This window comes from Crocuta crocuta, unplaced genomic scaffold (assembly GCF_008692635.1).
Source record: "Crocuta crocuta isolate KB4526 unplaced genomic scaffold, BGI_CrCroc_1.0 scaffold219, whole genome shotgun sequence".
In the NCBI taxonomy this organism is placed as follows: domain Eukaryota; kingdom Metazoa; phylum Chordata; class Mammalia; order Carnivora; family Hyaenidae; genus Crocuta; species Crocuta crocuta.
This window is the reverse complement of record NW_027551572.1, coordinates 5,060,172-5,132,260: the sequence shown is the minus strand read 5'-3', so window position 1 is coordinate 5,132,260 and position 72,089 is coordinate 5,060,172. Positions and strand designations below refer to the sequence as shown.

General features: G+C 40.6%; 1 protein-coding gene, 1 non-coding gene and 1 pseudogene across 2 annotated transcripts; 1 reads left to right on the top strand and 2 right to left on the bottom strand.

Moving 5' to 3' along the window:
• The first annotated feature begins 1,010 nt into the window (after positions 1–1,010).
• LOC144220820 (large ribosomal subunit protein eL31 pseudogene) lies at positions 1,011–1,418 on the top strand (annotated as a pseudogene).
• A 13,549-nt stretch (positions 1,419–14,967) lies between these two features.
• On the bottom strand, positions 14,968–47,625 carry GORASP2 (golgi reassembly stacking protein 2). The gene is made up of 10 exons (XM_077751167.1): positions 47,429–47,625; positions 30,011–30,091; positions 28,518–28,721; positions 27,562–27,648; positions 26,778–26,908; positions 23,748–23,880; positions 21,394–21,517; positions 18,981–19,067; positions 17,839–17,949; positions 14,968–16,104 (listed from the first exon to the last, which is right to left on the bottom strand). Exons 1-10 carry the CDS (start codon positions 47,489–47,491, stop codon positions 15,764–15,766), a joined length of 1,362 nt encoding a protein of 453 aa, XP_077607293.1. The 5' UTR covers positions 47,492–47,625; the 3' UTR covers positions 14,968–15,763.
• Positions 47,626–64,083: 16,458 nt separating this feature from the next.
• LOC144220878 (U6 spliceosomal RNA) lies at positions 64,084–64,187 on the bottom strand. Its single transcript, XR_013331888.1, has one exon. It is a non-coding gene; the product is annotated as a U6 spliceosomal RNA (small nuclear RNA).
• Positions 64,188–72,089: the final 7,902 nt, after the last annotated feature.

The window sequence follows — 72,089 nt, the reverse complement described above, 5'->3', positions numbered from 1 at the left end:
CCACAATGTACACTTGAAATATATACAATTTTGTCAGATATACTTTAATAAAGCTAGAGAAAAAATGATCATTTTCTTACAATTTTGTGCTCAAGAGTCTTTAAAATCCCCAACACACTATTCACCAGCCTTTCAAGTGACAAAAATAATAGCAGGGCAAAATCTTCAATTAATTTACAGTGGAATATCTAAGAAAAATTACATTTGACTTCCACAGATTTTGACATAAACTTTTTCAGATTTATAAAGTTATTTAGTGAGATAATTATCTTTAAAAAAGTTTTTTTATGTTTGTTTATTTTTTGAGAAAGAGAGGCAAGCCAGGGAGGGGCAGAGAGAGAGGGAGAGAAAAATCCCAAGCAGGCTCCACAATGTGAGCACAGAGCCTGACGAGGGGCTCAAACTCATGAATTGTGAGATCATGACCTGAGCTGAAATCAAGAGTCAGACGCTTAATGAGCCACCCAGGCGCGCATAGACACCTAATTATCTTAACAGAAAAGCAGTTGTATTATATTGGGGTATTTGAAAGGTTTTGCTCTACCACTGGGGATCTAAGACCCACTTGAGTAAAAATACAGGCGTCCGCTCCAGTTCTGAAAGGAGCCTGTACGATGCGGAGGGAAAGCCCTATTTCTTTATTCTGTGGGTAAGAAATTCCAGTTTAAAACAACATTTTTCTGGGGTGCCTGGATGGCTCAGTCATTAGAGTATGTGACTCTTTTTTTTTTTTTTTTTTTTTTGAGAGAGAGAGAGCACATGTGCATGAGCCCAGGAAGGGCAGAGAGAGAGGGAGAGAGAGAATTCCAAGCAGGCTCCACAAAATCTGCACAGAACCGGAGGCAGGGCTTGATTGCATGAATTGTACGATCATGACCTGAGCCAAAATCAAGAGTTGGACACTTAACCAACTGAGCCACCCAGGTGCCCTAGCGCATGGGACTCTTGATCTTGGGGTTGTGAGTTCAAGTCCCACGCTGGGTGTAGAGATTACTTACATACATACATACATGTTTAAAACAAAACAAACATTGTTCTTCCTTTCCAACCAGGGCCTGGTTCCTTCAAGGAAGGGTGGGGAGAAGAGGAAAGGCTGTCTATCAATGAGGTAGTGACCAGAGAACATTCACAATTGCATCCATGGAGTGGGCTTCAAGAAGCATGCCCCTCGGGCTCTCCAAGAGTTCCGGAAATTTACCACGAAGGAGAGGGGAACCCCAGATGTGTGCATTGACACCAGGCTCAACAGAGCTGTCGGGGCCGAAGGAATAAGGAATGTTCCATACCGTATCCATGTGCGGCTGTCCGGAAAACGTAATGAGGATGAAAATCCACCAAACAAGCTCTAAATGCTGGTTACCCATGTACCTGCCACCACTTTCACAAATCTACAGACAGTTCATGTGCATGAGAACTAATCACTGATTGTCAAATAAAGGTATAAAACTACAAAACAAAAACAAACCCCACATTGTTTAAGAAAAGCTGACCTTTTTTTTTTTCCTAATATCGGGAACAAGACAAGAATGGCTACTCTCACCGCTTTTATTCAGCACAGCATTGGAAGACCTAGCTGGAGCAATCTGGCAGCAAAAGAAATAAAAGGCATCCAAACTGGAAAGGAAGAAGTAAAACTGTCAGAAGGGTTCCTGTCCAAGATGGTGACCTAGGAGCATCCTGACCTCCCCTCCTCCCAGTGCCTCTGAAAAATACTGAAACCTAGCTGGGCAACTGCTGCATGTGAGGCAAACAGAAACACTCCTCACCTCAAAGCTGGGAGGAGAGGCTGAGACACAGTCTCACCATAAACCCCAGCCCTGGCACAGCGGCGTGCCCTCTGGAAGGGATTCAAACCCCAGCGCTTCTCCCTGAACAGCAAAGCGTGTTTAACCTGACAATGGAGGTCCCAGGTTTTCAAACCTGCACCTGAAAGACGAGGCCCCAAAGCGTCTAGCTTTGGAACACCAATGGGGTTTGCGCCCTTGAGACCCACGTGAGACCCATCCATGAGACCTACCGTGATCTGAGAGACAGCTCTTAAAGGGTTTGCCTCCTCAGACTCCCTGGCCCCTGGGACCAGAGCAGCAGAAGCTGATGGAGAGGTGCCCTGACTTTATGTGACAGAGGATGATTTGTTTATCCTCAAGTATCTGCCTGAGGTGCAGGCATCTAATTTAATCCCCATCTAGGGGCCTCTGGGGCCTCTGGGGGCCGGAGGCTGGTGGGCACCACCACTGCACTCTCCTTCCTTGCTCCAGCCAGCAGGTACCATCTTCACACTGTCTCCCACTCACCCAGCTCACCGCTATCCCATGTGAATGAGCTCGCACCCTCCCCGAGCCCTGACTTTTGCAGCCGCCCCTCTGCCCCAGGGGATACCTCCGGACCACCTGACCCTGGTGGCCAGCAGGACTTAGGCTCGAGGGTCCCACCAACTGTAACCAATGGAGAAAGAGCTCTTAAATGGCTACCACCCAGAGGGCACATAGCAAGAGGCAGCAGTCTCAGGATCCCAGGCTTTCTGTGAAGCAGGTCATTAATTAGCTCATCATCAGGGCTACAGGCTGTGGGACAGGCTTCCAGTTAAGGATACATTTAAGGATCGTGATCCCTTCTAGAGACCTGGCAGGGTGGGTGCCAGGGTGTGCTCTCTCCGCCATCCTCCCAAGTGCCACCGTTTCCTGGAGGGCAGTTCACACTCACCTGGTGACCTGGTTTGGTGGCTGCTGCCCAGGGGGAGCACTTGATCCCCGGGCTTCGGGGCCAGCGGGTCTGTGCTCCTAGGCCCCACAGGACTATAATATCTGGAGAACAGTTCTTGGCAGGCTACCAGCCTCAGACAGCAAACTGAAACACACTCCAAGGCCTTCTGTGAAAGAGGCCCGTTTGCTTTTCCTGAGGGTGGGCTCTAGGTGTGGCGCACATGGAGAGAGGCCCATGGAGGGGTTCCTGGGGAATGGGCGCTGGTGGGTGGAATCCCGGGCTCTCCCTCTGCCTTGCTCCAGCTTACTGGTATCTCCTCAAAAGGAGCTCACACCCTTCTCTGGCACCCCAATTGCTGCCGCTGCTTCTAGGGGACACCTCTAAATCACAAGGCCCTGGGGGCCAGTGGGGCTGGCACCCATGGGTCCTACAGGGCTATGACCAACAGAGAAAGGGTTCTTAAGTAGCTGCCACCATCAGGGCACAACAAGAGGCAACAGACCCAGGAGCCCAATCTTTGTGTTCAAGAGGCCTATGAGTGTATGATCAGAGCTGCAGTCTGACGGGGAGGCTTCTAACTAAACACACATAAGGGCTGACTGTACTCCTTCTGAGAGACCTCCCAGAAAGGAAGTGCACGCTTGTCTGGTGCCTTAATTTTGGGGCCACTGCCAACGCACCCCTCTGGATCATCTGGTACTGGTGGCCAGTGGGACTCAGTGTCGTCCCACAGGACTGTAGATTTTTGTATATTTTAATGGCAGCGGCTTCAGGGTCTGGCTTCCAACCAGCCTGAATCTAGGTGCTAAATGAGATCCTCCCCTTTATGGGCACTGATTCCTGGTACACCTTCACCTACTACTCGCCATGAAAAATAAAATAGACTGCTCAGAAAATTACAAAGGTTTGAGGGACAATGAAGAGCTGGGGCAGAGTTGAATGAGGCTCATCTCCAAAACTGGGAGAGGTGGCTGTTTTATCCAGTGCGCAGAAGCCAACACAGCATGTCAAGGAAAAAAATGAAGAAACCAAGGGTACATTCCAAAGAACTGAACAAGATAAATCCTCAGAAAAAAATTCTTGCTTAAATGGAGATAAATGACATACCTGATAAAGAGTTCAAAATAATAGTCTAAAGAAGCTCACTGAACTTGGGAGAAGAATAGATGAGCACAGCAAGAACTTCAACAAAGAGGGAGAAAACATAAGAAAGTACCAAACAGAAGTTTTAATTAAGGCAACTAGGCAAGGAAAATAAAAGGCATCTATATCAGAAATTGAAGAAGTAAAACAGTCACTGTTTGCAGATGACATATGATATGTAAGAACTCTAAAGGCATCACCAAAAAATTGTCAGAACTAATCAACAATTCAGTAAAAGTTGCAGGATTCAAAATCAATATACAAAAAAAAAAAAAACCTGTTGCATTTCTATTCAGTAATAATGAAATATCAGGAAGAGAAATTAACAAAAAATCCCATTTATAATTACATCAACAGAATAAAATATCTAGAAATAAATTTAATCACAGAAGTGAAAGACACAAAATACAGAAATATATTCTGTGCTTACAGATTGAGAGGACAAATATTGTTAAAATATCCCCACTACCCAAAGCAGTGTACAGATTCAATGCAATCCCTATCAAAATTCCAATGACCTTTTTCACAAAAATAGACCACACAATCCTAAAATTTGTATGGAACTGCAGAAGACCCTGGATTGCCAAAGCCATCTTGAGGAAAAAAGTAAAGCTGGTGGCGTTACACTTTCTGATTTCAAACTACATTACAAACTATAGAAATCAAAACACGATGGTATTTGCATAAAAACAGACACATAGGCCAATAGAACAGAACAGAGAGCCCAGACACAGATTCACGCAGAGATGGTCAATTCATTTATGACAAAGAGCCAAGAATATACAATGGGGAAAGGACAGTCTCTTTAAGAATTGGTGCTGGGAAAACTGGACAGCAATATGCAAAAGAACAAAAGTGGACCACTATGTTACAGCACACACAAAAATAAACTCAAAATGGATAACATCTTAAACATAAAACCTAACACCAGAAAACTCCTCAGCAGAAAACATAGGTAATCATCTCCTTGAAATAGATCTAAAAGAGGACTTTGTGGATCTGACACCAAAAGCAAAGGCAATAAAAGCAAATAAAAGTGGGAGTACATCAAATGAAAAAGTTTCTGCACAGCAAAGGAAACAATCAGCAAAATGAAAAGGCACCCTATCAACTGGGGGAAAACATTTGCAAATCATATATCTGATGAGGAGTTAATATTCAAAATATATCAAGAACTCATACAACTCAATAGCAAGAAAACAAATGATCTAACTTTAAAGTGGGAAGAGGATCTGAAGAGATATCTTTCCAAGGAAGACATTCAGATGGTGAACAGATCCACAAAAAGGTGCTCAACATCACTAATCATCAGGGAAAAGAAATCAAAAGCATAATGAACTATCGCCTCATACCTGTTAGAATGGCTGCTAACAAAAAAAGGGGCGCCTGGGTGGTTCATTCAGTTAAGGGTCCGACTCTTGATTTCAGCTCAGGTCTTGATCCTGACCTTGACTGTGGCATCAAGCCCCATCTTGGGCTCAGCACTAACCATGGGGCCTGCTTAAGATTCTCTCTCTGTCCCTCCATTTCTCTGCCCCTCCCCTATTTATGTTCTCTCTCTCTCTCTCTCTCACACACACACACACACACAAGACAAGACAAGACTAGTAAGTGTTGGTGGGGATATGGAACAAATGGAATCCTCATGCACTGGTGGAAATGTAACTGATATAGTCACTATGGAAAAGAGTACGGAGGTTTCTCAAAAAATTAAAAACACAACTACTAGGAGCACCTGGGTGGCTCAGTTAGTTAAGGGTCTGACTTCGGCTCAGGTCATGATCTCACCATTTGTGAGTTTGAGCTCCAGCTCAGAGCCTGGAGCCGCCTCCTGATTCTGTCTCCCTCTCTCTCGATCCCTCCCCTGCTCAGGCTCTGTCTGTCTGTCTCTCTCAAAATAAATAAACAAAAAATTTTTAAAAATACAACGACTGTATGATCTAAGAATTCCAGTTCTGGGTACTTATGCAAAGAAAATGAAAACATTAACTTGAAAAGATACCGGCTCCCCCATGTGCACTACAGCGTTATTTACAACAGCCAAGGCATGGAAGCAACCAAAGTGTCCATCAATAAATGAATGGATAAAGAAACTGTATATACCCAAGGGAATGGTACTCAGCCATAAAAAAAGAAGGAAATCTTGCCAGTTGCAAAAACATGGATAGACCTTGAGGACATTATACCAAGTGAATAAGTCACACAAAGAAAGACAGAACTGTAAGATCTCACTTCTATGTAGAATCTAAAAAACCAAAACAATGGGGTGGTTCAGTTGGTTTAGGGTCCAACTCTTGATTTTGGCTTAGGTCATGATCTCACAGTTCATGCGATCGAGCCCGGAGTTGGGCTCTGCACTGATAGAGTGGAGCCTTCTTGGGGTATTCTCTCTCAAAATAAACAAACATTAAAAAATTTTATTTAAACAAGACAAAACCCCAAAAACAAAAGAGAGAAACAAAGAAACCTCAGGCTCACGGACACTGAGAAGAGAGTGGTGATTCCAGAGGCAGGGAGTAGGTGAAATGGGGCCAAAGGTAAAATTGTAACATAAACTAGTCATGAGGATGTAATGTGCAGGCTGGTGACTATAGTTAATACTATATTGTATACAATACAGTTGTATATATAATACAGTTGTTAACAGAGTAGATCTTAAAGTTCTCATCACAAGAAAAAATAGACATCTTGGTGATCAGGATGTAATATATACAAATTTTGTAATATATACAAATATGAAATTAAGTACACCTGAAACTAATGCTATTGTCAATTATATCTCAATAAAAAATTACTTCACCCCAGTTTCTTCATCTGCATATAAAGGCAAAAGTGTCTAAGATATGTTGTTTTATTCAAGGAAAAATGTTGAGAAAATTAGACAAGAAGTCAACATATATAAGTGTTTTTAGCTAGGAATACATTAAGTAAATCAAAGAAAGTTTCAAAATGGGAAATAGTATTATTTAAAAGCTATAGATTGCTGGATGACAATTCCATCCATTACAATGCTTTCTTTTTCCTTCCTCCGTCTGTCTCTCTCTCTCTCTCTCTCTCCTTCCTTCCTACAATGCTCTCTGAACATTTAGAAAATAATGCAATCAGAAATACCGTGAAATGATGTACTGATCTAGCTTAGCCTAAAAATCCCTCATAGGCCCTTTGACTCAACCAATAAGAATTTATAGAGCATGTGTCCTATGCAAGACACTCTTTAGGCTCTGAGGATACAGAAAGAAACAGAAAAGCATCCTTGTGCAACATAAAAGTCCAATAGTAGAGACAGGTGTTAGTTAAGAGAATCACACAAATAAATGTGAAGTTACATTGTGGTAAGACAATAACCTGATAAATGCTACTAAAACATTAAAAAGAAAAAAGGTCCATAGAAAAAGTTAAAGGTATATGCTACTCTAGCATAATAATTTCCACTATAAAAACTCATTTTGGAGATGAAATAATAGGACACAGTCATACCCCCAAAGTTTTCAGAAGCACAATAGTATACCTTAGGCTACAGACTGAGATTATCTGTGATAAAACTTGGCAATACTCAAGGGACTTAGGGCATTCTAATCTGAAGAAGTTAATAGGTTATATTATTATTGATACTACAATAGTATTCTTTTAATGCTTTTGCCAGTATTCTATCAAATGCAGTTTTTTCCAGATACCCTTCTGTTCTAAGATAAAGCAGAATGCTGCTAATTTCTGACATGCTCAGATATTACAAGTATTTTACATTTTTCCTCAGTATTGAGAACTTTTGTTAATCCCCCCGACTTGTTTTAAGTAAGAGAATAAAGCTCTGGGGCACCTGGGTGGCTCAGTTGGTTGAGTGTCTGATCATGATCTCAGGTTTGGGGGATTGAGCCCTGTGCCGGGCTCTGGATGGCCAGCTTGGGATTCTCTCTCTCTCTCAAAAATAAGTAAACTTAAAAAAGAAAATCCCATATGGGCTCTCACAGGACCCCACACTTACCTCCCCCAGCCCAGCCCTCCGCTGCCTGTGTCATCTGCCATGTCCACAGGCTGTGAGCTGCCCCCCACCCTCCAGTGGCCCAGGGTGTGGCCTCGCTGAAAGAACAGGTGAACCGTTCCTATTTCCACCTGGACACCAGGCCCAGCTCTGCCACCTCTAGCTGCGATCCTGGGGAGAGTCACTCAAACTCTCTGGATTTCACCATCTTCATCTATAAAATGAGGAACTGGGGGAGAAGAACTCCAAGATCTGCGAAGCTGCCTTACCGGGTCCAGAGGCGTTGGTATACACTCTTTAAAGCAACCCAGGCAGAAAGGATTGCCTTGGTGGAGAAGAGGAAGGGGGCTCACCCCGTGGGCTTCTGGCTCTTCCCAGACCTCTACAACACCAGAAGTTGAAGGTGCTCGCCAGCCACACCTAGAGTAGGGTACTGGGGGTATGCAAGGGGGCGGACTGGAAGGCAGGAGACCTGGGGCATCACAGCACCTCTCTGGACTTCCGTTTCTTTGGAAGGGGAAGATGAAATCTTAAAGTTTCCCTGGCGCATCCCATTCTGGGGTGACTAGCGGCTTTCCCAAGGGGTGCCACCCCTCTCCCTCCTGCTCAGAGGCTCCAGCAGTTACACTTTGCTCTGATTTTGAAGTCTATGCCTCCATATGATATTTCATCTTCAAAAGGCGATCTGCTTGCTAAAAACTGGATTTTTTCAAACCACTGATCTTTATAAAGGGCAAGCTCTTACCCTGCCAAAACCAAAATAAAACAAAAAACCATTTGTTCAACTCTCCATTATGGTGCATTCTCAGCTTCTTGGCACGGCATCCAAGGCCTTTCGTGATCTGGCCCTGAACCCCTCCGCGGCAGCTGCGGCCCCTACAGACGGCGCCCTTTCAGGTTCCAGCCTCCCAGAGCAGTCCGGGGTTCCAGAACGTGCCGTGTGCTACCTACCTCAGGTCAGCTGGGCTGCCGGGCCCCCCTCCCCCGCCTGCAGGGCCGCTCCGGGGAGCTGCAGCCAGCAGTCAGTCAGAGCCTCCCCCGACCTCCCCAGATAGACGTTCCCCGCTGCCGTGCTCTCCCACCCTCGGCCGCCTCACACCGGATACTAAATTGCTAACTCACAAGCGGTGTGGTGGAATGACTTCGGCTTGAGACACCTGGGTCCAAACCCACCACTTCCTTAGCTGCACTTGGGCCTGCCTGTGAAGCGGGAATAACCGCCTCTGCAGAGCTGTGGGGAGGATTCGACTGGGGTGGGAGCACCCAGCCCGGGGCTAGGCCCCCAGGCCCGTCTGCCCACGGAGGAGGCGCAGCTGTGACCCCAGAGCCAGGCTCTAATCTCAACCTGGGGTTGCGGAGCCAAGGGGAGGGTGGCGGTGGGAATGGTGGGAAGCAAGACCCCCCACCCCCTCCTTCCGCACCAGGTGCTCAGACTCTTGATGTTTCTTAAAGTACTGGAGGGGCGCACAGACTTGTGAAGAGCTTTTCCTTTTTCTCTTAACAATCTTCAGGTTGACACATTTACTTCAAAATTGTGTTGAAGACTCCTTTTGGAGAACGCACCCAGGCTTTTCTGCATCCCCACCCAGCTCAGCGTCCGCGGTGGAAGGGAGGCAGCGGACTACGTCCCAGAGCCCCTTTCCAACAAACAGGCGCCCCCACCCTTGGGGCCGCTCCCGCAATGCTTCAGCCCCGCCCAAGGGCCCTGCGAGGCTGGCCTGGAGACCCCGTGGCCTCTGACGCGTCGCGGCTTTCCCAGGTTCGTGGCGCCACCTGGTGGCCTCGGCGCGTACTGCGGGCCGGGCTCCCTCTCCAAGTGGGCGGTTGAGCGACCCGGAATCCCTGGGCAAAAGTCAACGTTGGGCAATGCAACGTTGCCAGCCTTGTGTGGGCAGAACAGGCCTGGGACCCGATGGACCTACCCGGAGTCAGTTCCCTATCCCAGAGCTTTCCGGTTGTGCGAACTGGAGGAGGTTTCTTAACGGTTAAGTGGAGATACCAGTACCACTTGCTGGATGCCCAGGAGAATTAATAAGAAAATTCGCTCAACATGGCGCCTGGCACTTGCTGTCAACTCAAAACTTCTCTTTAAATTTATGCCTTTTTCTTACTAAAGTTTATTCGTAAAGGAAACTGCTTTAGCCTCATCTGAAGCAACTCTATTTTTTCAAAAACATGTTAACTATATAGGTATTAGCATTAAAAAATAAAATTTTCCTCCATGTATCAATCACACTCAGCGACACCAGTCCACGGGAGCAAGTCCAGAATCTGTGTTTGCCCAATGCCCCCTTCTTTTGTCTCTTCTGCCTCTTCCCATGTTCCAACCACAGTCAACCCTTACTTATCCCCTCCTGGAACACAGCAGCACCAGGGTGCCAGAGATTCCGATGGGTTCTCCCCCACCCACTCAGGTTATACGATGGGCCTAGTAGAGATTTGAATTTGGAAAAAATGAATTTTATTGCCTCGGAGTTGTCATGCCCTTATTTCTGGTCATTCCAGGAAAAGAAAAACAAAAACTTGGCAGAGACCAAGGTGGGTAAATGCCTTGTTTATTAAATGCATCCTGAGCCCCTGGACTCATGCAACAGGAGCCTGTTTCAGCTCTCTAACAAAACACAGCATGCTCTCCACTTATGTTCCCCACTGCCCCCAAAGCACACAGGTGTGCAGCTGCTGATGTCAAATGAAACAATGTTAGAAGGTTGTATGCTTATTGTATCTGACAGCTAACATTATTTCCAGAGATCTAAATTTCAAAACAATGTGGACTCTTGCCATGTCTATGGGACTTTCTGCTCAGCACGGCGGTCTGAAGACATAGGAACATTTCTGATAAAACTGATTTACCAACACAACATTGTAGATCAGTCACAGTACAAGTCTATTATGGCTAATGCCACCGATTAATTCTAACCTAGGGCCAGTGTTAGGGGTTTCTTAGTAGAGAGCTCCGGGTGTATATGACCAGCCATGCAGTCCTTTTAAATATTGCTGGAGATCACCAGCCCCACCCTCCAGGCTAGGCAGCCCTGGGTTCATAAGTCTCCCATTTCTTCCCTACGTGAAAACAATCCTATTGTTTTTAATTAAGAGGTCATTCAAATGTTTTTAAAGATTGTGGCAATACTCAAGTGTGTAAGAGAAGAAAGAAGTGCCTATCACTCTACCACCAGCCACCCTAATACAAGTGCTCCTCAAACATGCTTCCCCCACAGCCTCAGACAGGCTTAATTAGCACCAGTCTCAAGCCAGGCCAGCTTGGTCAGAGCTGGGCAAATGTGAGCCACTTTTCTGGCACCAGGATTTGAGGCCATTTAGAGTGGAGGGCAAGGCGGCCATTCAGGAATTCAGGACCTCTTATAACCCACTCCTTGGTACCTAAAAAAGAGAACTGATGATAAATTCCAAGAGTTGGTTGTTAAGGTAAATACCTCATAGGCTTGGGGTCCCAGAATTGGCTTGAGGAAGAGGCTGGTGAAACCCAAATCCCTGTCACTGTCCCAGTCATTGTCCAGACCTATTTCTCCCCCAAGTTTATTATAGTTTAAGGGACTGCTTAACATTTTGTAAACCTTAGTGTCCATTCTACCATGGTTCATGGATCCAAAATAACATTCTGGCTTTCTGATCCTGGATCCCCTGGGCTCTGGACCATCTAACTCTTCGAAGCTCCCTTCCAAGAGAACACTTGAGACATTGCAAACTCANACAACTTATGTGAATGAGGATTTAATGTGCTGCCAGATCTTGGGACTTTTTGAGAAACCAGAAATCTGGATTTATGTGAAACTTTCTGATTTTTCAAGTTGGCAATTAATTCACATTTTAATATATACAGGGCAGTTTAAAGGAACCATATCTGGGGGGAGGCAGGGAGGCAGTTTGCTACCTCTTGTTCACCTGGCAGATTGTCCTGCGAAAGGCTGGCTCAGTACCCTTTTTTTTTTTTTAAAGAAAACCAAGAGTTCATTTTTTTTTAAAATAATCTCAGCATCCAACGTGGGGCTCGATCTCATGATCACAAGATTAAGAGTCACACGCTCTAGCTATTGAGTCAGCCAAGCACCTCTATTCACCCTATCAGCAGTGACCATGTACCTGAGTCCCAGTGGCCTACACAGACCAGGGTCCTGTTTCTATCTGTTGTCAGGAAATACTGTGCAACCTCAACTCTGATAACACTGAAAGTCCGAGGGCCCACCCCCACTGGTGGATGGCTCTCTCATGTTATGTTTGAACTGAAGTGGCCAGGGGGCACCCATATTCACGGAACTCCCTGGAGAGGCAGCTTTTTCTGCACCCAGACCTCAGATGCTTTGTAACAGATACAAGCTCTGTCCCTGTGAACAGTGCATTCCCTCTCCCTCCCTGCTCCCCCCTCCCAACCAGCGCCTAGGATGCAACCAGCCTGAGGGCAGGCCCACAGGCTCATCCGCTGGCCTGTGGTTCTGGTGTTGGAATAACTGGCCTTGGCATTAATCTTCCACTCTTCTATTTAGTCAAACTCGCTCATATGCAAAAAGCCTATAAAGGGATGTGTTGGTTAGCAATACGGGAGGCTCTTCTTCCTAGACCTAATGCAAAAACTATCAGCAATAAGCAAGTCCCTTAACATGTGCATTTTGCTAAGGGCTAAAATATCTTAGTAACCGATGACTTTTGTGTTGTCTTATTCCATCCCCAAGTTCTGGACAGGTTCAGTGTGGAAGAGAAATGTGTTTAGCTGCTCTCATCCCCTGGGAAGCTTTTCAAAACTCCCAAGGGCCCAGGAATCCATATTCTAATGGAGGTGATTCTAATTGCAGCTAGGGTTGAAATAATATGCTTACCAGGTGGTCAGATAAAGGGAAGGCCTTGGCCTTCGGGTCAAGGCAGAGCCATCCCTGAACATTTAACTGGTGTCTCACAAATAAGGAAGGTCTTTTTCATTGCATTTCTTTTTTCAATTGTCAGGCAATGAGCTAAACTTGGCTGTTCCTAGGAAGTGTGCTTCATAATGAACTAAGGATAAAACAGGAATAAAGCCCAAAGGGGAAAGGTGAAATCCTGTTTTAGCTACCAAAGATGCCTCTGGGTGACAGTAGCAGGTCAATTTCTTCCATCTACCCTGAAAGGACAGCTGCAGCCCCCGCCAGCCTCCCACCGCTAGACAAACTTTCTCAAATGCAGATCTGAGCTTGTAACCCACTGAGACCCTTCAGTGACCTGTTTTTAAGGCAAAGACCTAGCTCCCCAGCCAGGCACTCAGGGCTCCCTCTGCACTCTACCCCTGGCCATTCCTCAAACACTTAAAGACACTCCCTAACCTAGAAGGTTTCTGTCCCCTCCTTTGCCAGAGTAACTCTTCATGTCAAATGCCATCTCAAGAACCTTCCCGCCCAAGTCCCCAGCACTTTCACCAGACTGCCTCTTCTGGCTTCACCAAACCTTGGTGCCATGGGCTCAGTCCAGCCCCACAGGGTGCAGCAGGGCTGCTCATCCGGCCTCACTAGTTCCTCCTCTTCCTCCTCAGTAATAGCTGGCACAAGGCAGGATGAAGGCTTCATTTCTTTGCTTCCCCTTCAGGGAGCAGTGGCCATGTAAGTCCACGCTGGCCAGGAGGATGCAAGCCACAGAACTGTGTGAAACATCTCTGAATTGTCCCCAAAGCAAAGCGGGATGTTCTCTCCTACTGGTTGGAAGGCGAATGGCATGGCTGGGACTCCACCAGCCATCCGGGTACATGGGATGACCGTGGAAATGGAAAGGATACTCTGGAGAACTACAGATAGGAGCAGAGGTCTCTGACATTGTAATGGACCAATTCCGCCTCTGCCAGACTACCTCGGGCTATCTGAACTCGGGAGAAAAACTTTTTGTTTAAGCCACTGTTGTTTTCAGAATATTTGTGATAACCGAGTTTCTTCAAAACAAACCTCCTCCACCATCACTGACTCATGTGTGTGTCTCTTGTGTGAACTTGGGAATACTGAGGGATACACAGGGAGTTCAAAGGTATTCCTGACTGCATGTGATCCTTCCACCAAGGGCTGGTGAGAACACTTCTGCTGAAGTGCCCTGAGGCCTGACACCCCCCACACCCCCAGGCTCTCTTCCAGCAGCCATAGTAAGTGGCCTCCTGGCAGGGACACTTATCTTTTACATGGACCCAGTACAGGATCTACTACTTCCATAAACATTGAAACTTGTTTTCCTGAAGGAAGCAGGGAATATATAAAGTAAGAGTTCTGCACCTCAGGAAGATCCAATGAGCCAACATACACCAACTCTGTGCCTATCTTCCAGGCCAGTGCTAAGAATCCTGCTCTCCCCAGAGCTCAGTGTTTTATAGATGCTTACATTTTTCTGAGAAGGTGGTCCAGGGCTGTCGTCATTCTCAAATGAGAACTGTGACCTCACAAGAATTAAGAATCACTGCACTGGAAGAGCTGCTGCTTTTGTTTTTGTTTTTTTTTTTTAAATCATTTTTTAAGCTTAAAACTTACTTGCTTTCCATTTCCACTAAAGTATCTCCTTGACGTTTTTAAAAAATATGAGCATCTTTTGGAAAGTAGTAACAACTTGCTCAAGTCTTCCTATCTGGAAAGTAAAAAATCATATAACATTTAAAGATGCTTGTGAATATTTTTCCTATCAGTTACAAGCTCTTTTTAAAAAAATAGAATTGTTAACTGAAATATTCTAGAAATATTTACAATGCAAACAGAAGAAGGTATGCTCAGAGCCAGAGGCTTCTTATCATTTAGCTTTAAGTACAAACCTGGTTCCAGAAACGAATATATCCTAAAAATAGGCTGGTGCTGGGCCCCCCGTTATAGGCACCAGGTTGGCGCTGGCAAGTCTAGTTTCCGGCTGAGCGGCTGCAGACTGATTACATGTGCTGGTCCCTTAGCAACACTCATGCTACTACCAGGTCAATAACCGATGAACCTCTTTTGTCTTATTTAAAAAACAGATATAATATGCATTTAATTTCATTCAATAAATCAATTCCACTTACCATCTTTTAGAAAACTTCAGAGAGAGCAAACAAAAGACATTAAAAATTACATTAAAGATGCATGACATATTTGAGTGTAACAAGTGCATACATGGCAATTAGGAGTTGTCATTTAAATGCACCACAAGAAGAAAAATAAAATCACTGTAATTTATTGCTGTATCTATGCTTGTCCAGTATAGCTATATTAGAAGTAGCCACAAAGTGCCACCTTCTGGTTTAAAACTGTGCAGCATTTCCTTTATTTCTTTTTAAATGCCATTTGATGGTGGACGTATAAAGCAACAGCAGCAGTTACAAAATGTTGTCTGAGTAATTCGGAGAGCTCTAAACAAAGATCTGTGAATAGGCTGAATAAAAAGATGTTCAATTAATAGTGCACACCGTGTAACTTTAACAAACATCTTTAGTTGGAATTTTCGTGTAAACCTTTAGAGATTGACTCACAGAGACCAAAAAGTAAAATATCTTTTCCTTTCACAATTGCGTGAGGTGGTCTGCATTCTCAAAAACGATTTACAAAATACAAGAAATGTTGCGTGTGAGTACTAGGCATAAAGTATTTCATTTTCTTGCAGGAGGAGCAGCAGGGGGACAGGGAGCTCAGTGGAAGCCCTGCCACCACCCTTCCCAAAGATGTGTACCCCCACGAATGGCAGTGGAAACCTGGCAGCAAGCCACTCTTACAATTCTTTTTGGTTGTTTTTAAAATACAAGCACTTTCTGACATTTCCCTCCCAGCCTCTGAGCCCCACCCCGACTTGGCAGGATACAAGCCCACGTCCTCTTCCTTAGTTTTCCCCTTAGGATTATTTACAGGATGCCTACAGATACGGTACAAACTAGTATGAAATTAATGAGAGTTTGCATTTCCGGACACGCTCCCATGGTTAGACAAGCCCACAACGCCAATTCCGAAGACTGGTTCAAAGTTAAGGTGACTCGGAGGCACTTGCATCCGTAATTGCAGAAACAGGCTTCTCGCCGGCGGGGCTGGGCTCGCAGACTCTGTCCTCAACAGTGCTGGGGGCCTTGGGAGTGGGGGGCATCACATCCACAGTGGGTGCGGAGGCAGCGTCTGCCTTTGCAGTGGTCGTGACGGGGTCAGAGGGTGGGCTCCCGGTGGGTGCGAGGGAGGACAGCAGGTCCCCTGAGCCCGCTGCGGAAGACACCTCTGGAACCAAAGGGAATGACGGGAGGAACTCGGATGGCATAGGGAGAGGTGCAATGCCAGGTAAGTTTCGGGGAGGCAAGGAAGGAAGAGGTGGCAAACCTAGGACAAAAACGGCACAGATCATACATCCTCCCGGCACTGAAAGAGCAGTGATCATCACATGACTGTTTTTATTTGTATTTCATTAAGGAAACTGAAGCCGAGCAGAGACACCACAAATGGCAACCTCTGCTTATCCTCAGGTGGACACCAGGGCAGTTGGGGTTAAATATCCACCGAACGACCAGCTGGCCGGAAGGAAAGGTCCTTCGTGTGACTCAGCCGGTGGAGGGAAGAAATGATTCTCCCCGTTAGGACAGGCAATGCAGCCACACTAGTGTTGGACACAAGTCCCACTCAGTCAGGCAAGCCCCCAGCTGAGTCAGAGGGGCCCTCTGGACAGACACCGGAAGAGCAGACAGGTGCCAGCCCTCCTGGGAAGCCTGAGGAAGGGAGGGGCTTGTGGTGTAGCCCCCTCCGTTAGCCTCACCTCACTGTAAGCACTCAGTCTCTGTTCAGGCCCTGTGATTGACTGGTAACCATTTTACTTGGAAGGTTCAATGTGAGGTTTTCAAAATGCAGAATGAAGAAAAAGAGCGTTACTTTTTTAAGAAACAAAGGAAGGCAGAATGTACAATATGTTCAGAGCAACCACGAAGCTGGTGAAAACCTCAATGTTCTTAGAGTTTGTCTGTTAAGTTGAGGAAAGGGCGGATGAAGCCAAGAATACAGGGCACAACAGAAAAAACAAAGGGCGTGATGAGATAGGAAAACATTAGGGTTTAGGGTTTATCAGTCTTCCTTTTTTTTTTTTTTTACCCCCAAACCACTGCGCTGAAAGTAAATGGGTCCATGAGGACAGGTGATGAATACATACAGATGCANCAACAGAAAAAACAAAGGGCGTGATGAGATAGGAAAACATTAGGGTTTAGGGTTTATCAGTCTTCCTTTTTTTTTTTACCCCCAAACCACTGGGCTGAAAGTAAATGGGTCCATGAGGACAGCTGATGAATACATACAGATGCAGGGGGCACAACAAGGACAGCTATGACCTAGACAGAACACGACAGTGAACGCTCCCTGACGTCACTGATGGGTCTAACTACTGAAATGGGCAATTAGTAATCGGCCTTGACATGTGGCCCTCTCAAAGTTGAAGGTGATCTGGGTAACCATTACCTAGAAGAGCAGACTTGTTGGACACTCTGCTGCTTCATTTCCATCAGCACATAAAATCTGAGCATAAATACTTGAAATATCTGCTAACTTAACTATTTGTAGCTCAAAATCTCACAGTTTTTATTACAAAAACATCTGTTAATAATAGAGAATACTTATCAAATAACAAACCCAGCCAGCTGAGTACGGGTGACAGTTTTACAGCCCAGGTTTCTGGGTTTGGCTACTCAAAACAAGCACCACTGATGGCAGCCATTCAGACGCAAGCAGTGCATTCACCTGCGCTGGGTGAATGTACGACTTCCATCCAATTCACTCACAGCAGAGCCACACTGCTGTTCTTTATTTCTATAACTGGCCCTTCTGGTACCTGGGCTGTCAGGTGCAAGGAGAGGCAAATGGAAGAGAGGCGGCCAGCACAAGAGAATCACAATAATATTCTTCCACTTTTTTAAGGTTTTTAAGTAAAAAAAATTAATATTTATTTGAAGCAGCTGAAATTTGTTAAACTGATCTGCCCTTTCCAGAAAAAACTGCAGTAGAGGATTTGCTTTCCTGGATAAACGCTTTTTATTCAAACAGAGTCCTATGAAGGCAAGATGGGCAACATACCCGCGTTCACGAGTTCGGGTAAGCTGACGCCTGGCAGGACGTGCGGTGTCGGGAGGTTGAGGTTGGGGAGGGCGGGCAGGTTAGGTAGTCCTGCTGGTAAAGGCATCAGACCTAAAGAGAAGGCAGAGAACAAAAGGTAAAACCACTTCCTCTGGGGAAAACAGTCACTCCTTGTATTCTGAAAAAAATACCACCCACTTCGAAGTGAGAACACCAGAAGTCCACTTAGCTTGGGGCAGTTCTGTATAACATTAACAAAAACAACAAACTCACTTATGTGAAATGTCTTTCTGTACCTAAGTAGCTAGACGGCTAAGTAGGTAAGGATTAAAAGACACTCGAGTACTTCCAAACCCAAGAGCAAGAACGATGATGGCCTGAGTGTCATGGGAAAGGGGCTAATTTATCTCAGCAAGTACAGTAGTAAACGGGATTAAATTCCTCTTTGAGTGGCTGAGGTTTACAATCCTTCTGGCTTTTTTTCTGAAATAATTTCAGACTTACAGTTGCAAAAGTAGTTTCTATAAAGAAACTCCATATATACCTTTCACTCAAATTCCCCACATGTCAGCATTTTACCACACTTCCTTATCATTCTCTCTGTGTGTACGCACTTGGTTAATCGCTTAATATGTCTGTGTAATGACATCTTTAGTCCTACAATTAAAGGTTCTCATGACACAAGTATATTTGACCCCTGAAATAATACTGTTATTGTTAATAATATTGTTATCCCTGAAATAAGATTGCTATCTGATGGGTAAAGACATTTGGTCTTCACTGGGAACAGTAAAAGAAATAAACAAAAATCTAACTTAATATTAGAGCCTCTGAAGAACCAATATGGAATGCTTTCTTTCAGGACAGAAATTTTACATATTCCTTCTTCCGGCCTCATGCTGCACTGGAGGCATAGCTGGCTGAGAACAAGGAGCCCGGAGCCCAGAAGTTAATAGCTGGTGACTGACAGCTCACTGCTACTTGCTCTCATTTATCACAAAGGAACAGCAAAGATAAAGTGAGATTAAAAGACATAAAAAAGTCACTACAGAGGTGTAAGATTTTTCCCACTGTTTTTTTAAGATGCCCAATACTGGTAATGTTATTGTAACTACATACATCTCTAGTGTCCTGCTGCTTACCTGGTAATGTAGTAGCTGGGTTCATTGGTGGCACAGAAGTGAGGGACTGGTTTACTTGTGGTGGCAATAATGGTACTGTTGGTACACCTAAAACAGAAACAAGGCCTTTAAAAAATTCTAACAAATTCAGCTGACAAAGAATGAAGACACTTTATCAGGACAGTCCTCAGACCCCTTCCCTCACCACCATGGTAAGGTCTTCATTCTGTGGGACTTCACTCAGGCCTGGCTTCTGGCTGCTTCACTGTCTATCTTAGCTGATCTACATACTCTGCCTGTGGCCTTTAATGAAGATTGTTAGCAGAGTCTGGGCTAAAAGGGTGGGAGGCTCTGTCAACCCACTCCAGCTTAGGTTTTCTACCTGGACAAGAGTTTTACACCTCACCTAAGCAGGGCTAGATTAGAAAACTGTTTTACAAATTCAGAAATGGGACTCAAGGATCCTAGTCAATCTCTATGGGGCTCCTGAACTAGAATGCCCCATAAACCTAGGGCTGCTGGAGGGGACCATGTGCCCTGTGAAACCATGAATGCTGGTCTGTGAAAGGGGAGAAAGATGCAGACGGCCTGAAAGAGATGAGAGCATGTGGGCCTCCAGAGGTGGAGAGGATACCTGGCTTCCCAAATTTCCATTTCCTTTTGATCTACAGGTTCTGTGACACTCATATGAAGTCTTTCTACTGATGTTATTAGCTTGAGGAGGTTATGTTCTTCAGATGGAAGTAACTCTTAAGATTCTACATAATAAAGGTTATCTATTAATGTCTGCCACCTACTCAAACTAGAGGTTTTGCTGCTGTCTGAACAATAGTGCACATGGAGTCCAGATTTTCCTACAGAAATCTGCTTAAATATGGTGGCAGGAACAAATTGTGCCTAAAAGTATGAAGCAACCCTTTTCATATAGTTCATGTATTTACTTTTACGAAGAAACTGGAGGCACGTAAAAGTAGAAGAGAGTTGTTTGCTTTCATCAGACTCTCTAGAAAGTTGGTTGCCTACTATGTTTACTCATTCCAGCTTTTGGAGGGCACCAACAGTATATATGTTAGCCACTGTTCTAGGCAGTGAGGCACTCTAAAGCATGAAGAAATTAGAAATCACTAGCTTTAGGATATATTCTAATAAGGGACAGGAAAAAGGACACAGATATTGAACAAGTAAAATGGCCAACATGTAAAATGGTGGGAGTTCTCTGAAGAAAAACCAAGCAGGGGAAGAGACAAGAAATATGAAGTGTGAGGGAGTGTAGCAAAAAGGTCACACTGATTAATGCTAATTTCATAATCCAAAAATTTTCAAAGGAGTTTTCTTAAGACTTTAATGTTTCTACAGTTGCTGCTTAGGCTACTTTGCAGCAAATTACTTAAAAGCAAAGATGGGTAAGTAAATGCCTAACAAAAAGTGGGTCCTCACATGTCATGTTGCGAGAATATTCAATTTTTAAATTGATTTACTCAGAGTGAAAATGTTGATTTCAGTCTCTTCTGAGCAATTGCTTTATTTACATTTCTATCCTTTAATATTCAAGAAGCCATTTCTCTACAGTGTAATAAGCCCTGGGATTTCAGTGCATATGCTTTTAAGACAACACAAGTGTAACCATAATGTAGCGAGGGAAGAACTGGTCTGCTCCCATGGCAGTTACACCAAGCCACCTCTACTAAGTCTATTCTGGGATAAACTACAGGACCATCTGATGGAGTGTAAGGAAAAAACCCACAGTATAAAAAAAGTCACAGAAGCCATGCAGAGTGCATGAAATGTCTACATGAGGCAAATTCATAGAAACTACGTAGATTAGGAACTGTCTAGGCCTGAAGGGCTGGGGGAAAACAGTGAATGACGGATACTGGGTATAGGGTTTCTCTGGGTGTAATGAAATGTTCTAAAATTGATTGACATGATAGTTGCACAACTGCACAAATACACTGGAAAAAGTCTCACTGAATTGTATACTTTAAATGGGTGAATTGTATGGTATGTAAATTATATCTCAAAAAAGCTGCTGGAATAAAAACTAAAACAAAAACTAACTACATTAGGTAGAACAAGAAATAAGGAAAAGGAGGAAGACATGCACATGTTCCCTAAGAAGACTGAACCCCTAGGGAGAGAATGCTATCCTGCTCACTTTGGGATCTCCGGTGTTTACTATCCAGGGGTACTGCAAACATCTGTTGAGGAAACAGAGCAGTAAACAGAATTTAAAGGTACAGTCCTGATTCTACAACTTGTCTAATCTAAGAGAAGCCCAGGCTCTAAAATACACTGAGAAGAGGTTTAAATGTAGGGCATATTTATAGTTTTCAAAGTACACTGGCATTAATTTTTAAAATCTACAGCTTGAAGCAGAAAAGCATTATCATGTAAAACAAAGTAGGTTGAAAAGAGAATAGATTTTTCTACTCACCTGTACTGAGAACATTACTGACAGCTGGTGGAGTTGAGCTAATAGAAAGTCCAGACAAACCCTGTTCAATTTCTGTAGTTCCTGGTGGTGACAAAGATGGGGGATTAACTGAGGACAGCTGGACCTGCCAAAAGAAAAGAAAAGAAAAAAAAAGAAAAGAAAAGAAAAGGGAAAGGGAAAGGGGAAAGGAAAGGGAAAGGGAAAAGGAAAGGGGAAAGGGAAAGGAAAGGAAAGGAAAAGCAAAGAAAGAAAATTACTCATTTATTTCAAAGAAAATATACATACTGCTCTCACTGGTCCTAAAGATACTTTTTTTTTTTAAGTTTTTATAAATTCCAGTTACTGATACAGGGTAATATTAACTTCAGGTGTACAATACAGTGATTCAGCACTTCCAGATGACACGTGGTGCTCATCACAAGTGCACGCCTTAATCCCCATCACCTACTTAACCCACCCCCGGCCCTCCCCTCTGGTTACTGTCAGTTCTCTACAGTTCAGAGTCTTGGTTTGCCTCTTTTTCTTTTTTGCTTGTTTGTTGTGTTTCTTAACAGATACCTTTTTTGATCATACTGTCAGTTTTCACCTGGCACTTCTGCCTTCAGAAACTCCTTCCTATTTTTGTTATATGTGGAGGACCACGTGCTATAAACATCTCCCCGTCCTGTCACTTCCAGTCTCTTGACACATGGCATTTCCCCCATTACACACACTGTTCTAGCTACTTCCACACCAGGAGAAGATTCTACTCTTGCCTCCTTCATAGCTGTCCAAAAATCATTTTATTCCACCTCGAAAACACTGTTTTTCTCTTCTCTGAGTTGTCAGTTTTTAACTTTCATTGTTCATGGGAGAGGTCAGCTTGAAGTTTTAATGCTGTGATGAGTTCTTAAAAGTTTCTCGAGATGTCTAACTCTCATGAGCCCACCTTATCTTTTCTCATCAATGAAAGAATGTGGCAGCCAGACCTCCACCTTCTTGGGTGGGGGAGGGAGAAGTCTATATGGAGTCTATGGATGGGTGGATGAGTGCTTTCATCTCTGGATACTACAACTTCTGCCAGCTCCAGTGCCCTCTGGCCCTTTTCCCTAGCTGCCATTTCACCCTCTGGTCTTCTCAGACTGCCCACAGAGGAGAATCTGGGGCAGAAATCACAGATGAGGAGCAGCAGATACAGTGGCAGGAATCTAAACACATAACTACATGGGCTCTGACTGTCAGCCAATGGCAGGGGTGAAGAGTGAGGAAAGGTTACACTTCTCTGTAGCATTTTTTCCACTTTCTCTAGAATTGATGACAGTGGTGGCAACCCTTTCTTTATAGCTGTAGCATTTTCCTTCTGGATGTTTGGTTTTTATTTAGTCATGCAGACAAAAGTTAACTGTCCTTTGAGGCTTTCAGAGAAAACATTTTAAAAGCCTCTAAGGGGGCACCTGGGTAGCTAAGTTGGTTAAGCGNGTTAAAAAAAAAAAAAAAAGTTCAAGCCTCTAAGCCTGGGGTGCCTCGGTGTCTCAGCTGGTTAAAAGTCCAACTCTTGTGGCTCAGGTCATGACTGGGCTCTGTGCTGACAGTGTGGAGCCTGCTTGGTAGTCTCTCTCCCTCTCTCTCTGCCCCCTCCCCACTCTTGCACTCACTTTCTCTCTCAAAATAAATAAATAAGCATTAAAAAATAAATAAAAAATAAAAGCCTATAAGCCTGTACAAATACCTTATCCACAAAAAGCCTCACTCTGATCTTGTAAGCGTCTCCACACAGCATCTTGCTTTGCTTTCCAGTTCAGTTTCTTGAAAGAGTAAGCACCAGCTCTCGTCATCACCTTACCACCATTTGCCCTGCATCCCCTGTGACTTGATCTCTGCACCCCGCCAGTCTCTGAAAGTGCTCCAGCCCGGGACAGGTGCTTGTCGCTCCTTCTCTAACCTGACTCCTCTGCAGCACCTCACATAGCTGACATGCCTATTTTTCTTGATGCTTTGTCCTCCCCTTCCTCTGCTGGATCCCTGTTCTTTCCTGGATCCCCTTTCTGCCCATCCATTTAAATATTAGGAATGTTCAAGATTCCAACCTCAGTCCTCTGACCCACCAGGCCCAATCCCTCAACAATTTTTATCACTGCTCATTGGGTTAAATTTGCTGATGATTCCCAAATCTGTATCTCTAGCCTTTCCTCATTCCTGAAATCCAGATCCATAGGCTATCCATCTGGACACCCTATAGGAATTTGAAATTCAACATGGTCGACACTGAACTCATCACCTACCCTATCTTCATTACTGCTACTACCATACACACTGACACTTGACTCGTTTTAATGGAAACTTTATGACGTCATCAGGTAGTAAAGTTTTCTTACCTCCGTAAATCCGTCTTTAAGAGGAGTAATAGGTGTACCGGTCATCTGACCCGGAAGAGAAATTTTCTTCCCTTCTTCAAATGGGCGTGTTGGTATTCGATGCAAATAACCATATCCAATGCCACATCCTAGGCTGTGAAAATATTTTTATTCTTAAAGTTACTGTTATCAATCCCAGCTTGCATTTCTCTGAGGTTTTGAAATCAAAAACCAAATTCTCATTCTTTTAAATAATATCATCCTATCAGAGGTCTCTGCTGACCACCCTTTAAAAAACAGCACCCCTGTCCACCACAGACACTACCCTTACAGCTCCTTTATTCTTATTCAAGCATTTATCATCATCTAACACACTGCACATTTATTTATCTGCTGTCTTCCCCAATAAAATGTTAAGGTCCTTAAGGGCAAAGACATTGTTTTGTTTACTGCCATAACAGTTCCTGACACATGGCAGACACTTAATAATCATTTGCTGAATGAATGACATATGGTCTTTCCACCAAAGAGCTCTGAGCACTTCTATACGATGATGTCATTTACACAGGCCCTAGTTCTATTCCAGAGCCTGACACAAATCAATCCAAATTAATCCAGAATCCTCCTAATTCATCCTCTCAGGGCCACCGGAGGCATCTTTCTAATAAGACATGATCACACTGCTTCTTTTCAGTCTGCTAGACTCCCAATATTCCTTTTCTCTTCTTCCCTTTGGAGAATTTCTTCTCCACACTGTGTGCAGTGCTGGTGGGACTGTCAATCAGGGGACCTTGTCCAAACCAAGGAGTAGCTCATAACTGAAGCCAGGCCAATCTACCTCTCTTTGCCCATGGCTGCAAATCTCCAGAGTGACAGAAAACAAAAACAGCTTCATCTCTTCAGCAGAATCCTAACAAAAACTGCCAATTAATCCTTCTTCTCTAAATCCCTAGTGGTGTTGAATTCTGTCCTTCCCACATCTGATTCTTTAGCTGTTTGATTGTATGAGCAGCTCTGCAGCAATAAATCCATGTCTACTAAAGACGACAGTTAGTTTCTACTGTTTGGAACCAACAACCCTCCACCCGCCCCTCCACCCCCCAGTACATTATTTCACAGTCCCACTGCCCAGGGTATATCCAAATTCTGTAGGACTTAAGGCCCTTCATAATCAGATTCCAACTTAGGTTTCCATCATGCTTACTTTTATTTCCCAAACTACTTGATACTTTCTGAGCAGGCCATACACAGATATCTCTGTGCCTCTCCCCTGCCAACACATCTACTATTTCTGTGGATTTGACCTCCCCACCAAAAGCTGGGAGAGCAAGCAGTGGCCAAATTCAGCTCTTCCTAAGCCAAATCTGACTTTACATTGATGCTTCATATTACAAAATTATTTGTTCCTTTGCTTACTTTTCGTCCCTTCTTCCATCAAATCTGTAATTCTCACTAAACTAGATCTCAGATTTAGAGGAAGAAAGTAAGATTAAGCAATTTAAACTGACTAATCACAGCCTATCAGACACAGGTGCATTTTAAAGCAAGGTGCTTATGAATCAAAATAAGTGGTTGTAGAAAAGCACTGAGGCAACAGTGAGCCTCTCTGCAAACTCACAGAGAGCCCAAGACTGAAACTAAGAGAAATATGCTGTAACAAATAAAACTTGGTCAGTCTCTGAGGAAGGAATGAAACCCAGAGGTACACATCTGCCAGATGATGGCAGATTCTAAAAATGGTCTATACGCACCTGTCTAAAGCAATAGCTAATCGTGTCTAAACCATGTCACAAAGAAAAATGTCTTCCACAGAAAAGGAATAATTGCCTGAGTCTAGAAAAGAAGGCTCCAAGAATGAGAATGTAGCAGTATTTAGTCCACATAATAAAACATTAAAGAATTAGTGATGTTCTTTGCTGTTGGACTTGACCATGATTCTATGCTTACCAAGTACTCTCGTGACGCTAATCTAACTGGAGTATTCTTCTAACTGGAGAAGAGGTATTGTTCTATTATAAACTAAAAGCAAGTCTAATAAATACATCAGCTTCTCTACAAATTTAGTTTATATGAGGCAGTCATATGACTCAGTCTGAAATGAGTCAATTTTGAATGCCCTGAGAAGATCATATTTCTGTGTGTTTACTAACCTGGACAACAGATAATAACTTGATCAAGAATTGTCCCAGACGGGCCAGATTCTTAAGATGATACCTCTATGTATTTTCTCAAATTGCAACAAGCTAGCATTCTGTTTGCAACATCCAGTCGGCTCCAGAAGCTCAGATAGTGTGGGGAAACATTATGAACAAACAGGGGCTTTCTCTGGCTGCATCAACTAAGTCATCCTCTTACCAACAAATACTGGAACTTTATAAAATATGTGGAAAAGTTTCCAAACCCTAGGCTTTCCTAGAATTATGGCTTATGCCCAAGAATTCCTCAATTAAACAAGGATTTCAAAATAATGAAAAACTTGTACAATTTAAACAACAGTTCAAAGACCTACAAAAGCAAAGTTAAGTCCACATGTTTTGCTTTGGCTTTGTGAAATCAGGGAATTGACTTGATGGAACACTTCCGGAGAACTGATTTTCTACAGTTTGCTTCTGTGTGGCTTGATCCTGTTTATAAACTGCTTTTTATTGTTGCTCCAATTTTGCCTAACTTTTGGCTAGCCTGTCCACTTCTGAAAGCCACAGTTCCCACAAAGTGCTAAGAAATTTCCCCAGCAGCTAGAGAAAGTTACAATTGTATTGTCCCATTGCTGGGAGGGGAACTGGGAAAATGAAACTGAAAACTACTTTATTAAAATAACAAAAAGAAACCAGGCTCATCACTCCTAGATCAGTAAGGAAAAGGACTGTAGTAGATATATCACACTACCTAAATATGTGCTTTAAAAAAATGGATTACTGGATTCAATATTCTAGGTCAGCTCTTTCCTGAAGAAAAGTATTATAATAAACAAATAACTTGTTTCAAAATAAAGGCAATCATGTTTACTGATAAGTTTATGCAATCATAACTTAGTCTAAAAAATGATCTTACCTGCCTTCTCCACCCCATGCAGAATTTGGTGTAATAATCACTTCTCGACAGTTATCAGTATCTGTATTATACACATAAAGTTTCAATGGTTTTGCTTCATGTGTTTCAATAAGACTGAACAGATCTTCAGACTGCAAAAGCATCAAGGAGAGAAATATTTTTGTTACTGACCTTTAGAACAATGGGTCTCAAACCTGGCTAATATCAGAATCACCTGGAAAACTGTTTTTTAAAGAACAGATTGTGGGCCCTGCTGTTAGACATAAAATTCATTCCTTAAAATCAATATTCCAAACAAGGTTTCAAATATTTTACCTAGCTCCTATGTGCAATGTTTTATGTTCAATTCTCTAAAGTCTAGTCAGCAAGTTTAGTATAAAACTCTTCTACACCCGAATTCTACATATTCTGTTTTTACTCTTCATTATTGAAGAACTGGTTATCTGGGCACCTTATTTTTTCTCTCCTTTTTGATTTAGCAATATATACTTCTACTAGCTAACTGACAAGGAAAAGGATCTAATACAGCTGAGCCACCTTTTTCCTTTAAAAAGGGGAAGAGAAAATGAAATCAATAACCTAAATGGACATTTGATTTAGTCTTGAAGTATTTAAGAGATTACTGTATATCTCATATAAAAATCTGTGCAACTGCCACACATATGTATTATTCCTCACAGCTATCTCTAATAAGATAGCTCTCAGATGTTCTGTTTGCAAAAGTTATCTTGATCAGCAAAGAACTAACTAAATAACATTCATTATTAATAAACACACTAATTACCTCATTCATGACTGTATCTGCTCCAATGATATAATCACTGTGAGGTCTAAGACCTGCCAGTGCCGCAGGAGAATTTGATTCTACTTCCTAGAATAACACAAAAACACACCCCAAATTAACGTACATAAAATAATCTTCCAAATTTTACAGTTCACAGTCCTTAATTATAATGATTTTAAAACCCCTGTACTTCTGGGGCGCCTGGGTGGCTCAGTTAAGCGTACAACTTTTGCTCGGGTCACAATCTCGTGGTCTGTGGGTTTGAGCCCTGAGCTGACAGCTCAGAGCCTGGAGCCTGCTTCAGATTCTGTCTCCCTCTTCTCTGCCCCTCCCCCTCTAGCACTCAGTCTCTCAAAAATGAACATTAAAAAAGAATTTTTTAAACCTCTGTACTTCTATCTTGTTAGACATGTCAGACACAACAGAATATATATATTTAAATCTCAAGCATAAAAATCACATAATATTTAGTAAATATTTAAAATATTTATCATNTGCTTTAACAATTCTTCTAATGGATAAATCAATAGGAAAACAGTTCTTAGGGATCTACATTTGCTGCTCTTCCTAAGCTGGTTGTTTTTTTTTTTTCTTTAATTAACTTATTTTGAGAGAGATTCTGTGCGCGAGTAGCGGATGGGCAGAGAGAGAGAGTCCCAAGCTGGATCTGCACCATCAGCACAGAGCCTAATGTGGGCTCAATCTCACAAACCATGAGAGCAGGACCTGAGCCAAAATCAAGAGTCAGATGCTCAAGAGACTGAGCCACCCAGACACCCCTCTTCCTAAGTTTTAAAAAATTATTAATCCATATTTTTAAGACTATGAATTCCATTTTTTCAGAAACTAAAAATAGCCTAATAATAATAACACCTCTACAATCCAACCACGCTGAAGACAGCACCTTTCTACATCATTTCTTAAACTGCAAATAACAGCTCGTACTTTATACCTACCAATACATGCCAAACGTTTTCATTTGCCCCATCAAAGCTGCAGAAACGAATGCTCACTCCCAACAAGCCCTGGCCACCCCACATGTTACTTGGTGTGACAGAGGTCTCTCGAAGTTCCAGTGTTTTACTACTGTAGATAAGCATTTTGACAGGCTTTTCAACATTTGCTTTCAGTAGATCCTTAAGAGTATCATTGTCTTTATTCTGTGAACACATAAAAATATTCTTTCTAAATAAATAATGTTAACTATCTTAGTTTAAGCATACTATGGCTCTACTGAAGTAACATTAATAATCAATATCCAACAGGCAAACGTTCACTAACATTCCCATGCTCCTTGAAGAATGTGAAAAAACAACTCCTATGTTATCAACAACTTCTGACTTTTTCTAATAGCAGACTACTGATTATGGATTTTGCAACCCAACATTATTTGAGGTGATCTAGGGCTTTAGTGATCAAAAACCAAAATACTCCGGGGCGCCAGGGTGGCTCAGTTGGTTAACCATCCAACTTCGGCTCAGATCATGATTTCGTGATTCGTGAGTTCGAGCCCTGCATCCAGCTCTGTGCTGAAAGCTCAGAGCCTGGAGCCTGCTTTGGATTCTTTGGATTCGCTCTCTCTCAAAAATAAATGATAAATGTTAAAAAAAAATTTTAAATAAAACAATTTAACAACCCCAAAAACTTCGTATACTCATAAGAAGTCATATTACTAACAGAATAGGTATGGCTTTGATTTTAAAATCTAGAACATTTACTGAGGTTGTAGTTTAATTTTGGACAGCACTCCTGAACATATGCTTTCCTTATTTATCAGGAACTGGCAGGAGAGAAAAATGGAAGCAGTATGTTAAATATTTCATCACATAAGTGAATAAAGACCATTATGTAAGGGATGCTGATAACGAACAAAAACTTAAAACTGCTATGAAAAAATAAACCAACAAAGTAGCCATGGTCATAAGGATTTCTGTTGCTGAAATTATCTAATTTTTTTGTCTTAAGACTCTACTACAGGTAAACTGAAAGCAACTTATAAAAGGTGGTTTTAATTCTGCACATTTGGAACATAATTCTCTATCTGGGTCTAATAATATTATTTATATATCAAGGAATTTAGCTCCAAGAAAATGCAGTTATTTGAGAATGGGTCTTTACTAATCCACTTGTCAGTAACATACAAAAGTTTGGCATCACTGAAAAAGCATACTTTTTCATCCTAAATATGTCTGTTTAAAAAAATTAAATATTTAACATATAAAATCTCCAGTAATTTCATTCTCCTAAAATAATTACTTAAGGGTGAGGTGTATATAGTATTCTGTATTTGACATTTTCATGTTTAGTAACGTAATTTCTACAAACTGGCATCATACTTCATGTAATGTTTGTAGCTAATGAATAAACATCTACCCGAGTTAATCTGAAAAATTCCAATTTCAAAACATTACAAACTACTATAGTCAAAACTACAAAAAGCTGAACTTACTAATCTCGAACCATTAATGGAAACAATAAAATCAAAGAATGGCTCCAGTCCAGCTCTATGTCCTGGGGAATTTTCTTGTACCTGTAAAAACAAAAGTGCCAAAAGAGAAAAATGCAAAGCTTTTTTAAAAATTATAAGCTAAATGTTAATAATACTTATCTCTTTTCAGTAAAAATAGATAATTTCACTGATAAGGAAAGAGGTAAAACACACTAGTTCTCTCATTTTTCTTCATCTCTCCCAGAAAATGCCCTTGTAGCTCCCTAAATTCTACCTATTCTTTAAGTTCATCCCACATATGACGTTCTTTCTCTATGGTTCTATTTCACACTAACTTCTATTTTGGGGCGTGGGGGCAACCTTCTAGGATGTAGCACATGATAAAGCAAACAGTTACTCATTACAACTAAGTGACAAACTCAAATTAATTTAGCAAGCATTTATTCCACAACTACCATCAGTGAGGCACCATTCAATTAACAAAACTAATATAGGAAGATAGCTACTATGTCAAGATATTTATCTATTAAGGAACAGACAAGAGGAAAGAGAGACAGAGGACACACAATCCTCTAATAACTGTAACACAAGACCAAACAGGTTAAGGGCTATAATGGAGGTACAGAGTTCTACGAAGACTGATTGAAGAAGCTTCACAGGAAAGAAAAAAAAAAAAAAGACACTTGAATTGTGCTTTAAAATAAAGGGCTTTAGGGGTGTCTGGGTGGCTCAGTGGGTTAAGCGACCAACTTCAGCTGAAGTCATGATCGCACAGCTCATAGGTTCAAGCCCCAAGTTGAGCTCTGTGCTGACAGCTCAGAGCCTGGAGCCTGCTTTGGATTTGATTTCTTCCTCTTTCCCTGCCCCTCCCCTGCTGTGCTCTTTCTTTCTCAAAAATAAACATTAAAAAAATTTTTTAAAGGATACCACTTATAAAAAAACAGAGTTTTAAAGGTGAGATGGATAAGGGGATAAAAGGGACACCTGAAAGTTGAAATAATGAGTGAAAATCTAGAAGGGGTCTGAAAAAATGGGGATCATATTACAGTATAGCTACACAACAGAATGGTGTGGGACAGATATACAGAATTATAGATTTTGAAATCACAAAACCTCCATTCCAGGGGATTAAACTGAGGTCTGTGTGGATAGCTGGAGGGAACACTGCAGCTCCTGAAATTATAAGCAACACTTGTAGGAATCAGCTGTTTTCCAGGTATAAAGATCCATCCATGGCTTTCATTAGATTCTCAAAAGGCTTCTCCAAATAAAGTGCTAAACCCACAGATTTTGTGCAATTCTTTTATTTACAGGTGAAGAAACCATCCCGTGACGTGCCTATGGTCATGGCAGAGGTTAAACTCAAAAGTATATAACTACTAGTTGAGTAAGGAGGCTGGAAAGAAGAAGTGGAACCTGACTTATACAGGACTCTAAATGGAAGATTAAGACGACGTAGATCCTCAACAATTCAAATGGTTAGTATCCCAAATTTAAAATAGACTATCACTATTAAATTTTCTAAATTTACAGTAGTAAAAATATTAGTAGCTGGTAATGACAAAACAGCAAGAAGTTAATACACTTTGCATTTCCTCTAAAATATTTTTATTTTTAAGGACTTTTTATTCTGATTGATGTTATTTTAGACTGTCAAAAGTATCCTATGAAAATGAGGTTTGCATTAATATTTGCAGGCCGATTATCTGTAACGTTCTTAACAGTTCTAATAGTCAATAGTCAATTCTGAAGTTATACGAAGAATACATACACTCATTCACCCACACATAAATCTGGAGTTATCTACACAGTAACAAATTTTATTGCTTTCAAAATGGAACCCAGGCACCCAGAATACATTTCTCTAATACCAGACTCCTTAGATTAATGAAACTTAATCTTTGATTAATGATACATTCATTACTTTTTGGATTTATGTTACCTTTTATTTAAAACCATACTATACTGGGGCACCTAGGTGGCTCAGTCGGTTAAGAGTCCGACTTCGGCTCAGGTCATGATCTCACGGTTCACGGGTTTAAGCCCCGTGTTGGGCTCCGTGCTGACAGCCAGCTCAGAGCTTGGAGCCGGTTTCAGATTCTGTGTCTCCCTCTCTCTCTGACCCTCCTGTGCTCACGCTTTCCCTCTCTCTCAGAAATAAATAAAACATTAAAAAAATAAAAAATAAAACCATACTATACTATCATTGCTTCTGAAGAAGTAAAACTAGGTGTTTTCATTTGTCACAGTAAGAAAGTTGTCCATTATAAAGATGGTTCCATGTTTACCTTACTAAAACTGTTTAATCTTGCTTTCTGTAAATTCTCTCACAAATCTGGGACTATATCACTTTTGTAAATTAAACAAGTTAGTTACATATCAAAGGGATTTATTATTTACAAGTGTTAGCTCTCCTGAAAAAAAAAATCAGCTCATACTTGCTTAGTTTCTTTATACTAAGTTTTTTAAAATGAAGGATGTTTTATATTCTACATATCCCCAAGCAAAATGTCTAGAACTCAAAGTGGCAGACAGATTGCTCTTCAAAAGGCAACGCTGAAAGGAAAATAGTGGCTGGCTGGAGCTATTATGAGAAGAAAAGGGAGGTCAAGTCACAGCTAGCTGGGAAAGAGTCATGATCTACTAGGTGTGAAATGCCTCAAGTGTGAAGACAGGATAACTGGCAGAGACCCTCGGAGCCCCCTCACGGTCGAGTTTCTCACTTAATAAGGTCCTCATCTGATCCTCTAATTCTCTGAATCTGAATGTTTCCAAATGATCTTTTTTTCTAGAAACTAACCAGCCCATTTATCAATTTCAGACTTCTCCACTGAGGCTGCCAAAAGTTTATCTTTCAGTTAAAAAGGACCAAAGATAGTACTTTTGTAATGTCATCACCAACTTAGAAAGTTGATTCCACACACTGATGCCTATCATGCCACCCTCCAAGTATAAAGTTTTACCTCTATTTGTCTTAAGTGGAAAGTTTCCAATAACATTAGAACTATTCTTTCCCATAACTCAAAAGACATTCACTAGCCAAATTTGAATTCTAAAAATAAATAAATAGTTAAATAATCCTTTCCCTAACTCTGATTCTTCTATTTGCATTTGCTACAAACATCAATCTCCTGTTTCTAATGTACCTTGAAATTAACTTCTTTGCTAAATTTATTTACATCATTAGTACCAGTACAATTCTGGCAACTGGGTATTTAATTACTAGTAAGAAGCCAGCAGAGGGAGCCCTAGAAAATGTTCTCTTTGACCCTAAGATACTTAAAGGAAATTTCCTACATTTCATAGCATGAAAAACAAGATCTATAACACAGCAAATTAAACATCCACACGGGTTAAGTTTCTCTGGCAATATTATCCACTGACAAGAATCTCTTAGGCACCCAATCAGTGAGGCATCAGATTACCACTTCAATATTTTCTCCGTCCTGTAAGATCTCTCAATTGTTGATTCATCACCTGCTTCCTTCAAACCATCTTAATTAAAATAAACAAACAAACAAACAAACAAATACATCCCTGTATCCATCTATCTGGTTCCATAGGTCATTAGAATTTATTAGTGGGCCAAATATTATAGGAATTTAAGATGAATAAGGTTAAATTGGAAAGTTTAATAGTTAAAATTTTACAAGATTTGGGGTACCTGGGTGGCTCAGTTGGTTGAGCGTCTGACTTCGGCTCAGGTCATGATCTCACAGTTCGTGGGTTCAAGCCCCGCATCGGGCTCTGTGCTGACAACAGCTCGGAGCCTGGAGCCTGCTTTGGATTCTGTGCCTCCCTCTCTCTCTGCCCCTTCACACTGTGTCTCTGTCTCTTTCTCAAAAATAAATAAACATTACAAAATTTTAAATTAAAAAAAAACTTGAAAAAAAAGATTTTACAAGATTTTGAAAAAATGCACAATATAAAGATAATAGATTTCTAGAGCCAGGCTGATTTGGTATTGAGGCATACTTTTACCTTATTAGCTGTGTGAACTTGGGAAAGATTATCTTTCTGGACCTCAGTTTTTTCATCTGCAAGTAAAGGATAACGTCATCTACTGTACAAGAATACAATAGATACTGAATGTTTATGAAATGTCTAACTAAGACTCTGATATATGATAGGAGTTCTACAAATCTTTTTTTTAATGATGTGTCTGGCATGTCTGACGCCTAGAACAAATCTTTCTTTTTAAGTTAAAGTTATTTTATATATGTACACATATACGTGCATATGTATGTATGTAATTTCTACACCCAACATGGAGGTTGAACTCACAACCCCAAGACCAAGAGTCCATTACTCTTCCAAGTGACCCAGCCAGGCACCCTGAGGGGAGAAAGGGGGAGAAGTTCCTACAAATCTTGAAAGTCATCTTCCTAACTCTGCAATCACCACCTGAGGGCAAATCTTTACAACTAATGAATTACTGGACCTACATTATTGTTCTAATTATGTTTCAATCATCTCTCACCTCTTAAAAAAGAAAGAAAAAGACATAAAAATGTTAGCTAGCAAGAGGAGAAAAACCATCTTTTAAAATACTGTCTCTTGGGGCACCTGGGTGGTTTAGTTGGTTAAGCATCTGACTTTGGCTCAGGTCATGATCTCGTGGTTCACGAGTTCAAGCCCCACACTGAGCCCTGTGCTGACAGCTCAGAGCCTTGAGCCTGTTTCGGATTCTGTGTCTCCCTTTCTCTTTGCCCCTCACTGGCTCACACTGTCTCTCTCTCTCTGTCCCAAAAATAAACATTAAAAGAAGTTAAAAAAAATAAACCACTGAGGTAAAATCAAAGGTAAAATGATAGAGCCTTTAAAGAAATACATAGGAGAATATCTTTGAGATTTTCAAATATGAAAGACTTCTTAAACTGGATACAAAAAACAGTAACCATAAACTAAAAAAAATTTATGAATTATACTAAAACTACAAACTTCTGCTCATCAAAAGACACAATTAAGACAATGAAAGTATACAATACATATCCAACAAAGGAGTTATATTCAGAACAAATTGAGAATCACTGAAAATCATTAAGAGATAGTAAAACCACAATGAGATACAAGTTCACATCTACAAGACTGGCTAAAATAAAAAAGATAATAACAAAGGGATGAAACAAACCCTCATATATTAATGTTAGGAATGTAAAATGGTGCAGTTGCTGTGGAAATAGTTTGGCAGATCCTCAAATGTTAAACAAAGAGTTATCACGTGATCCAGTAATTCCACTCCTAGATATATAAAAAAGAGAAATGAAAACCTGTACACAAAATTCATAGCTGCATTATTCATAGCAGCCAGAAAGTGGAAACAACCCAAATGTCCCTTAACTGATGAATGAATAAACAAAATGTTACACCCATAGAATGACGTATTATTTGGCAATAAAAAGGAAGTATTCATGCAACAACATGAATGAACCTTGAAAACATTATGCTAAATCACAAAGACCACATATTGCATGATTCCATTTATATGAAATGTCTAAAATAGGCAAATCTACAGAAATGGAAAGTAGATTAGTGGTTGTCCCAGGGCTGGAGTAGGAGGAATAGGAAGTAGCTGTTAATGGGTATGGAGTTTCTCTCTGGGGGTAACAAAAGTATTTGGAATTAGATACTAGGGATGGTTACAAACTCTGTAAATATACTAAAAAGCCTGTGGACTGTATACTTTCAAAGGCTGAATTTAATGGTAGGTAAATTACATCTCAATGAAGCTGCTAAAAAAATAATAACCTAATGGGGAAATGGGGAAAAGATTTTAGCAGACTCTAAACAAAAAAGGGTACTGATATGGTCAATAAATATGAAGATATGCTCAACTTCAATAGTTGCGAATTAAAACCACAATGTGATACTACTACACACCTACCAGAATGGCCAAAATGAAAAAGATGGAAACTACTAAACGTTCGTGAGGATACAGAACTGGAAACTTCAATTACTGCTGGTGTGAATGTAAATAAGCAAATTATTTGGCAATATCTGTTAATACTGAAATATTTGACCAAATAATTGCACTCTTTAGCATACCCAATAGAAATGGGTATACATATGTTCTTCAAAAGACACACAAACAGTTAATGTTCCAGCAGCACTATTTGTACTATCCAAACTAAAAACTACATTAATTCCCATGAACAGCAGAACAGATAAATGAATCTTGATGTAGTCTCTCGGTGGTATAAAATAAATTAATAAAACAAAAGACCTACAACCATACTCAAGATGGATAGGTTTCACAAGCAGTATTTGAGCAAAAGAGGCCAGACACAAATGAGTACATATGATTCCATTTATATACAGCTAAGAACAGGGCAATTAATCTATGCTGTTAGAAATCAGGACAGCATTCACTCTGAGGGGGTTGGTGGGTAAGTCAGTGTGCCTGGAGAGGGATGGAATGCTGCTTACACTAGTATGTTGTCTGTGAAAATTCATCAAGCTTTACACTTCGTGCACTTTAAAAAGTTTTAACATATACTCCCCTCTATCCAAAAAGCAGAAATACAATTATTACAACCTAAGAACATACCCAATATTTCATCTACAAAGATCATACTTTGAAAACCAGCAATTAAATCTCAAAGGATTCTGAGCAATGGATACAAAGGCCACAAAGTAACGTACTCTAATGCTCATTTCAGGACCATTCTTAGATTCTATTTATATTTACATGGTTTGACTACCTGATTTCAAGCTACCAGCAGAGTACTAAGCAAACAAAAAACTGAAAGAGATGATACCGCCACTTGCTTATAGCAAAAAATGATAGCTGGCAGAAAATGAGAATCATTAGAAATTTCAAAGATCAAAAACCAAAAGGAAAAAAAGTACCAGTGTTAACTTAAGCCACTTACCAAATTCTACCAAGTGAGTATGTACTGTGCACTTAGCAAAAAAGATGTAGTTGTGATTTTGTCCTGTTGTAGGGAAAACAACAATTTTAAAAATGTCTCCACCATTAAGTTGTTTTTTAGAACTTTTTACAATTAGAAAAAATCTTATGTATTGTGTGTTGTCCAATACAGTAGCCACTATCCACATGTGAAATGTGGCCTGCGTGACTGTGGAAGTGGGTTTTAAATTTCATTTAATTTAAACAATTGACATCCAAGTTTAAACAGCCATATGTGGCTAGAGACTACTATATTGCACAGCACAAGTCTAGGTGATAAGTACATGATACGTACTGCAATACAACACATGGACATCATCACAACGATTAAGATAAATTTTTTAAATATACGTAGCACCTATCAGAAGCATGCAATATACTTAAAACATAGATTTGCATATAACATATTCTTGATACTGAAAGTAGTAAATATTCTATTTTAAGGAAAAAGCTGACTCTATACATATCCATTCCCTGGGAGTTCTTAACAGGCATGTTGAAGTTACACTTTTTCCAATTCTTCTCAGGTTTCATGGTTTACTTTGAACAACTAAGAAATACAATGTAGCAGCTGAAAATACTAACGAGTAATTATGCTTACAAGGGAATCACAAAAGTAACTGTGAGCCAAACACAGACACATAGAATAAATTATGAGCAGTTACTGGCACTTACAAGAGTTCAACTTTACATCTGGAGGTTATCTTATCAAAATAAATTTCACGACACGAAATACTTCTTTTATAAGCACTCTAGAAAAAACAGCTACAATACACAAGATAAAATCTGCTAGAGATTTTTACTCAGGAAGCAAAAAATGAGAAGCTTTTAACAGAAATTGCACAGTGAAGGGGTATCCATCCCTATTACATAAAAAGAAAATGGCACCAACGATTAGAAGCTGGATTTGGAATCACCAACTATATATAAATTCTTCTTAAAATGGTGTCATTCAGTTACTACAGGGAGTTTTCAGGGGCTTTGTTCTGAAATCAATTTAGTGGATCATTATAGAACAGGCAAATGTCAAAATTAAGAAAAATATTGGGATAATAAATTCATGACTTAGTAAGTCATTATTTTTCAGGAACTGTAGTAGTACACATGAGCTGAAATGAAAAATAAATTTCTTACTTATCTGTAATAAAAATAAAATTAGAAAAACAGCCCTACAAGATACCATTAACTCTTTTTGTCCAATCAACCTCCAGATAATAAATGCAATTCAACTGTTGGTTTTTCTCTCACCTTCTGATCCTGGATCGTTAAAAGGTTTTACCAGATTTAGCATGAATTTTCTTTGTGTACAGACCTCATTGTTCTATGCTGGATGCTTTCCAGTGAAGCATCCATCTCTTCTTCTGGGATTGAAAGTGTCATAGTACTTTATACTAGGTTTGGATCATTTCACATGAACCACTCTCTTTTTTTTTTTTTTAATTTTTTTTTTTAATGTTTTTTTTATTTCTAGGAGAGAGAGAGNTAGAAAAACAGCCCTACAAGATACCATTAACTCTTTTTGTCCAATCAACCTCCAGATAATAAATGCAATTCAACTGTTGGTTTTTCTCTCACCTTCTGATCCTGGATCGTTAAAAGGTTTTACCAGATTTAGCATGAATTTTCTTTGTGTACAGACCTCATTGTTCTATGCTGGATGCTTTCCAGTGAAGCATCCATCTCTTCTTCTGGGATTGAAAGTGTCATAGTACTTTATACTAGGTTTGGATCATTTCACATGAACCACTCTCTTTTTTTTTTTTTTAATTTTTTTTTTTAATGTTTTATTTATTTCTAGGAGAGAGAGAGAGAGACAGCGTGAGCAGGGAGGGTCAGAGAGAGAGGGAGTCACAGACTGAAACAGGCTCCAGGCTCTGAGCTGGCAGTCAGCACAGAGCCCGACGCGGGGCTCGAACCCACGAACCGCGAGATCATGACCTAAGCGAAAGGCGGACGCTTAACCGACTAAGCCACCCAGGCGCCCCTCCACTCTCTCTTTTTAAAATCTTGGCTTGAGGAGAGAGGGGCAGCAGAGTAGAAGGGGAGAAGAGTTTGGGAAGAGTTAAACTCCATCATTTATATACTTCCAGCTGAGGAGTATAGAACTGCCACCTTAATGTAACAAAGAAAGGAAACTGCAAGGCTACTTTCAGAATACAGGAGATCATTAAACTAGGCATTTCATAAGGTGATATACAAAGATATACCTATCACATTGGTGGATGGTATGTGAATTACTTCTCTTGTTTTCTAACCAAGGAGATGTTTCCATAAAATGGGTTCAGTGGAATGTGTCTTTTTATTACTGCACCACCAATTCCTTCACACGTATAGTTAAAGTCCCTCTGAATGACTTTCTGTCTAAACCATCATCTTCTCTAGCTCTCAATTTAATGTTAACACTCTTACTTTTGTACTATTTTTAAAAGCACCAAGGATGTTAAATAAAAGTAAAAATTAAGTTCAATCCAAGTATCAATAATGATTCATTTCAACTATACACATAATGCCTCATGTTATAGAAGGACATGCTTGAGTGATCAAAATGATGGGAGAAAACTTGGGGGTGTGATATAATAAAAATCAACCCTAAATGCTTCAGTTATAAAACAAAGCTCTTTTGGAGTGGTGGTGGGGGGAGCTCTACAATGTCTGAAAAGGGCCAGTGTTCCTGTTTGGGACTTGATACAAATATGTGGAAATTATTCTGCAGTAGACTAGAAGAGTTCAAACTTTACTTGCTGAAACACTTTTTTAATGTTTATTTTTGAGAGAAAGAGGAGGAGTGGGAGAGGGGCGGCAAGAGAGGGAGACACAGAATCCAAAGCAGGCTCCAGGCTATGAGCTGTTAGCACAGAGCCCTACGCGGGGTTCAAACCCATAAGCAGGGAGATCATGACCTGAACCAAAGGTGGACACTCAACCAACTGAGCCACCAAAGCGCACCAGTTTGCTAAAACATTCTTACATGTTCTACCAAAATAACTCAAAGAGCATGTTTTTCTGACTGACTCTGGGATGTAATTTATAACATATGAAGCAATTTAAAATAAAATTCTAATGATAACTAAAAGGAAATTAAAACCCATCAGTACATAGTACTTTTTTAGAGAAGGTCTGTATATCAGAAAAATGATGTTGAAAGAAACTGAAGTCTGCTCTAAAAGAAGCAAAAAGTCTGACAACTTATCACCTCGTTTTATAATCTTCAAACACCAACTTGGGCATTTATTTCTTAGGGAAAGAGAACTTGCTGTGTGACCTCAGGCAACAATCTTTCTGTGCTCCTTTTCTTTAGCTGTAAAGTGAGGAGGCTAACAAGATAGTTTCTAAGATTGAATGACGACTCACCATGAAGTAAGTCTAACTGCCGCTATCTATAGATCCTACAGTCAGTGTAGATCAACCCAACAACATTATTTTAATAGCACAGACTCTTTTAGTCATTTTAATTAATGTGTTTAGTATCACTGTGATAAAGCAATGAAAAGGGCATTTTCATTTTAAAAAAGACAAGATTTCCTTAAAAATAAAGATTCCTTAAAAATTGGCAGGCACATTAATAAAATTAATGGGTCACATCTGATTCAAAACTTATGTTTTAAACAGTAGTAATATACAGGGCTAGGTACATGGGTAAAGGTAGCTGCTGAATGATTGAGTAAACGGAAATGCTACCTAAAATGCTTAGAGGTCTATTTTAACCAGCACTGCCACTACAAAAGTGGTTGTCAATGGGTGATACAGTAATACAGATGCTAATAATAAAGGAATCAGCTAACATTTATTGAGCCTTTATCATACTCCAGACACTATGCTAAATGCTTTACACAGAATGTCTCATTTAATCCTTGGGATAACCAATGAGGTAGATAAGGCTGTTTTTAATGAAGAAATTTAAGAGCAAGGCCATCTGCAAGGCAGCAGTAGGCCAGAAAAAAAAACTGACATGCTGAATGTTTTTCAAAATATTTTCATATACAGTATCTACTATGGTTTTTTTGTTAAAAACAGGTAGAAGAGGCACTAGTAGTATCTTCACTTTTCAGATACAAAGAATGGAGCTCAAAGAAGTTCAAAGGTTTGCCCAAGGAAACCCAATGAAGTGACAGAAAGGACAGAAAGGTCTAGTGATTCCCAAGAGTGGTCTCTGGTGCTTTACTATCAAGTCTCTCACTGTATTCATGTCTAAAAGATGACAAGGTTCCTCATTGCCGACAATGTGCTGGAATGCTCTCTCGCTGGTACTTACAACAAAAACAGGCCTCAGCATCACTCCCTTCGTACTGCAGTAAATTCATGTGCAGTGCCAAGAGGGACATGGACAGTCTCTAGGGTAACTACTTTGGTTCTGCAAATTGTTTGGAGAAAAAAAAAAAGTCCTCTTACTTAATCACATCTCCGAAGGCAATCTACGGTTATATTCTGAAGCAGGTATCAAACCCTCACAGGTAAAATATTTTCTAGTTTCGATGAACGAGTATTAGTGAATCAATCAAAATAATATAATCCTTTCAGCACAGTATTAAAGCCAGCAAAGTGAATGTACTGATATTAAATAACTTATTCTAAGTTCAATTCTTATGAAAATTTCAATGGAATTATTCAAAAAAGCTCCGTCAGTATCTGACCCAGAAAACACTCCAGCCAGTGCTGCGTACTCTACTACTTACTGACCAGGACAGAAACTGCAATTACCCACCACAGTAGGTCTCCCCAAATAAGGATCCTGAGGACCCTTAAAAACACATTAAAACACGCTTCATCACAAAATCTGAAAGTGTACATTAACAGAGTAACATTTTGTTCAAGGTCTATTAATATTAGGAAAAGTTTATGTCCAATGATACAATTTCTGAACCTGTCCTAAGGTTCACATACATTGTATTCAATGGCATTTATGAACTAAAATAATCTGATTCCTACATTTGAAAGGAATTTCAAAAAATGTTTATTAAACAAATTCATAGACTTTTTTTTTTCTTTTTAAGTAATCTCTACACTCAACGTGGGGATTGAATTTACAACCTAGGATCAAGAGTAGCAAGCTCTACTGACTGGGCCACCCAGGTGCCCCATTCATGGTTTTTTAGTAGAAGACATCAACTTTGGGAGATCATAATCTTTAGGTGGTATTTATAGAGCTTTTTCAGTTATAACTTTATATTTGAAAAACATCAGATAACCCAACTGTTTTCTTTTTAAAAGCATTATTTTCAGAGTGAGCAAGGAAAGAAGGGGCTAGCAGTGAGATATTTATGTTCTTCAAATGGGGACATGAGGGGTGCCTGGGTGGCTCAGTTGGTTGAGTGTCTGACTTAGGCTCAAGTCATGATCTCATCTGAGTTCAAGCCCCGCATTGGGCTCTGTGCTGACAGCCCAGAGCCTGGAACCTGCTTTGAATTCTGTTTCCCTCTCCCTCTGCCTCTTCCCTGCTCATGCTCCGTCTGTCTGTCTGTCTGTCTCAAAAGTAAATAAACATTAAAAATTTTTTTTAAGTCTGAGAAACACTGTGTTAGTAAAAAAAGAAAAATTATGACTATCAGCTATTGGGAATTATCTTTCTCAAAATAAGTCCCAAGTTGAACTCTTGTAGGATCTCATGTAGATTAGTGAGGAACCACTAAAAAAGAACAGATCCATGTAACAGTAGATATGTCTAGGCATTCCATTTTTTCTTTTCTAAAGTTTATTTATTTTGAGAGAGAGTGTGCGAGTGGTGGAGGGGTAGAGAGAGAGAGGGAGAGAATCCCAAGCAGGCTCAGTGCTGTCAGCTGTCCGCGCTGAGCCCAACATGGGCTTGAACCCACAAATCAGGAGATCATGACCTGAGCTGAAACTAAGAGTTGGAAGCTCAACCAACTGAGCCACCCAGGTGCCCCAGTATTCCATTTTCCATGGAAGTAATTTCACTGTCACTTTCTCCTCTAAGAAATGCTGCCCGGTGTGCAGCCAATGGCCCTAGAGATAAAGGCCTGTTACTACACGGCAGACATACTTCATCTCAATGGCCCTTTTCTTCAAAAGATCTATCACTTCCAAAATCTCTCTTGAAGGAAATGACAAGAAATAGTGAACAATTTTCCATGTTCCCATAGTGGTGTGAACACTGGTTCCAGAATGTCCTCAGATAACTCCCATCTCAAAGAATATTAAATGCAGAATGAATTAATTTGAATTTTAAATTTAGAAACAGATCTTATAACGGGCACCAATAAGGCAATTCCAAAAATGTAATTTTGAAAACAGTCTTGTGTGGTTCACTTGACAATTAAGGGAGAACCTAGGCAAGAATTCTGAATTCAACATACTTCAACTGTAGTAACTTCTAACCAAACTAAGCAGTCCTGGCTAACTTTTTTCCTGTCTAATGTTAAGATCAGAGGTGGGAATGTAAGTGGTACTCATGATAAACACGAAACTGGACTTACTGCAGGAGGGAATCTGAAATATAATGCTGTTTTTAAAAGAGGGCTTCTAGGGGCGCCTGGGTGGCTTAGTCGGTTAAGTGTCCGACTTTCGCTTAGGTCATGATCTCGTGGTTCGTGGGTTCGAGCCCCGCGTCGGGCTCTGTGCTGACTGCCAGCTCAGAGCCTGGAGCCTGTTTCAGTCTGTGACTCCCTCTCTCTCTGACCCTCCTCTGCTCACGCTGTCTCTCTCTCTCTCTCCTAGAAATAAATAAAACATTAAAAAAAAAAAAATTTTAAAAGAGGGCTTCTAAACAAATGAAAAAATTTGCACTAGTTCACTTTTTAAAAATATCTTTTAACAATTTTTTTTGAATACACAAATATTTCATGACCACTGTGGAAATTTTAGAAAATATGCTGAATGGGGTACCTGGGTGGCTCAACTGGTTAAAAGTCGGACTCTTGTTTTTAGCTCAGGTCATGATCTCACAGTTCCATGGGTTTGAGCCCCACACTGGGCTCTGCGATGTCAGTGTGGAGCCTGCTTGGGATTCTGACTCTCTCCCTCTCTCTCTGCTCCTCCCCAACTTGTGCCGTCTCAGTCTCTCAAAATAAATAAATAAATTTAAAAAGTCACCATTTGCCAATAATCCTTTAAATAGCCTGGCTTATTACCTTCCCATTTCATTTTCCTGGGCACTTGAATGTACACGCACCTATGCAGACAGACATACCTATGGCCACAGAGTGTTGTGAAATACAATTTTCATGACTGTATACCATTTCAATCTGTGGTCAGGCCCTGATTTATTTAGCATTGGGTTAAAAAAAATTTTTTTTAAATGCTTTTTTATTTTTGGGAGACAGAGCGCAAGCAGGGGAGAGGCAGACAGAGAGGGAGACACAGAATCTAAAGTGGGCTGCAGGCTCTGAGCTGTCAGCACAGAGGCCGACGCAGGGCTTGAACCCACGAAACGCAGAATAATGACCCGGGCCGAAGTCAGATGCTTAACCAACTGGGCCATCCAGGCACCCTGGCACTGGGTGTTTGGTTATAAGCCAACATTTTATAATTTCAGACTATATTGTATTTGAATATGTCATAGCATTCAAAATCTCTGTAAAACATGGCTAAGGGGCAAGGTTAGACACAGAAAAAAAAAGACTAGGAAAAATACTTCAGCAGTATTTACCTTTAGGTGATAGAATTACAGGTAGTTTAGGTTCTTTGTTATACTTTTTTAACTTATCTAAAAGATCTGTAACGAACAGATGTTGATAATCAGAAAACAATGCAGTAATATACTAAAATGAAGATCATCTGTATAAATATTAAGATTCAATAACTTGGGATATGTACATTTTAAGTGAAAAACAAAGGGGAGGAGAAGGCTGTGAACATGTACTTACAACTGCAAAGATTTTTTAGAAAAACTAAATGTCCATCACCATGAGGTGCTGCTTAGCTAAACTCTGGCACAACAAACTGCTATGGAGCTAAGTGAAAACAAGAGGCAGATCTCCATTTGCTACTATGAAAAGACTGCCAAGATGCACTATCAAATAAGAAGACCACGGGGAGGAACAGTAGGTAGGTATCATGTGTTCCCAACAGTTAAGGAAGGATACAAAGAGTGAAGGAGAACAAAATTCTTTTACCTGCATAAAACATTTTTGAAAAGATCCGTAAGAAAGTACTGGTTACTTAGAGGGTAGGAATGGGGAGGGAGTTGGCTACACAATATGATCACAACCTGAAAATGTACATTAATACATAAATGCATAATACATAAACAGGAAAGTACATTGTTCACAGCAGAAAATCTGAAGCTATTTCAAGGTTGTCCCCTAAAAATTTTTAAAAGCAGAATCTACCAATGGATATAGAAAAAATGTAAAGTACTTGAATTGTAGAGACTTTGAATTAATAATAAGACAGCAGTAGAAATGGGTATCGTTATAAATGTTATTTTGAAACCCAGTCAAACAAGTTTTTATAACTAACAAGGAAATGGCCATGGAATCCTTTGTTAAAGGAAACAAACTTCTCATGAAATCATTCTAGAACTTGTTAACAGACCTGATTTTATTCCAAGGTTATCTTACCATGCCTATTCTAGTTTACAAACTCAGTAATCCGGTACTGGAATATATTACTGTACACTTACGTAATAATAAATGAAAGGAAGTGTTTTTTTTAATATGTTCAGATTTAACATAGTACTTTCCACTCTAAAAACAAAGATAACTGGAAATCAATGACAGAATTAGGCACAGAATGGGTAAGGACTCAAAATCATTTTTAAAAATGCCCCTAAATAGTCATTACTATTTTAAAGCTCTAATAAAGCTTGAATAAGACTTCATTTTCTGCAACATTTATTCTCCAGATGCAAAGAAACTAAGGTTGTCCCTAGGGATTCTGAAAATTGGATTTATAGATTAATAACACATCTGAACTACTGACATATGTATGAGCGATTTACTGAGGTGCACCTATGTAAAGAAAATATATTTCAACTTATTTTACGAGGAACACAGTCATGAACAGAAGTCACTCAATTGGAATCCTTTTGATGTACACAGGTTTCTAACAGGCTTTTAAAACTCAGGAACGCTGTTTTACTGAGTGCATGTATTAAAATATCATGAATTCCCAAGGATTCATGGCCACAATCAACCACTGTGAGAGTCAGCTAGTCATACTGGATATCAGGCCCCAGGGTAGAAAATAGAAAACTCAAAATCAAACCAGGTAATAGAAAAGCACTGCTACTAACTTTCACTTTACATTCAGATCTGACATTTCGTCTTCAATTTCTCCCATCAGTATGGCACCTGGGGTTGGCTTAGCTAAAGGAAATACAAAGGTAACATGGTTTGTTTATAGATTCCCTTTATTTTCTGGGAAAACCTTCCTTTCCTATCAAAAGTGTGGCGTCAAGAGAGATTTTCAATACAGTGGGGAGTCAACAAGACATGATAATCCTGAAGATCAGAAAGGGGCCAATCACAGTGCTATCACACACATATCCGAGTAATTCGGTTTAAGAAAGCGGTCTCACCTAAAACGTGGGATCTAAGGCGGAGAATGACTGTAAGCACCTGGAAGTAGTTTGTTTCAGTGAAAATGCTCTTGCCTGCAAGCAGCTAATATTTAGTGACACTCTATTAAGTCCTGAAATGGTGCTGCGGATTAGGGCCACTTTGCTGACAATCCATCATGTAGCCACTCACGCAGGTGTCACAGCACATAACCATCAATGCTACTTTTAAAGACTTCCAGTTCCATAAGAACCTCATGCTTCGCAACAACTTAGGCTGCTTACGCTTACCTAATGCGTTTTGAGATACTATGTTTCTCCAACCTGGGGACTGAGGCTGCTTTCCTTTATTTACCTACGTTTGTTTGTTTTTTCAAACGTTCCTCTCCATTACCTCTTCTACCACCCTGAGCAGTCTTAGAACAGAACGGACATCCCCCCCCCCCCCCCCCGCCAGGAAATGTGGAAAAGGAGGGTTGGAAAGGTCGGGAGGGACCCAGGAAAGGAAAGAATCCTGCAAAAGCAAGTGAATTTAAGCCCGTCAAACCTACTCTTAGGCCATTTCGTTTTTTGTTTGCCTAAATGACCTTTCCGGACATCCAGATAGCGCCGAGGTGAATTATCACCTGCCACCGCACCCCCTACCTCTAGTCTGATGAGTTCCAGGCTTCATTTTCTCAGAAAACTCAAATGCTACCTTCACCATCACCTCTTTTGCAGACTTTGCCCCCAATCCTTTCCTAACTTTGTAAGCTAAGAATTAAGAGGGAGAGGACAGAGAAGGCTGTGAGGAGGAAAAGGAGCCAAAGTTGTACCCCCCACCCCTCCATGTCTGGGCCGCCCCCTGACCCAAGTTGCCGGCTGCCGCCTCAGACTCCACTCCGTCCTCCCAGGGCGGCGGACCCCGGGCCCGGAGCGCTCCGGGTAGGCGAGCTGCGAGCAGCCTCCCGAACCGGACTCGGCTAAGGCAGCACCCGCGGTCTCCGCTCCTTTGCGGGGTCAGGCCTGGCTGTCCCAGGAAGGGGCCCGTNGAGCCGCCGTTCCGAGCCCTTACCCGCAGGACGTGGTAGCCTTCCGTGCCCCCGCCAGGGATCTCGACGCTCTGCGAGGACCCCATGGCGGCGGGCGATCAACGTGAGCGGGCCGAGATCCGCGCTGCTCCCCGCCCCCTGAGCACCGCCCGCTCCGCTCCTCCGCGTAGCACTTGGGACGTGGCACTCGCTGCCGCCCGAGAGCCGGGCCGCACTGCCCGACGGGAGAGCGTCGCCGCGGCACCCAGGGCCCCTGCGACGCCGCAGACAGCGCCACCTGCAGCAAATCACCGGAAGGGGCCAGAGCACGCGCAGGAGGGGAGGTGCTTGTTCGTGCTCGCGAGAGAACAGAAAAACAGTTTCTCCAGCTTCGGCATCTTGCTACGGATCCCTGGGTTGGACTAGCTTAAGCAGACGCGTTCCGGCTCGCCTGAATGAATGACTGCGTTGTCGTAGCTCCCCCTGGTGGCCAGAAGCAGGAAAAGGGCTGCCACTGAAAAGAATAGGGTTAGGTCCAAACACAGAGCTCTTCTCGGGGTCTTGTCCCAGTTTATACAGAGGATAATAGTGTCTCTCTGTGGGCTGAATACGGCATCCGGCCAGCTCAACTCAGTTTCATAAGGGAAAATATTCTGTTTCTTTCTTCCTAATTGTGAGAACAAGATCAGAGGACCGGTCACAATCTGAGTGATGTCAGAGTGGGAAGCACAATTGGGTGCCCTTGGTGTTCCACCTCCTGCTGCTGGGTTTCCCACTTCCTAGGAAACCCTCGTAGCCAAGTTGTATTCACACTTTTCCTACTCCGTTGCTCTTTTTTCCCTCTCCCTATAAAATCTCCAATTATGGCCATTCCCCAGTGGTCAATTTGATCACTAATGGTGGCTCAACCAGATCATCAGAAAATGTGTATTCTGGTGTGAAGCAACGTAAAGTACATATTACCACCACGAAATATTCTAGGCAAAATATTTGGGGCTTCTATCACATCTTTAGTTAGCTCTCCCAGTTGTATATACCAGGAAACAACGAGGCAAAAAAAGGAAGTGAACTGTCTTCAGAACAGCTGACCAGTTCCTTTTTCAAGTCAGAATTATACAAAAGGGACTCTACTGGATTAAAAGAGATGGGAAGGACATAATCAGGAGATGCAATGTAAGGTCTTGAGTTGAAAGCTGATTTGGAGAAATTGGCTGTAAAGGACCATTAGGCTCAAATGGTCAAATTGATTTGAATTGGATCACATTGGATCAAATTGGATACGAATATTCGAAGCATTTACTGACATGGAAAAGTAGAAACTACTGACAGAAAAAAACAGGTTACAAGTCACAATATGTCTGTAAACAATATGAAAACCTTTCTGTAAGCAAAATACATATTAATACGCACATATGTATATGAAGATGTGGGGGGATACAGAACAAAGGGTTACAGTAATGATTTCTGGGTGTAAGAGAGATTTTCCTTTTTGTTTTTGCTGGTTCTATATTTTCTAATTCTCATGGACTTCTGTCACAATAAAGGAGTATTTAAAATTTTGAAATAAAACATCATTTGTCTTTCTTGCAATAAATCAATACCAGGTTTTTAGGAGACCTAATAAACACTTAAATATACAAATGAAATGTTCAGTTATTAGGTTCTCAAGAGCAGGGACTGCAGTGTAATCAGCTCTGTGTTCCTAACGCTTAGCAGAGTGCCTGGCAGTGAATTTGTTAGTGAATTTCATGTAAATGACTACATTTACATATAAGAACTAGATTTGCTGATGTTCTCATTCTGCTTGACAAGTATAATCTTCTTCATGGTGCTGTCATAAGCTGTTGCTATGTTCAAGAGTCAAATTTTTGTTTCCCAGATGTTTGACATTAGGCATGGTTTGCAGAACCCAGGATGTGGACCTTTGGTAGTCCGTGAGCAACTCTGGCCATTCCCTAGAGCTAAATTTTATTTCAGCCATATAAGGAATAGCTATTTCCCATATAGGTCATTTATTTTCTTACCTTCTTTATTCACACTGATCCATACATCTGGAGCACTCCTTCTTAAATTTATACTTAGAAAAATTCTGGGGTGCCTGGGTGGCTCAGTTGGTTAAGTGACCAACTCTTGATTTCAGCTCAGGTCATGATCTCATGGTTCTCATAAGTTTGAGCCCCATGTCAGGTTCTGTGCTGACAGTGCAGAGCCTGCCTGGGATTCTCTCTCTCTCTTTGCCCCTCCCCTACTTGCACATGTACTCTCTCTCCCTCAAAATAAATAAGCTTAAAAAAAATTCTAACCATCTCAAATGTTACTTCTATATCCCTAAATTTAGAAGAATGCATCACCTCACTCTTAGTTCCTAGAATAGTTGATTTCTGGCAACATCATTATAGTCATAGCCCTGTCTTCCACCACTTATGGTCCATCCATTCAGGGTAAGGGTTAAGTTTTTTTCATTTTCAGATCCCCAGTTCCTGGTTGAGCCTTGGGTAGTAAAGTTTGTTGATTTGAACTGAATGAAATAGCCTCAAAGTCTTGTCTTTTCAAGGACCAGTTAATAAGTTACCTCTACTGCTCCCATTTGTGCCTCATCAAAATCTGTGTCATTTTTTAGTAGCAACTGGTAGAGGGTGAGATACAGATTTGGGACTAAAAATATCTGATAACCATTGCTCCAATTTTCCTGGTGCTAGTTGTTTACCTCTTTCAGTTAGTGAATATGCTCAGAAGGCAAAGGATAAAAACCTGAGTATTTTGCCAAAGCTAACAAAATATATATAAAATGATGGAGGGGAATATATGGGAGATTATTGTCCAAAATAATCTCAATTGAAGTAGGAATCTGCTGCAGTCAAGCTGGTATTTTGAAACATCACAGGCAGCAGAAAAGCAAAAGCCCATAAATAAATAGTTCATGATGGAAGGATCTTTGTTTCATATTGACTAGTGCAACTTCGTATTTTTGCCTCCAGACGGCTCTGGGAAAGTTTGCTGCTTGCTGCATTTGGATTAACTACAACTCTCTGTAGTCAGACAACAGGGACTTCCTTACCTATGGCCCCTTCCTGACCTAGTTTTGCTGAAGGAGCAAACTTCAAGAGGGGTCATGTTTCAGGCTATGGAACCCCAGCCACAGCTGATTGGAGTAGACGGGAACCCCTGACTTACCAGAAGCCAACATGTACACTAATAACTTATGAAGTGGTCTGTTGAGAAAAGCTCTCTTCCCCCATTCCTCCCCCAAACAAACAGCAGATTAGCTGGTGGTGATTAGCTAGGTCAGTCAGATTTCCTCTTTGGGGGCTTGGAACTGAGAAATACAAGAGACTCAGTCAGTGTAGTTTTATCTGTGTATTAGAATGTAAACTCCATGAGGTCTTTGTCTGTGTGTCTACTACTGTGTACTTAATACTAAAAATGGGATGGCATAGAACAGTTGCTCAATAAATTGTTATTGAATGGATGGATGGATGGATGGATGGATGGATGGTCACGTTAATAGAAAAGTGCTAGGGCAGTGGTTCTCACGCTTGGATATGTATCAAAATCATCAGGGAACTCCAAAAATACAGAAGTCCAGTGCTGGTTTACTTCAATGAACCTGGGTTCCAGTAGTCTCTATTAATCTCCGGGTGATTTTGATACACACAAAATCTGAGAACTACCACACTGGAATAATGCTCAGTAAATGCTGTTTTGTGGGCAGAGAACTAATGAGAGCCTCTAGAGCTGAGAGGAATCCTCGCAACAATCACAGCCATGAGGCGCAATTTATACTGATGTTCTTGTGTTTCTTTGATATTCCCATCACCTTTGTTGCCAAACCTTTTAAGTTTTTAAACAAAACTTTGTTTTGGACTTACAGGAAAGTTGCAGATAGTAGAGAGAGTTCCCATATGCCTTTTACTCAGTTTCTCCTATTGTTAGCATCTCACATAAACATAGCACATTTGTCAAAATCAAGAAACCAACATCTGAACCTTAGTGTTAAATAAACTCTAAACTTTATTTCAGTTTCTTAAGTTTTTCCACTAATGCTTTTCTGTTCCACGATGCAATGCAGGATCCTGTATCACAGTTAGTGGCCCTGTCTCCTTAGTCTTCTTTGGTTTGTGCAGCGTCTCTGACTCTTCTGATTTTCAGGGCCTTGACACTTTCAAAGAGCACTGGTCAGGTATTTTGCAGAATATATCTGCATTTGGGTGTGTCTAATGTCTTTCTCATGATTAGACTGGGTTTGTAGGTTTTGGGGGAGGAATCCCTTAGAGGTGAGTGTGCCCTTATTATATTATATCAGGAGTTCATGCCAGTAACATGACTCATTACTGGTGATGTTACCCTTGATCACTTTGTTAAGGTGCTGTCTTAACAGTAAAATCACTGTTTTTCCCTTTCCCCCGGAAGCAAGTCACTAAATCTAGCTCACCTTCAAGCTCCACCTCCTGGAGGAGAGTATCCAAAGATATAATTTGTAATTCTTCTGTAAGAAATTTTGCCTCTTCCCTCCCATTTATTTAATCATTATATTTATATCAGTATGGACTCACATATACTTATTTTGTACTTTGATTATAATCTAATACTACATTATTCAATACTAATAGGAATGCAGAATGATGTGTTTTGTTGTTCAAATTGTTGCAGCTTTACCCACTGAGACCACTGTCAGTTTAGCTTGTGTGTCCCCTTGGCAGGCTCTCCTTGTTTTTGGTATGTGTACAATACATATACCATAAAGTCCACCATCTTAACCATGTCTAACCATGTCTAAGTGTACTGCTCAGTGATAGTAAGTGCATTCACATTGTTGTGCAACCACACAACAGGTTGAGTATTTCTGTACTTTCTGGCACTACAAAATGCTCCAGTTTCATCTTGTATTTTTTCTGTTCTAGCCCCAGAATCAGCCCATTCCTCCAAGAAGTCCAGCTCCCTTTAATTGGAGAATATTTAAAAACCAAAATCTGGGCTCTGGGTGTGTTCATTGTTAATGAAGTGTCACTGCCTTTAGATGTTCTCATCAGAGCTAGGAAACACGAAAATATATTGATCTATCATTATTTAATATAAATATCCATATTTCTTTATCTGTCTGTGTATATATATTAAGCTAAATATGAAGTCATACCATCTCTGACTGTAATTGAACCCCACAGGATTCATGTCCACATTTTTCCCTTTGCTTATCTGTAACTTCTTTGTCTGACAGTGAGAAACCTAGCTGTCATTACCTACCACTTATGTACTTATTTTTTCATCTTTAGTATAAATATGAAATACTTTCAGAATTGTTAATATGTACTCCTATAAGAAGCAAATTTATCAATTTATATATATTTATATAGTTTTCTCTTTTTAGCTTTATGATTTCCAGTCAAAACACCATTTTCCAAAGTCATTTAGGTCAGCTCCATTTAACCCTTCTACCTTCCTCAGTCTGATCTATGAAGATAAATGATACATATATGTGACAGATATAGATAATTTTCACCTGTACAATACAGTTAGATTCATTACTTCCAGTCTGCATTCCATCCTAGGATTCCGACATTACAGGTGATTTTCTTTTAATTTGCACATATTATAATTCACTCTTTATGACATACAGTTCTAGAGGTTTTTACAAATGTATGTACCTACCACCCTAGAGGTTTTACAAATGCAACACTTCCATCACCCTAAAAATTTCCTTGTGTGATGAACCACCTCCCCTAATTTTAACCTCTGGCAACCACTAATCTGTTTTCCAATGTTATAGTTTTGCCTTTCCCAGAATATCATGTGAATGGATTTATACAATACATAGACCTTTGGTCTGGCTTCTTTCACTTAGCAAAATTCATTTAAGATTCATACATGCTGTGTGTGTCTGTAACTCATTTCTTTTTATTATGGAACAGTGTTCCATTCTACGGATGGACCCTTATTTGTTTTTCATTTACTTAAAAGGAATCATGGTTGCTTCCAGTTTTTGACAAATATCAATAAAGGTGCTACTCTACATTCGCATATAGAGTTTGTGTGAACATGAATTTTTAATTTACTTGGGTAAATACCTAAGGGTGGGTTTGAGGATTGTATGATAGGTTTATGTTGAGCTTTTTAAGAATCTGATACTCTCTTCCAAAGGGTCTGCACTATTTTGCATTCCCACTGGCAATGAACATGCATTCCTATTGTTCTTCATCCTTACCAGCATCTGGTATTGTCAATTTTGGGATTTTAAACTTTATATTAGTTATGTAGTAGTATCTCGTTATGGTTTCAATTTGCATTTCTCTAATGACAAGTGCTATTGAATATCTTTTCATATACTTATATACCATCCATATATCTTCCTTGGCAAAGTGTCTGTTCATATATTTTGTCCATTTTAAAATTTTTTTTTTTTTTTAACATTGTTGAGTTTTAAGGGTTCTTTACATGAACAAAGATCTGGATATTTATCCCTAACAAATACGTGACTTACACTCAGGTTTTGGCTTGTCTGTTCATTCTTTTATCAACCACAAACATTTTTAATTTTTATAAAGTCTAGTTTAGCAAATTTTTTCATGTTTTGCACTTTTGGCATTATATTCAAAAACTTATCACCAAACCCGAGGTCACACAGATTTTCTGCTATGTTTTCTAGAAGTTTTATAGTTTTACATTTTACATTTAGGTCTGTGATCCATTTTGAATTACATGAGGTGTGTGTTGAGGTCCACTTTATGTTGTGTGTGGATATCCAAATGTCCCAGCACTGTGTGGGGAGATACCTATCCTCTCTCCACTGAATTGTCTTTGTACATTTATCAAAGAGAATCTCTAGAGTTGGGTATCATCTTCCCAGCAAACAAACTCAGTACTAAGGCCCCAAATATAGTAATGCTTTGCCATTTCTTTGAGATTTCCATCACCTTCATGACCACATGTAGTTTTTAACTAAAACCTCTATTTCTCAAGGTAGCCTGTTTTGTTGGTGGTGGTGGTGGTGGTTTGGTATGGTTTTTGCAGGTCAAAGAATTCCCGGGTCTACTTCTTTCAACTGTCTCCTAGCAGCCAAGTCTTTCCTGCAACTTTGTGGGTCTCTAATTTTAAGGAAGGAGTGCTCAGGTTAATTATTACCTGTGGATCCTTTGAAGATAAAAGGTGCTGGTAAGTAGTGCCAGTTAGTAGTGCGGTTAGAACAATATTGACTTCCTGATACCTGCTTTACTTCCCTGATGGGGTGTTTTCTTTGATACTGCAGACAGATGGAAATTCATGAGTTGCACTGAATTACTCCCTCAGAACGTGAAAGAGGTTGGTGGAGTTCTGCAGGGTCCTGGGTGATAGAGAGGAACCAATTTGCCATCCCAGGCAAATTTATTTCTCCTTGCACCTGCTCTGGATCATGGGACAAAGTAAATCATGTTCTTGAAGGGAAATGTGGAAGTGATGTTAGGGGTGATTGTTGACAGTTTCTGTGTGAAGATCACAATGTGTCAAGGGGCTTTTGGGGACTTACAAAGGGCTTGATAACACATTATTCCTCATTCCCCCTGGAAATAACCCAAGGGGATAGGTGTTTCATGTGAAGACAAATTCTTTTCCCTAATGACACTTAAATCACACAAGGGTGAGGTAGTCATCCTTAGTCAAATTGCTTTCCAGCTGTGGACTTGTGAAATCAAATATGCCATATGCTTTCAAAAATTAATCAAGGATTGGCAAACTTTTTCTGTAAAAGACCAGACGGCAAAAATTTTAGGCTTTGCAGCCCCTACCATCTCTCTGGCAATTACTTAACTCTGCCATTGTATATAGGAAGGACAGCAATTAACAATAAGTAAACGAGTGGGTGTGGCTCTGTTCCAATGAAACTTTATTCACAAAAGCAGGATGTACTGGACTTGGCTCACAGTCTGTAGTTTGCTGACCCCTGAACTAGACAAATAAATTTGCCTAGTTAAGAAAAAAGTCTCAGTTTTTACTGGGATCTTGTTAAATTTATAGACTATTTAGAGAGAAGTTGCACAATACATCCAGTGAGCTCACTCCTGGATATTTATAGAAGATGAATGCCTAGACAAAATGTCCATACAAAACTTATACACAAATGTTTACAAACACTTTATTTATAATCATCAAGTGGACTGGAAACAACCCAGGGGCTCCTGGATGGCTCAGTTGGGTGAATATCTGACTTTTGATTTTGGCTCAGGTTGTGATCCCAGGGTTATGGGATGGAGCTTCAATGTCAGGCTCCACACTGAATGTGGAGCTTAAGATTCTCTCTCTCTCTTCCTCTGCCCCTCCCCCTGCTTGTGTGCACTCTTTCTCTCTCTTAAAAAAAAAAGACTGAAAACAACCCACAGTTCATCAGCTGATAAATTAATCAATAAATTGTGGTGCATCTAAACAATGGAATATTACTCAGAAATGAAAAGGAATAAACTACTGTTACAATTTTGGATCTCAAAAGTATTATGTTGAGTGAAAGAAGCCAAATATAAAAAGCAACATGCTATAGGTTCTATGCATAGGTCATTCTGGATAAAGCAAAATTATAGGGACAGAAAGCATATTAGTCCTTGCCAGGGCACGAAGTGAGGGAAGGGAATTAATTATAATTCCTGATTGAAGTATCAGCTTGGCTACAGGCATATGTATTTCTATCTTATATGAATCTAACTGCACAGGAATATATTTTATAACAGTTGGACTTTTTTGACTGAGACTTACTGTTTTATTAGAAAATTAAAATTCTTGGGGTACCTGGGTGGCTCAGTCGGTTAAAGTGTTTGACTTCAGCCCAGGTCATGATTTCATGGTTCATTGCCTCGAGTCCTGTGTCAGGCTCTGTGTTGACAGCTCAGAGCCTGGAGCCTGCTTTACATTGTTTCTCCCTTTCTGCTCCTTCCCCATTAGGGCTCTGTCTCTCAAAAATAAACATTAAAATTTTTTTTTTAAAAAAGAAGAAAGTAGATAGCAAAATCTCAAGAAACTGTTCATAGAGGAAGTAACCATGGTTGTGATTCAAAACAAGCCAAATGTATTGCTACATATAATGGGTCTCTGTAAGAGGTTGGGTTATGCTTCCATGACTTCCCAAATCAGGATGAGTTTGGGTGTATGGGATAGGGAGGGACTTGGGAGAGGTGAATTATTCTGTGTAATGAGGGGAAGGATAGAATACTGGGAAAGGGTGGGAAGCAGGAGGAGAGAAGAGATTAACATTGGCATGGGGGACATGTGAATTGATGGAGGAAGAAGAGCTGAGAGCCCTCCGGGCAGAGCACCCCAAAAGGGTCTCCCTCTGACTCTGAGTGCTCTACATTCAACCAACTGATTGTCCAACCAATCAGGCTTTGAGGGCCAGAGTTGTCCAAGTAGGGACAGGAGGGTCCACACCCCCAGGGACCCAGCCAGCACCTTCCAGCATTAGCCAAGGATATCGTGTTAAGACACCTCCAACATTGCCCTACACTCTGTCTCTGGGGACGAGTCTCTGTTAGTCAGCCAGGAAGTTCTTCTCCAGCTCTATTTTGGAGGAAAATTTCTTTCAATGAGAAAGTTCAGTTCAGGCAGAGAAAATTGATGATTTCTCACGCTAATATATTCTTTGAAGAGGATGCTCTTCCTATTATATCCAAGGACATGTATTCCTTCAAAATCTATCTGATTCTTCTAATGAAAGAGTGCAGTCTTCCATCTGTGCCATGTTTGGGGTATAGGATTAGTTTATCCTAGCAGTTTGGGCTTAGAGAAAGGAATGGGTTAGCTTAAGCTGTGAGAGCCTGCTTTGCCTTCTAAGAGGTGACAAGAGGAATGGAGGGAGATTGACAGCAGTATTGCACAACTGTCCCCATCCTGAGGCCTTTATTTGTACCTGCTCAGCTGTCCTATTTACAAAATACTTTGTGTTTTCATAATATATTTACAAAAATACACCAAAACAAAGCAATACCAAAACAAAACTACCCTGAAAGCATTCAAGGGCTTGTCAAAATGAAAAAACAAAAAACAATAAAGAGTCCACCCTAACAACTGGTTGTTTGACAGGTATGAATGGGAATATTTTCATAAAATCAATGGTACATGCCTTTTAGAAAGAGTTGCTAATGTCCAGTGGTGTCAGAGCAGGTAGATATTGGGTGAAGGTGTACTTGAAAGAGGACTTCAACTACCTCCATTCTGACCTCAGTTTTTACTTTCTAAGTGATTAAATTATTCTTTCTAGCTTAGCATTTAACTTAGGCAAAAGACTGCAGCAAAGCATCCCATGTAGAAGCAAAAACTACCCCTCAAGCAATAAAGACTGACCTAACCTGATGTGATTGACCCCAAGACAATGATCAACTTGACCTTTACTGCCTACATGCATGTACCCACTGACTTTTGTCTCGTATTTTCCTTACACAAACCTAGAAGACGTTTTCAGTACTTTGGAGACCGTCTTTGAGATGCTAGTTTACCGTCTTCCTGGCGGCCTCACTGAAATAAATGCCTGTCTGGTTTCACCACCACTTATCTCTCTCTCTTTGAATCTTTTCAGCAGCAAGTGTCCAAACCTGGTCCATTTGGGACCCCTGAAGCCAGGGTCTCTTGCACCCCTGCACCCCAGTTACATATCTATGGAGGTGGTAGACCCTGGGTTAGCCAGGCAGGGCCAAGGAATAGGGTTAAGAGCTACTTAAGGGCCTATTGTGTCTTTGCTGTTAATCTCTCTTGGAATTCTAAAATGAGGTCTTCCCACCAGGTGTGTATCTTGAGGAGGGGAAGCCCTCCCAGGAGGCTCTTCCTGGTACATAGCTTGGTGACATCACTGCCGGGCAAAGGGACTGCTTGACCACCTATGGTGGATATGTTCATGGTGCAACACACAGCATCTGGGGGAGAGTGAGGGAAAAGCTGGGGACAGAGGGAGTGGTAAAGGAAGAAAAATAAATGCATGAAAAGAAAGAATGATCTAGCTGGTGGGAAAGAATGGAAGTGCTCCCATCATCTCTCATCTTGAACACCCCCTGCACACACATACACACAACATAATTCAGGCCTTCCATCCTTGAAACTGATCAGGATACTGAGATCTCAGTACAAAGAAGTACTTAGCGTTTCTCTTTGATCATAAAGAGAATGTTTGATCATAAAGGAATGTTGTCAGGCCATCAACTTCTTCGGGGAGGGTAACTTTAGTCCCTTCCTTCTAAAGGGGAACAGAATTTGCTGAATTTGATCACTGCTCTTTTGTCAGGACCAACTATCTCACATGGAAACGCATAAATGCCAGAACCTGGTGATGGTGGAGATGACTCACATGCACTATCATTGCTCTTGCTGTTTCCTGCTGAGAGGACCCCTCTTACTGATTCTTTATCCAGTGAACACTGCTCAGCTTTCGAACTGAGTTTAAGCATCATTACAGGAAGCCTTCCTTAACCATCCAATTAAAAATTCCATTTACTAGATTTTTAGATGATAAAAGTGATTATTTTAAAATGATACAAAGATATATCATTAAAATAATATAAACTCCACTAACTCTTACTCTCGAACTCTACTCCTCTGAGATAATCAATGTTGAGTTTGGTATGTGTAGTTCCACTTCTTTCCTTGCCAATTACACACTGATACACATTTATGTACAAACACTTGCTTGTTCTTTTCCTCCCCCCTCTCCTGCCCCCACAAAGGTCACATTATACAGGACTCTGCAGTTTGCCTTCCCTTTGCCATTAATTTAATAATATCTCATAGGCACCTTTCTATTTTAATAGCAATATCGTAGTTCACAATATACTTGTTACAATGCCCAGTTTTAATTATTTCCAAAAATGTGCTGTATTGTCTAAGACTTCTGAAACAAGATGATTGCTAGTGGCATCTTACTTCTGCTTTACATGGAAATGTAGTAAATGATTTATTTAATATGATGTTTGTTTTTAGTTTTTGCTAACGAATGTTTATCATGGGTAAGATGGAATCCTGCTAATCTCACTTCAAATTTGTATTAGGAGAAGCTTCAGAATTCTTTCAAATGACTTTTTGACACATTTCCACTTTATCCATGACTTTTCTCATTTAACTTATTATAAGTTTTTAAAAGGTTTTTTAATGTTTTAAATTTTTTTTAATTAAAAATTTTTTTAACTTTTATGCGTTTTGCATTCTTGGAATAAACCTTTGTGGTTGTGGTATCACTCTGTCACTTTATTGCTGAATTACATTTGCAATACAGTATTTTACTTGTTTAGAAATTTTAAATCAATATAACTGAAATTGCTCTGTAGTTTTTTTCTATTTATCAAGCTCTGTGCCTCTATAGCATCCGAGTCATAATTCTATCATAGTACTTATTACCTTGATGAAAATTGTGTATCTAATTGTCTGTGCATCAGCAAATGGAGAGCAGGGACGAGGTCATATTCAATTTTCTGTCCTTTGTGCCAAGCACAATGCCTAGGACATGGTAGAAGCTCAAGGCAGCTGTGTTGAATGAAGGAATGAAAAGCCTTTAGAAATATTTTCCTTTAATTTTATCTACTGTTTATAGTTTGCCATATGCTATCTTTAGATTTCTATTGTTCCAATGCCAGTAGTGTCCATGTTTCTATCCTCACTAGCTCCCTTGCAGAAATACCATCACCGAATACAACATTGCAGTTAAAATGAATCAACCAGGGCCACATGTATCAGCACAGATAGAGGTCAAAAGTGAAAGGCTAAACAAAAAAGCAAGGATATGTATAGTATGACACTGTCTGTGTAGAGTTTTAAAAATGCAAACAATACCATGCACTTGTGCTGGTTGTGTGCTGTTGGCTCTCCACCCCACTGCAGCCTTTCTGGGCCACTCTTCTGTATTGCAAGAGGTCAGCAACCTGTGAATGACATGTCACAGGCTCTGGTTAGGTTTTGCCAGTGCAAAGCATTGACAGGAGACTAGAAAACAGAAGGGGAAAGCCACTTTTCTGTCTGCTCTGGTTGTGTGTTCCAGCAAAGGCTTCACCAGCAATAGGAGGAGGTGACTAAAAATGAGCATTTTGGTAGAACCAGTGGCTATTATAGCAGCAGCAGTGCCAACCTGTAGTGACCCAACAAGAAGGAAGCCAAGTGAATAGCTACTCTGGTCCCATTCTCCTCTTCCCCTCCACCTCTCACCAGTACTTCCCACGGCCCCAAACCAACCAGAAGTCAGGTCAAGAGAGTAAAGTGAGACAGTACGGCCCAATTTTCTGAGCACAAAGAAAGATGGAGCGTGGATCTGGGGGAGGGGACAAATGGATGAAACTAAACATTATCCCATAGGCTTCTCCAGCCCTTTCTATACCTTTGTAATTCTCAGTATTAAATCTCCCTTTGTGTATAATACGTAGTGTGGTTTCTTTTTTTTTTTTTTAATTTATTTCTAGGAGAGAGAGAGAGACAGCGTGAACAGGGGAGGGTTAGAGAGAGGGGGAGACACAGACTCTGAAATAGGCTCTAGGCTCTGAGCTGGCAGTCAGCACAGAGCCCGAAGCGGGGCTCGAACCCACAAACCGCGAGATCATGACCTAAGCAAAAGTTGGACGCTTAACCGACTAAGCCACCCAGGCGCCCCACGTAGTGTGGTTTCTATTTTCCTGACAGGATAGTGACTGATTTAGTCTAGCTTATGGATACCAATTGTAAAGAAACAATAACTTGCATAGGGATAATAAACTACGTATTCTATTTCTTCTCAATGGAAGAAAACAGAATGGAATTGGGGACAAATACATAGGCAGTAGCCTGTATATCTGAAATATTTACTTTCTTAGGCTGAAAGTGGGATATATGGATTTTTAAAATGTTATTCTGTTTGTTATATTATCCTCTATTTTTCATATGCCAGAACTATTTAGCCATCCTAATGATTATATATGTGTGTATCTATATATTAATAACTGATGAATAAACAAATGACTAATACCTGACTCTGGATTCTGACTCTGTCATTTAATAGTTATTTGAATGGAGGTAAGTTAAGCTACTTAAGTCTCTGAGTTTTTGCATCCTCATTCATAAGGCTAAGAATAACAGTACATACCTTACGGGACTATTGTGATAAGCAGAATAATAGATGAAAAAAGGCCCTAGCACAGTGGGTAATATAGGACAAGCCCTTAGCAGATCATAGTTTCCTTCTTCCTGAACTTTTAGGCCTTGGTTTTGATAAACTTTTAATTTCAACAAGTGTGCTTTTTTTCTTTTTTAAAGACTTTCATGTTTCTTCTCTGATTATAAGAGTGGTAGTTTTTCAATGTAGAAAATTAAAAAAAACACAGAAACCTATAGGGATGAAAATAAAAATGCACTGTAGTTCTGCCCCTCATAAACTGTATATGAATATTAAAATTAGAAAAACCCTATATAGTTCTGTGACATGGTTCTTTAACTTCACAAGATAAACATTTTTCTGTATCAAATATTCTATGACATCACTGCTGCTGGCTATATAATATGTGAGTGGTTGGGATGTTAAGGTTTTTCTAATATTTCACTAATTAATGGCACAATGAACTTCCTTGTTGATAAACCTTTGCCCACATTTCTTGCTAGTTCCTTGGATTTGTGGAAATCCTGGTCAAATCTTAGTGCACTAGAAAACATCTTACAGCTATGGCTATCTTGCTTTCCAGAAAGACTGTAAAGAAAGATTGTACCAATTTATACTTCCTCTAGCAATATTGGAGAGCACTACTTTTCCACATCAGGAAGATACTTTTAAAAAGAGAAATTGGAACTGACATGAGTTAACAGTGGACTCTACAGCAAGAATTCTAACTGGTTTGATGTTTAAAAAATACCAGCAAAGTGCCATAACTCACAGAGAAAAGGGCTTCCATGGGCCCCTAAAATCTAATTTTAACAGGCTGCCATGCAGAGGCATTCCAGTCAAACTTTTAAGTGTCAACTGCTATCTGGAATCAACTATAAACATGGATACCAGTTGGACGTGATTTGGGAACCAGCTGATCTGTGGGTTGTCTAAATCCAGACCTGACAGTGATACAGTTGGAAAATAATGCAGAACACAACAAGCACTCTCTGCTCCTGGCCAAGGCCTGCGACTTCGATTTCCTGTGTCTTGAACATTGAGCTCTAACCTTTCCCCTGCCTCCAGTTTGAAGGGCCTGAGACCCACTCTGAAGTGGTTAAATCAGAAAAAAGGAAAATAGCAAAAAGGATCAGCTAATAAGAGCTTCCACGCTTTGTTAATTAATTTCTGCAACTCTAACCCTCTGGCATCTGCCAGCTTCACTCTGTATTGGAGCCAATGAATTTCAAAAATAATTAAAGTTAATGAACTGCTCTTTGTGATAGGACCCTGAAAACTTAACAGCCATAATTAGTAGGAAGTGCAAAGTGGGGAAAGTGTCACTTGATGATAAACAGAATTTCCTCATCTTGTTGATACAAGAATCCCGGCCATATGTGAAAGTGATGCTCTATTGAGTCAAAGAAGATGTATGACTGGGTTTACAAATTGAAAGTAAATGAAGGACAAGTACCGATTTTGAAAATGATCTCCCTAGGCTAAAATCAGACCTGTCTCCCAACATTCCACAATTATCGTATCAAAATATTGGTAAGAATTCATGATAAAGTGTCCAGCAACCTCAGAGGGTCAGTCATCCCAGCCAAAGTCGAGCGTCGAACTTTCCATCCCTTAGTAACCAAAATAAACAGGAAAGTTAATGAGTGCTGAGAAATCAAACAGTAAATTGAAGGTAGCTCTCTACATTCAGTTTGGGAAGGATTCTTCAGTGTAAATTTCTTGAAAGCAAATGCAAATGAATAGTCTGGAAATAGCTCAATGGCTGGCAGGAAGTGACAGATCTTAGCAGGTGAAACCTCACCTAGGTGTGGGGTATCCCCAACAGACCCTACACATGCCTGAATTCTACTGTAAGATGATTTTATTAACTTAAAAAAATTTTTTTTGTTAAGTGATCTCTCACCCAGCATGGGGCTTGAACTCACAACCCCAAGAGCAAGAGTTGCATGCTCCACTGATTGAGCCAGCCAGGTACCCCAGTAAGATGACTTTACGTGGTAAATGGTGAAACATATTTTTTCAGCTTAATAGTTACAGATGAACTGTAATTCATATTTAAACCATTCAACTAGCATGGCAAAACCAATCATTTCACAAGTCAACTTTTGCTTTCAAAATAAACGTATTTCAGGGTGCCTAGGTGGCTAAGTCAGTTAAGCAGCCATCTCCTGCTTTTGGCTCAGGTTGTGATCTCACAGTTTCATGAGTTCAAGCCCTGCATAACTGTCAGTATGCACTGACAGTGAGGAGCTTGCTTGAAATTCTTTCTCTCTGCCCCTCCCCCACCTGTGCTCTGTCTCTTAAACTTAAAAAAAAATAAAATCATTTAAAAAATAAACGTATTTCAGTTAAATAATGAGGTGAGTTTAAAAACTAAATATGAATGTAGGTAGAATTTGGTTCTGCCAAAATTTGAAAATTGGGAATGTTGTGGGAAATTTCAAGGTAGTGATTTTATAATCTTCTTTCTTGAGCTTTAAGATGTACATGTCATCAAATCTAAGGATATTTCAACTATAAAATGAAACATTTTGAAGAAACAGAAAACGCTGCCAACTAACTTATGGCCCATGTGCTCTGAGCACTTAGAATTTTATTTTATGCTTAATGAAAGCTCTCTTTTAGACTTACTCGTCATTTTTTTTTTTAAATATGGAATGTTCCACGAATTTGCGTGTCATCCTTGTGCAGGGGCCAGGCTCCTCTCTGTATCGTTCCAATTTTAGTGTAGGTGCTGCTGAAGTGAGCACAACCATAATTTTTCTTTTTATCACATATTACTGGGCTGTTTCTGTGCCCTACCGTGTATATGGTAACTTTTCATTTCAATCCATGTCACAGTATAATTATTTTGAAGATATTTTAACAATAAATCTCAAGTTCTGTGATACTGACAGTGCACATATTCAACGGAGTGACAGTCGAGCATCTATCTATGACCACATTTTTGCACACACAGTATAATCATTTTGAAGATATTTTAACAATAAATCTCAAGTCCTGTGATACTGACAGTGCACATACTCAACGGAGTGACAGTCGAGCATCTATCTATGACCACATTTTTGCACACATTTTGCACACATTGGCGCTGGCAATACTTTTTTGCTGCACCTGATTTCAGAGGAATAAAAAGGTGATAAAAAATGTATGTCTTAGAATCGGTAACATACAATAACACCTTCAAGGTTCTCCTTAAAGGTCCCTGGGAATTGTTTCCTTTCTTGTGTCCTGGGCTTTTTCCAGGAGCAGAGATCACCAACAAAGGTGAGGTAATTTAGAAAGCCTTAGAGGAAATAATGAGTTGGATGTCAGAGTGCTGTGCTACTTCCTACTATCTTGTGCTGTACGGGGTCCTAACTCAGCCAACCGCCAGGCTGGTGCAACCAGGTGACTTCGTGCAACAAATCATCACACAATTGTGATATATGTGTAAAATTCCTAATTAATTCAAGAGCAGAGCTTATGTAGGATTCACCTCTGTGGCTTCATCACCCACCATACCTGGCACAGTATAGGTAATGGTGAACGACGGTTGATGAGACAGCTAGTTGTATTAATTCATAATTCCCCAATGAAATAATAATGATCTTTCAGTAGTGAGATCCTCTAATAAATGTTCACTATGGGTAGAATTATAAGAATTTAGGATTAGCCAAAGCATTGTTCTAACTGCTTTACATTTCTTTTTTTTTTCACGTTTTTATTTTATTTTTGAAAAAAAACAGAGTGCGAGCAGGGGAGGGGCAGAGAGAGAGGGAGATACAGAATCTGAAGAAGGCTGCAGGCTCTGAGATATCGGCACAGAGCCTCATTAGGGGCTCTAACTCACAGACTAGGAGATTATGACCTGAGCATAAATCGGACGCTTAACGGACTGAGCCACCCAGGCACCCCTAACTGCTTTACATTTTTTAGCTAATTTCCTACTTAACAATCCCCAGAGTAGATACTATTATTATCCTGATTTTACATATGAGGAAGCTGAGGCACAGAGTCATCAGTTAACTTGCCCAGGATCATACAGTTGTGAGATATCGGAGCCAGATTTGAACTCAGCAATTGGGTTTAGCATTCATTCACTTAACATTTATACTTTATTCCCTCTACCATATAATACCGAACAGCTATAATAAAAGAATAAAAACAAACATAATTATCTAAGTCCACAGACACTTAGTAAATGTATAAAGTAAGCCACACTCTCTGGATTCTCAATAAACACTTATTTATTGATTGTTCAAAGAATGAGGCAGCAAGAAGTACTCCACGGCATGTTAAAATTAACGCGACAAAACCCATGCCATCAGCGAATGCACTGAAGAGGGTTGGAGGACTGATCTTAAGACTGTGACCATGAAGTGCAGGCAAAATGTCAAACCAAGGCAAAAACTTCCAGGCTCCAAGCACCTATAGTGGATACACTAACTCAGCATGTAAAGGTGCTCACGTGAGCCAGCCCAGGGTTAAGTCCAGGCCTTATTTTGACCATGCAAGCCCTGAGACAGTATTTGGAATTTAGTGAGCTACAGCCATGAATTACCTTGAACTGAAATCAAATATGATGAAGTCTTGTCTTTGTCTGGATCCTAGCAGCTGCGATGAATAGCATTAGGGAAGTTAATTAAACCAAGGAATTGAATTTTTCTTTTTTAAAGAAATGGCCATTGGGTGTTAATCAGCTCTAAAGAAGAGAGCAGAAAGCCCAGCGGATCCATAAAAGAGCTTTGCCCTGTAAGCACAGTTGCCTCACCTCTGACCTCCATAACTGGCAAAGAATCAGGCTCTGGCAATATTCTTTGTGAAGTTAGCAGCTTGAATCACTGCCACCAGAAAATGAGATTTCTCTACCCCAAATGAATTCTCCTGACCACCGAAACATAGGTCTATGTTCCTGAATGGCTATTATTTGGAAGATTGCTAGAGATACTGCAAAATCTGCTCCTTATCCCTACCCCCTTGTCTGGAAGCTGCAAGTCATGGTATTTAGCCTCTGGTTCAACGGAACAAAACTCACAGAAAGGAAAAACTGGCTGGGCAAGTGATATGCCCAGGGTGAAACTGAAAACTGCCTCGCAAATATGAAGATACACATAAAATGAGCAAGTAATAAAGAAGGAGGGACTTATTTACTGTGCTACCTCTTACCTTTGAGAGAATCCACATGACTGAAGTCCTGATTTTTGATTGCACCAGGGTGTGACATGTGGGGACAGGCAAGGAAGAGCAACTGAATTCTACTGAGTCTGAAATCTCTGAGTCAACCGTAGTGAACTACTGACCAGCTGCCTGCCACAGGGTCACATCCAGAAGTTTCCATTTCTCTCATGTCAATAGTCTGGAGATTTTTACAATAAAATGTTTAATACCCATAACCGTAAAAACTGATAGACGTTCTACTACCATTGCTAGTACTACCACTTCTACCACTACTCAAAACAGTCTGTTGATAGTTTCCCTTTTGTGAAAATATATCCTTATGTGGTGAGTTGGCTGGCCATAGTGTTCCATCACTTTCTCCAGCCCCAAGGAAACCATTTAAGACATTGTTGTAAATCCTCATGTCATCTCCAAGTCCTGTCTAATCACAAGGTTCCATAAAAACAACATATCACTTGGAGAAGTATTCACCTCATCCATTCAGATTCTATCCCATTTAGTGTGCGGACTATGCATTCTGTTTCAAATGAAATACTCCCTAGACTGGCGAATGCTGAAAATGGAATCCTTTTGAAGAAACGAAAAATAGTTATATAAGTAACAACATTATCGTAGTTTATTTTTAAATGTTTGTTTATTTTGAAAGAGCATGCACAAGTAGGAGCAGAAAAGGGAGAAGGAGACAGAGAGAATCCCAAACAGGCTCCCAGAGCCTGATATGGGGCCTGATCTCACAAACTGTGAGATCATGACCTGAAATCTTGAGTTGGAGGCTGGGCCGCCCAGGTGCCCCTGTAGTTTATTTATTTTGGCAAGTGCAGTTCCTGGCTTATTGTAAATACTCAATAAATATTTATCAAATAACTAAAGCATAAATATGTGGTAGATATTGAATGCAACTGGACATTTTGTATACCCCCTCCTCCCCATCTATCTCTCATTGTGTTCTAGTCACTTTTTGTATGTGATGGCTCCTGGACTGCTCTGGATCTCCCTGCGTCCTGACCATACCATGACAACCAAGGTTCAGGCAGTCACCTGAGGACTCCTTCCTTTCCCTCACATCCATAAGGGCACTGGTTCTATATCTTGCTCCTCTCTGTGTCTGCAGCATGCTACTTGTGGGGGGGGGGGTGCAGGAGGGCATGTGGGAGCATATAGGCTTGTCCGCCTTCCTTTGGGACTCCCTCCCTCTTCACCTGTTTACCTGTCACGTCTCATCCATCTTTTATGTTAAGGTGGCAGCAGCTATGCCTATACAAGGGAGCCTAGACATAGTCCCAGCAGAAAAAAATGGACAAAGGAGGGGCGCCTGGGTGACTCAGTCAGTTAAGTGTCAGACTTTGGCTCGGTCATGATCTCATCCTTCGTGGGTTTGAGCCCCGCGTCAGGCTCTGTGCTGACAGCCAGCTCAGAACCTGGAGCCTGTTTCAGATTCCATGTCTCCCTCTCTCTCTGACCCTCCCCTGCTCATGCTGTCTCTCTCTCTTTCAGAAGTAAATAAAACATTAAAAAAATTAAAGGGGCACCTGGGTGGCTAAGTCAGTTAGGCATCTGACTTCAGCTCAGGTCATGATCTTACGGTATGTGGGTTCAGGCTCCACATCAGGCTCTGTGCTGACAGCCAGCTCAGAGCCTGGAGCCTGTTTCGGATTCCATGTCTCCCTCTCTCTCTGACTCTCCCCTGCTCACGCTCTCTCTCTCAGAAAAAAAAAATTAAAAATTAAAAAAAATTTTAGAAATGGACATAGGACATAGAAAGTTTTCTAGGGAAATAACAAATCTCCGAGAAAAATACACAAAAAGAACAAATCCCACTTTTTGCCAAAGAAGGCAAAATTAAAAGGAATAGGATATACCTATCAGAAAGACAAGAAATAAAAGGGATGAGAGAGAGGATGGGAAAGGCATTTTTACTGTTTGGGGAAAGTAAATTCATACAACTTACTCAAGGACAACTTCAAACATGTATAAAAACCTTAAAAGAAGGATAGTGTCAAATTCAGGAATTTCATTTTTAGGAATTATCCAAAGGAAGATTAGAAAGATGTACAGTTGATCCTTGAACAACACAGGTTTGAACTGCATGGATCCACTTACATGTGGGTTTTTTCAATAAATACTGTAAACGTACTTTCTATTCCTTATCATTTTCCTTTTTTAAAAATTTTTTTTTAATTTCTGAGAGAGAGATAGAGACAACGTGAGCAGGGGAGGGTCAGAGAGAGAGGGAGGCACAGAATCTGAAGACAGGCTCCAAGCTCTGAGCTCTCAGCATAGAGCCCGACATGAGGCTCAAACCCACAAACCATGAGATCATGACCTGAGCCGAAGTCGGACACCCAACTGACTGAACCACCCAGGCGCCCCTCCTTATAATTTTCTTAATAACATTTTTCCTCTAGCTTACTTTATTGTAAGAATACAATATCTAGTAATATAATATAAATATGTGTTAACTGTCTACATTACCAATAGGCTTCTAGTCAACAGCAGGCTATTAGCAATTAAGTTTTTGGGGGGACCAAAAATAATATGTGGATTTTGACTGAGCAAGCAAAAAACAGAAGTTTGGTGAAACAAATTATGCTATGTTCTTAGAATTCTGTGTGATTAACATGATGATGTGTATATTTGTTTATATATACGTATACATATATGTATATGTATACATACATATTTGATACAGGGAAGTATTTTGAATATTGTGTTCAGTGAAAAAGGAGACCACAGAACAGGTGATTGGATGTGATATTTTTGCAAAAAGATTTCCAGCATGTTTATGCTTACTTAAAAGTCTGTAGGAGGGGCACCTGAGTGGCCCAGCCAGTTAAGTGTCTGACTTCAGCTCAGATCATGACCTCATGGTTCATGAGTTTGAGCCCCGTGTTGGGCTCTGTGCTGACAGCTCAGAGCCTGGATCCTGGTTCTGATGCTGTATCTCCTTCTCTCTCTGCCCCTCCCCCACTTATGCTCCATCTCTCTCTCTCAAAAATAAATAAAAAACATAAAAAATTTTTTTAATCTGTAAGAAAAATATAAAATATTAACAGTGGTGAGAATATGGAAATTTACATTTTAACCTTTTTGCTAATATACATTTGTGCTTTTTGGCAAAGTATGTGTGTTATTTCAGCAACAAAAAATAATTGCTCATGTGGAGTAAAAAAAAAATAGATGCTTTCATTTTTCTATTCTCAATAAGAAAACCCACAAAATCACAGTATTTTAAGCTGAAAGCATTCTTTTTTTTTTTTTTTTTTTTTTTTTGTTTTTTTTTTTTTTTTTNTGGTTTTTTTATTTATTTGAGAGAGAGAGAGAGAGAGAGAGAGAGAGAAAGAGAGAGAGCAGGGGAGGGCCAGAGAGAGAGAGGGAGACAAAGAATCTAAAACAGGTTCCAGGCTCTGAGCTGGCTATCAGCACAGAGCCTGACTTGGGGCTTGAACCCATGAACCGTGAGATCATGACCTGAGCTGAAGTCTGATGCTTAACCAACTGAGCCACCCAGGTGCCCCTGAAAGCACTCGTAAAGAAAATTTTAACCCCTTACTTTACAAATAAGTGGACTAAGTCCCTGGGAAATTAACTGACTTGCCCAAAGGTGTTAACCCCGGGCCACTTCAGGGTGAGAGACAAAATCTGAACCCAGGGCAGCAGTTCATTGCTTTTCCTGAAGCAACATGGTACTTCTGAAGGGGGCTCAAGCACAGAAGCATTACCAGGAGGGCTGAGTGGCAGCCCCATCTGTGGGCACAGGCAGTCACTGGCTCTCAGCAGATCTTGAAAATGGCCCAGAGCACGGCCTGCTGAATAGCTGGAAGAAAACTTTCAGAGCATGAAAAATTTTCCACCAGCCTGCCTGATAAGCTGTATTTTCCCATTTGGTGGAAGATATCCTCTCCAGAAAGTGCCGTATTATACAGAGCTCCTTTCTCTGAGGTGTGAATGACGTCTTTCATGAGGAAGACTCTACAGTGATAAACCGGATGCCAGCAATAATTGAGCAAGCCCCGCAGCCAGGAAAAGACAAAACGCACGAGTCTCCATTCAGTGCCAGTTGCACCAAATGAACAGATCAGCTGAGATCAATAAAAGAGAAGAGTAATCATGCTGCCCTTGCCAGAAGGTTAGGTCTTGAAGCGACACTGAGGGGCCTCCCTACTTCAGTACTGGGATCTGAAGAACACTCTGAATTGATTCTCGCAGCTTTATGTCTATGTAGGGGGCAATTAGCCTGCTTGCAGTGGAGCTTTCAGTGGTCTTTCCACCCAGCCTCCCTTAGGCTTCCTCCAGGGACGCAGACCAAAATCCATTTTCTTCTGGTCAGGAAAGCTCAAATATTGCCATCTTTGAGCTGGTTAGCAGAATATTTTCAGTTCAGCAACACCCTCAGCTACTGAGTTGATCTGGCTACTATATATTTTTCCTGAACTGATTTTATGTACTTTCTCTTTGAATTGATCTCTTCTCCTTGCTTTCCAGGGGGCCCTGGGCTAAGAGGGCTCAAGAGCTTACCAAAATGTGAGTCCATGTGTGGGCTACGTTGGGCTGTATATAACAAAAGAATGCACAATATCTGGCTAAAACGGAGAACAGTTTCTGGTCTGGAATAGACCCTCTATTTTTTATTTGCTATGTTTACCAAAGTGGCTTCTATTCTCAATGCCATCTCATGATCCAACAAAACTGAGAGAGCTCCACCATTTCAACCCATTCCAGGCAGCAGAAAGGATGAAGCACAGAAATTACATGAAAATAAGTCCTAATGGAACCTTGCTAGCCTTGTCTTCTTGAAGTGACTTTGACCCTACATACTCTGATCCAGAAGATATTTCTCTGGCATTTTAATGTAAGGCAGACATGTTCCTCACTTCCCATTTCTGACACTTTATTATAGTCCTGAAACAATACAATGAGGATTATCTTAGAATCAATGATCTCTTTTTGCCTCTCTCTAGGTGGCAGGCCAGGAGTCCTCCAATTTGTCCTAATGCATCTCAAACAGCCCAGAATGGTCAGTGCAAAATAAACTATCCCTAAAAAAGTAGAATGTTATTCCTCCTCTCTCCACTTTTCTTTAAGTCCTGATTTTACTGAAAAAGCCTGTTAGAGGTGGACAGGTAAACTTCCTTTTCCCCAAATTTAACATAATAAAGAACTTCCTCCTCATATTTAATCTAAATTCCTCAAATACAACTCAAACCACTTGTATGTTTTCTCTTCTTTGAAAATGGAGACCAATTAGCCATCTTATACCCAAATCTTAGAAATGAGAAAAGACTTTAGTTAACAGGTGAGATATGTGGATTTATTTAGATTTCTACTTTTTGGGGAGAGGATTACAAGGAAGTATAGTATTTTAAAAATGCTATTTAACAAGCTAGAAAATACGTTGGAAATAGATCTATAAGCACTGTACTCCCACGACTCAAAAACTCATGCAAACATCTGAAGATCTCATGGTCCGACCCTGTAGTTATGACTTGTAGACA

What these genes read in the sequence shown, in the direction of transcription:
- GORASP2 (XM_077751167.1), bottom strand. Translation starts at nt 47,491, where the DNA reads ATGGGGTCCTCGCAGAGCGTCGAGATCCCTGGCGGGGGCACGGAAGGC. An exon ending in AAAACGTTTGGCATGTATTG is followed by an intron (nt 27,649 to 28,517) that starts GTAGGTATAAAG and finishes GTGTTATTCTAG; the next exon opens with GAAGTAGAATCAAATTCTCC. An exon ending in TTAAAGACGGATTTACGGAG is followed by an intron (nt 21,518 to 23,747) that starts GTAAGAAAACTT and finishes TTCTTTTGGCAG; the next exon opens with GTCCAGCTGTCCTCAGTTAA.